General features: G+C 39.0%; 1 long non-coding RNA gene across 1 annotated transcript; it reads right to left on the reverse strand.

Annotated features, from left to right (window-relative positions):
* Positions 1 to 4079: 4079 nt before the first annotated feature.
* Positions 4080 to 29614, reverse strand: LOC145720774 (uncharacterized). The gene is made up of 3 exons (XR_014143991.1): positions 29383 to 29614; positions 20641 to 20807; positions 4080 to 4989 (listed from the first exon to the last, which is right to left on the reverse strand). It is a non-coding gene; the product is annotated as an uncharacterized LOC145720774 (long non-coding RNA).
* Between the last annotated feature and the right edge of the window lie 42475 nt (positions 29615 to 72089).

A 72089-nucleotide genomic window follows, 5' to 3' on the forward strand; every position in this document is an offset into this window, starting at 1 on the left:
CCCATACACACTGAGGTTTTGAACCTCCAGTACAAGAATATACATAGTTCTCTACTGTCTCTTGTACCTGGAATGGCCTTCCCTTATGTATTCCAACAGTACATCCACTGACTCCAATCAAATGTCACCTGCTCAGAAAGAACTTCCCAGACTACCCTATCTACAATTTCAGCACCCCTCTCCTATCATTCTTTGACTCCTTACTATGCTTTCAGTTGGGATAATATATGTTATAGTGCCATAACAACCAGTCCCCAAATGTCAATGGCTTTTTTAAAAGTTTATCACTTATGAAAATCTCCTGCCATCTGGGCATCTCTCCCAGCCAGTGTTCCCCCTTGAGTTCTCATCAATATGAGCCAACACATTTGCCACAGCAAGTTGAAGTGAGGTAGAGAATCAAGGCCAGCAAATAAATGCTTCCATCCTGAAGTGACACAGATCACTTCCACTCACATTTCATTGGCCAAAGCCAACTAAAATACAAGTGGGCAGAGAAGTGTCATCTTCCTATGTTTTTCTAATTAGATAAAGTACCATCCAAGTCATCATGCTTTATTTTTCTTTGTAATACTTTTCACCTAACATTTTGTATTAGATTTTATTTTTTATTATCTGCCTCTTCTCACTAGAATATAAGCACTGTGAGGACAAGGACTATGTCTGTTCACTACTATAGCTTCATATCTTAGAACAGAGATTCTCAATAAATATTTGCTGGATGAACAAATAAAAATGCAGGAAATGATATGCCTTACACCATAAATTACAAGCTCAAATGCCTAAAGAACCCAGCTATTAATATAATGAGGGAAGAAAGCAAAATTGGAAACTTGCCTAAGTAGAGAACTTTTGCCACTACCAAAAACTTGCCGTTGTTTCCTTGATGGATTATGCGCCTGGAGTAGCCAGATTCTCTAATTTTTCATGAGAAGTTAAAAATCTGAATTTTTAGATGAAGTTTCTGATTTTTTCATCATGTGTTTTAAGTTTTCAAAACTTTTCAAACCCAGTAAACATAAGGTCAGTCTATGCCTCTGCTTTAGGTGAAGAAACTGAAAGTGTGTGTCTTGAGATTTATAAAGGTTGAGTTAAATGGAGAAAGAGAAGAGAGAGAAAAAAAATGGCATCCTCACGTCCATTTCTCCATCATCTAAATTGCAATATGGAGGGATCTCTGCTCCGTCTTCACCTCCCACTCCTGCCCCTCTTTACCCAGGAATTTAGAAAACTACTTTCTTATATTTACAGCACATGTATTTATTGTCAAGTCCTGTGAACAGTAAGAAAGGATCCATCCTGCATTCACTGATGCTATGGTGTGAATATATAACAATATCTAAATAAATAAGAAGCCATGGGGAAAGTTCTCCAAGGTTAAAATAGTTAGAATAAAGAACTGCTGTGATTAAAATGGCACCGGCAGAATAAAAGACCTAATATCTACTTCATATAATAGATGAGGTTTAAACCAGGAACTCTTCTCAGTAACCAATAATTTGACCTGATTACATAATGAATGTTTCTTTTTCTTCGCCCTAAAGTTGAACTTTGTATATTGAGGGGCTGCCAAACACATTTTCACTGTAAAGAAATGTTGTTTTCAATTGTATCACCCATGAGGTTTAAATTCAGATGAAAATGTTCAAAAATCAAATATCTGTATTTCTTTGGATCTAGCGTTGGGTGGTTAAGCAAGCAGTGTCAATTCTACTTTTCTTCTCCAGAGGGAATTATTGCTGAGCAAGGTCAATCAAACTCTAGGTATAATTGTTCATTTCAGTGGCCCTAAGCCCACACTTGGGAGTTTTCCAGCTGTGGAATCAATGAAAAATACCCTGGACTCTCCAGTCAGGAACACAGTATTGGATTCCCGGCAGCCCACTTTTCTAAGGAAACAACTGAATTAAAATAGGCCTGCCCCTCCTCTGTTGCAGATAATTTTGCCATCATGCATCTGACATCTAAACACCCCACATGCTATTTTCCCTGCATGGAGCTGCCATTTCAGATCTCTGTTGGTATGTCTGTCAGATATTGGCTTTAATTCTAGGATTGAGGAAATAAGAAATATTCAATAGTGGGGCACCTGGGTGGCTCATTTGGTTGGGTATTTCCCTGCCCAGTCCCATCCTCCAGTTGAAACCTTCACAAGATATAGACTGGTGAACTTCTGACATACTTGAAATTCACCTTCTCACTAGGCTATCCTACACATCACTGAATACCATGAATTTGAGTATTGCCTTGAAATAAATAAGGTCTCTAGTCCCTGGTTTTTAAAACAAAATAACCAAGAATGAAATGGAAAATCTTGTTCTTACAGAGGTAAATGAAAATATGAAAATCTCTGGAGATAGTGTATGAGGAAAATAAAATAACTTTCATAGAATTTTGGAAAACATTCATTTATGCTTGTGAATATTGACTTGATTCTGAAAATATTTATACTGTGAACACTCCAAAAGAGTTCCCTTTGAAGTAGCCACTTATTTTGCACATAAAAACACAATTTCAGTTAACATGGCATCTTAAGATTACGCGTTGGTATTTCCTTTTGCACACACACAAATACAGCCTAGCAAACAGTCAAGACTTCTGGCTAGGTGGCCAAATCTTCCTTCCAACTCACAAACTATCCATGTCCCCTAAACTGGTTCTGGATTAAACAGTCCTAGAAGACCACGCAAAAGTAGGAACAAAACTCCTGAGCAGTAAGAGGGTAATGCGCCTGGCATGAGGAGAGAAAGAACTTGTAATATGAGAAAAGCATATAAACCAAAATGCTTAAATACACAAAGAACTCAAATACTGAGAAGGACAAGCCAGCAAAATGAACTACTGGGAGATTAATTCAAACCAGGGAGGACTAAAATCGTAAGAAAAGGAGAGAAAGATCTGAAAATGAGTATACTCAGATTCTTCAAAATGATAAATTATGAGCAAAAATTATAAAACAATAAGAAATCATGAAAGAAACAGAAATATGACAGTAATAGGTGGGTGAGAAAAAGAACCAGTTAGAAATCTTGAAAATGAAAAGCATAGCTATTAGGACTTAAAACAATCCAACAGACAAGACAATAGGTCTAAACATGGATAGTTTGTGAGTTGGAAGGTTGTCCTGAGGGATTCACCAGGAATGAAGCATGAAGGAATAAGATGATAATTATGAACAATGACATGGAGTATGACTTCTCACAGAAATTCTATGGAAAGAGAATACAGGAAATTGCAGAAAGCCCTATGAGAAGATAAGAGATGAGAATGTACCTAACTCAATTACGCATCCTCAGATTCAAAATGCATGTTATAGGCAAAGCAGGATGAGGAATGTTGAATCTATACCTAGACAGAAAAGCTAAACTTAAAAGTATTCAGAATATGGGCGCTTGGGTGGCTCAGTTGGTTAAGCAACTGCCTTCGGCTCAGGTCATGATCCTGGAGTCCCGGGATCGAGTCCCGCATCGGGCTCCCCGCTCAGCGAGGAGCCTGCTTCTCCCTCTGACCCTCCCCCCTCTCATGTACTCTCTCTCATTCTCGCTCTCTCAAATGAATAAATAAATATATATATTAAAAGCTGCCACAAAGGGAAAAAAACAAAAACAGATTTTCTACAAAGAAAAACTAATCTGACTGACAAACAGCAGGCTTCTGAAGAGCAACAATAAAGCCCAAAAGTATAGATGCTAAAAATAGAAGAGTGGAAACTAATACAAATATTGAAATAGACTCCATAGCTTCCAAAGAGCAGATTTAAAAAATAATAATAATGATAAAGAAAATAATTTATTAACAATCCAGCAGGAGGGAGGAAAGCAAACAAAACAACAAAGCAATATATTAGAATCAATTGCAGTTCCATATGTTAGCAACAAACAATCAGAAATTGAAGTTTAAAAATAATCCTATTTATATTAGCATCAAAATTATAAACTACTTAGGGAGAAACCTAACAGTATGTGCAAGATTTACACCATGAAAACTAAAACACATTGCTGAGAGAAATTAAAGACCTAAATGAATAGAGGTGTGACCATGGATTAAGAGAGTCAATATTTTTAAGATATTAAGCCTTTCCAAGTTGATGTATAGATTCAACACAATTCCATTCAAAATCCCAGCAGGGCAGCATTTCACCAAATTTGAACAGATACTTCACCAAATGTAATATATGGATGGCAAGTAACATGGCAAGATGCTTGACCTCATGAGCACTAGGAAAATGCATTTTAAAACCACAATGAAGTACTACTCCATGCCTATTAGAAAAGCTGAAGTTAGAAAGGCTGGCCATAACAAATGTTAGCAAGAGTGTGGAGTGACTGGAACTCTCATACACTTCTGGTGGGGATAGAAATGATAAAACAATTTTGGAAAACATTTTGGCAGTCTCTTAAAATTTTTAAAATATATCCGCCATATGATCAAGCATTTTAATTCTAGGTATTTATCTGAAAGAGAAAAAAAGTGTCCACAAATAGACCACTCCATACCTATGAGAATGGTTCAAAACCAAGTCACTGACAATACCAAATGTGGTGACTGTGGAGCAACAGGAACTCTCATTCATTGCTGGTGGGAATGCAAAATGGTCCGGCCACTTTGGAAGAAAGTCTGGCAGTTTCTTAAAAAAATTAAACATACTCTTACATATGACCCAGCAATCACACTCCTTGGTATTTACCCAAATGAGTTGAAAACCTAGGTCCACACAAAAATCTGCACATGATGTTTATAGAAGCTTTATTCATAATTGCCCAAACTTGGAAGCAACCAAGATGTCTTTCAGTAGGCAAATGGATAAGTAAACTGTGGTACATCCAGACAATGGAGTATTATGCATCATAAAAGGACATGGAGGAGGGGTGCCTGAGTGGCTCAGCTGGTTGAACATCCAACATCCAACTCCTGATCTCAGCTCGGGTCTTGATCTCAGGGTCATGAGTTTGGACTCCATGTTGGGCTCTAAGCTGGGTGTGGAGCCTACTTAAAAAAAAAAGGCAAAAAGACATGGAAGAAATTTAAATGCATATTACTAAGTGAAAGAAGCCATATGAAAAGGCTACATACTGTATGATTCCAACTATATGACATTCGGGAAAAGACAAAACATGGAGATAGTATAAAGATCAATGGTTGTCCAGGGCTTGGGAAGAGATGATTGTTAGGACAGTAAATCTATTCTGTATGATGATATAATGGTGGATATATGTCATCATGTATTTATCAAAACCCATAGAATGTACAACACCAGGATGGAACCCTCACATAAGCTATGGACTTTGGGTGATAATATTATTACATTGTAGGTTCACCAATTATAACAAATGTCACTATGGGAACTCTGTGCTTTTTGTTCAATTTTGCTATTATCTAAAACCACTCCACAAAAACTAAAGTCTGTTAAAAAAAAAAAATCTGTACACAATTGTTCTTACCAGATTTATTTGCAATAGTCAAAATAGTCAAAAACTAGGAACAACCCAAGTGTATGTCAACAAGTAAATGAATAAACAAATTGTGATATATCTGTGTAATGAAATACCACTTCACAATAAAAAGAATTATTGATACAGAAAGAATATGAAAAGCCTCAGAATAACTATGCTGACTGAAATATGCTAGACAAAAAGAGTATATATTGCATGATTCCATTTATATTCTAATATTACAGAGAGCAGAGCAGTGGCTGCTTGGAATGGTGGGATGGGACAGGAGGGAAGGATTGCCAAGGAGCATTAAGTAACTTTAGGGATAGGTTTGTTATCTTGATTGTGGTGATGGTTTCACAGATAAATAGAGATAGATGACCGATAGATCAATAAACAGGTTACAGATGATAGATGTCAGAAATTAGCAAATTGTGCACTTCGAACATGTGCAGTTTAGTATGTCAGTTATACCACAATAAAACTGTTTTTAAGGTTTTTTTTTTTTTTACAAAAAGGAAATAAATACTAAAGAAAATCAAGAATATCTGAAGGTGATCTTTTGGAAAATGAATTAACTAAACACATTTTTGATAAGATCAATCAAGAAAAATCAAAGAAGGAACAAATAAACTCTAACATTCAAATTGGAGATTTAGGTGAAAAAAATCACAATTTTATGTCAATAATATGAAAACTTAGATGAGAAGAACCAGTTTTTAGAAAATCATCAACTATCAAATTGAGTTAAGGAGAAGGAGAAAATAAGAATAAAGCAGTAAGTTAACTAACTGTACTGTGGTATTCATTTTACAATATATACATGTATCAAATCACCAAAATTGAACACCTTAAACTTACATATGTTATATGTCAATATCTCAATAAAGCTGAAAAACTTTTTTAAAAAATAAAAAGCTAAAAAAAAAAAAGAATAAAGCAGTAACTATTGGTTATGGGTTGAATTGTATGCCCTCCCCTGAAGCTGATTAAACTCTTTGGCATCCCAGCTGTCTTGCCAGAATGGAGTACCCACCACAAGTTAACATTAAGCCCCTGTGTATTGTACCTCAGGGACATGAAGACTCCTCTGGGGACACAAAGACCCAGTGATCTACGTAAACCTCACTTCACACTCTCAAATCATAGACTCAATGGAGTGGGACCTCTCTTGTAAGGGTCAACAAACGGATAAAGACCTTATGTGAATTTCCTAGTATAATTTAGTTTCTGTTACAGAGCCAAAACACAGAGGTCAGAAATCTTACATCTGTATTTATGGACGTTTTTTATATGTAAATGGTAAACATGAAAGATGTGTGTTGTTACCCAAGATACTAATTTATAACCTTTATGGTTATATAAATATAACCATATATACCTTTAATATAAAAAGGTAATAAGGAAGTACAAAACAGCACTTAAGCATGAGACAAGGAAGTGTCTCTGCCTTTCAGGATGATATCCATGACCTGAGCACACTCCATGTTGGTTCTCCTTAAATGCCCTTATAGGCCTTCTCTACTATGCAAAACACTCATCCAAGATGACCTAAACAGTGGGTGAGAAATGCCAAATTCATGCCTCACGTGATCTATCTGTTGTGTTATCTGGTAAGTTACTTGGAAACAGCAAACATTTCATTATTTTAACAAGGGAATAGAACTGACCTGTCCTGAGTGATTTCAGTGTAGTCTCCATTTGACAATCCATGAAGATGATGTAACCAAAAGCAGCTCATTAATCTCATCCTAAGTCTTAAATTCCAAGTCACAGTAAATCAGATTTAAATGAGTTTCCACTGAACAAAGTTAGAGAATGAGTTTTTATGATATATAGGACATTTTATTACTTCAGTGTTTGTTGCAATGAGTTACAGAAAACTCACCTTAAAAAAAAAATTGTTTGAACTCTGAATTACTCTTGGACCACAGCTGAGTTTCAAAGTTAGTAAAAAAAAAAAAATCTGAATCTCCCCTAATTCGTAGGTACAGCCTGCTAGTAAAGAAAGGTATTTGTATATTCAAGCAAATTGGAAGTCAGTGCCTTAAAACTTCAGACCAGTTCTGTTCACAGAACTTTCTGCAATGATGGAAGTGTTCTAACTTCTATGCTGTCCAATACAGTAGCTCCTGACACTTGAAATGTAGCTAGTGTGACTGAGGAACTGAGTTTTTAAAATATTACTTAGTTTTATAACTTCTTCTAATTTTAATAGCTGTAGTGGCTGGTAGCTGCCATTATTGGACAGAGCAACATGGGGCCATACCTTGTGCCAAGTGAAATAAATTAGGTCTGAGTCATTATTTTATTATTGATAGTAGTGATGTAACTGAGAATGTAAATATCACAGCAGCATTTACAGGTAATTTCACCATTCCCACTGACCTCTTCAGACAATACTCTGAAGTCAATGGGCTAAGCACTATCACTCCCACTACATGTGAGGAAACTGATGCTCTCAGACCTACTACATGATTTAAGTGACCTGTGACTCAAAATACTTTCCACCAAACTGCAAGAGAAACCACGGAAGAATATGATGGAGCTTACCAGTAGGCTTATCTAAAATGAACCTTGATAAATTTTGGGTGAGGGGAGAGACAGAGAGAGAGGAAGAGGGAGAATGTAAATCCACACAGCCAACACTGGACATTTTTGTCAAGTAAAGAGCTAGGTCACATTGTGCGCAAGCATCTTTCACTAGTGTCAAAGACCAACTTAGTGAATTTCTGACATGGGTGGGGCCCAACTGAAGACCCACACATGTTTTCTCCTGTCACTGCTCTGCAAGCCATAGAGGTTTTTTCCTGCTTTTACTTCTCTTTCCTTTCCATGTTTGTGCCAGTCTTTTTCTCTCTGTTTCATGCTATCTCAAGTCAGAAAATTTCTGTATTAAAATGGTAATTCTTATATAACAATCTAATAAAGCACTGGGAAGAGCAACAGACTTTCTTTGTCTTTGGAAAATGCACTGGAACTTGTAAGAAGAAAAATCCATCTTCTTTTAAAAATTAGCATAATAAAATATATTAAATTGAATATGTATGGTGGGTAATAGCTTAGAGGAAAATGAATTGCACATTCTAGTGTCTAGTCAGTTTGCAGACATATTAATGAAGGCCCTATAAACCTGTTTTTGTGATAAGTCTGTGCAGCAGACACTCTGCTAGAGAGATGGGACCCATGTCACCGAGAAAGACCCCAGTACTGCTGAACAGCTTATAGTTTATACATTTACATTGGAAAGGCAAACGTTTAAATTGGCCCATCTAAAACCTAAGCCTGTGGTTTCGTGGATTCTAGATAATTGAAAACAGGACTTCAGTGCACTAAATCCACCTCTCCTGGGCTCTTCGCCATAACACGCTCCAATCTGAAAACACTTGTTTTAAAAGAAGCCTCTTATACAAAGGCAGGAGAAAAAGGGAGATGGAGAAGAAGAAAAATTATTGCCAATATATTATAGCAAACACACTTGTCACTTGCTAAAATATATACTTTGCCCAGGTTGCCCTTCTGCTAATATCATTACAGCTCTCCAAATAATAGTTAAGGTCCCTGAACCTCCCAGCCCGCTTTTACAAACAGTAGAGGAAGAAAACCACCTGAGCCTGTAGGGCTGGGGCCACTAACTGCCCATCCCCACCAGTCACCACAGGTTCACAGACCCAGGGAGCCTGGCTGGAAGAACCTTCCATGGCAGTCACAACATGTAAGTGAGCACTGTTTTTAACTCAGATGGCTGTTGTGTACCTCCAACATTATAAAGGTTATTAAATATTGAGAAGAATAGAACATATTTTCTAGGCAGAGAGACTTTTTTAAAAGAATTCTTATGGGGAATTTACAGTTTTGATTGTAAATACGGGCAAAACAAAACTACGCGGAATATATAAATATTATGCATGCTGTTTTGGAGGTAGAGATAAAAATCAATTGAATAAATTCTTTCTTCTCTATTTTAAAATATTTCTGTTTGTTATTTATTTTATCAATTTTTATGGATTCCATTTTACTGAAAAATATAGAAATTTTAATATTTTAATATTTTGCAAAGTTTGAGACTTTTTAATGAGAGATGAGAAAGAAAGACAGACAAACAATTGTGGTTATATTTGGAATTCTTCCTATACCTTTCCCCAAATCCTTTGCCCACCCTCCCTCCCTAGATGCAATTATTTTCATAAAATGGGTATTCTTCAATTGACATTCTAAATGTTTCACTTAATATGTACATAGCCATATGTACATAAATAGTATTGTCATGTTTTAAACTTGACATCATATCATAACTACCCTTCTGCAACTAGATTTTTATTGTTCAATTTTATGTTTGAGGAATGTACCAACCTTGATAACATAACTCTAGTTCATTCCTTTTAATTGCTCGATAGCATTCCATTGTATGAGCACACCATAATTTATTGATTCATTCTCCCATTGATGGGCATTGAGCCTATTTTTATTTTTTTGTTACTGCTAACATTCCCACAATGCACATTCCTGCACACATCTCCTTGTGTACATTGAGAGGGGTTTTCTGCTAGAGCCTAGAATTACTGAGTTTTGGGGTATTCACATTTTCAGCTTTGCCAGGTCTAGATACTGCTAAATGCTCTCCAAAATGGTTATCTAAAGTTTCCCTATTTGTCTCCTTATAATTGAATCTCAACACATCAGTGACCCTATTAAAACATGTCACTTCATGACACTCTTTGCTCAAAATCCTGCAATGTGTCCCCATTCCACTCCAAGTGGCCTATAAGGCCTTAACTGATCCTAACCCACCCCTGTCCTTACTATGTCTATAGTCCTCTCTCATTTGCTGTTCTTCAACCGCACCAGCTCTCTCCTCCATCAGGGTCTTTGCTCCAGCTGTTTGCTCTGCCTAACATGCTCTTCTGCCAGACTGTATTTGGCAAAATCCTTTACCTTCTTTAAGTCTTTTAAAAATCTTTACCCTAACAATGAGCCTTCCTGTGACTACCTCCTCCCACACCCAATCCCCATTTCCTTGAGTAATTTTTTTTTCTTTCATAATACCAATACCCTTATAATGCATTACATAATTTGTTAGATTTATTATCTAGTGTCTCATCCTCCCCCTAGAATGTCAGCCTCATGAGGGCAGGGATCTTTGCCCATTGTGTTTACTGATGTATCCTAAGTACCTATGACAGAATCTGATGCATGGTAGGTGTTCAACCCATATCTGGGAGAGGTGAATTGTGTACATGTGTGATTCCACAATATACTTTGCAGGATGTTATCTGAAAAAGACACAATATTTTTATTGGTACTGTATAGGAATATGGTTTGAGAAAAGACGAAAATTCGGTCCATTATTCTGAATATGAGCTCCCTAAGCAGGGACCGGGTCTGTCTTTTCACCATTGAACCCTGAGGACCAAGATCAGTGCCTGGGTCCATCCCAGATGCTCAGTTGATGCTTGTCAAAATGAGTGAATGAATGAATGAGCAGATTTATTGAGAATTTACTCTACAACTTGGAAGTTGATTATAAGGGAAGTTAAGTTTGTAAACAGATCTCGATTCACACATGCCCATCAAACAAACTAATAGCTGGTACTTCCTATTTCTAATTTTATCCTTTGGGTCATAAATTGCCCTTCTTGGAACTCTTTTTCCTCTTAAAAGTTCCTCTATAAAATATTATTGGGGAAGCGAAAGAATGGAAATTTTCTCAGTTGAACATACCCCAGTAGGGTCTTTCTCTTATTTACTTGATGATAAGAATCCCTCAGGAGAGTCTGTTAAAAATACAGATCCCTAGACCCAATCAATCTCTCAATCTGGGTCTCCAGAAGAGAATCCTGAGAACAACCTCCAGGAATATTTATGATTAGGTGAGTTAGGGAAACAAAACCTTAGTAAATGGGGTCCACCGGCAGGAGAAAGAACAAAATAATGCCTGCAATGTCAAAGAAAACCATAGTGCCTGTAATGTCAATCCGAGGACACTGCCTGCTATAAACTGTATTTAAAATAATAGCAAAACAGCTAGTGGGAGGTAGAACAGCCTCCTATATTTGAGCTGAGTCCCAGAGGCTCTCCTCTGTGCCTACCTAACATGGTCATCAGGGTCTCGGGGAATTTGGGGGTGACTCATAACCCTATGTTTACGAATTAGTCATAGCAACACAACTGGAAGAAGAGAGGCTGCTTGATGACTCTCAGAAGGCCATTCCTCGCTGTTTCTAAGAACCTATTCTGCTCACCTCACCTCCGTGTCACAGGTCCATGAAGAAGACAGAGTGAGAAAAAAAGGTCTGGGCCACTCATCAAAAGGGAAAAGTGACATTGTGAGACACAAGGAGAAGAGACAGGCCATTTGGGTTTGTAAAGAAATATGGCCCAGGGCTAGTTTATCGTTCTCCCAGCACAGAAGACTTTTTTCACATGGAGGTCACCTGGGATATATTTAATATCATCTATGAAACAGTGACATAGACATCAAGGTTCTAAACAGCTTTTGGGCTATAATCTGTATTTGAGGGGAAGAGGGATTTGCTACCTTTATGGTGTATTTGTCTTCCATGGAAGTTTCTGGTAAAGTTGGTTCGTGGACATAATTTTTATAGTTCAGCTTTCAACATGTGTATTCCAAGGCATTTTCCAGAGTCTTTCCAGTAGAAGACATTCATTAAAACTTACAGAAAGGGAACTTGGTTGGGGGGCGGGGGGAGAGACCTATAATTTAATCAAATGAAAAACCTCTCCATTTAAATATTTGGCATACATCTTAGGTACTCATGTGTTTTGGGTCATTTTAGTCATCCCCCCCCTATTTTGGCAACCAAGTTGAATTTGGCTGATTGGGATGAGAGGGGGAGGGGCACGTTAGAGACTATGGAACTTTACAACTCTTGGCCAAAATCAGCACATATTTATTAAAGGGTGGCCATGAATCTTCCCATCTGTTAGTTCTGTCAGAGTGCTGACAATAGCATTCTTGATTTCCAGCTTGAATATATGTATTTTTAAATTTATTTTCTCTGTTTACTCTGACCAGAAGACTGTCTTAATGCTCAAAGACAGACAAAAGATGATGCTTTAGTTTTCTAATTCAGCATTGGAAATAACGGAACCACCCAAAATGTCAGGCTTACAGATATTTCTGCCAGCTTGAAAAATATGCATTAAACCCGCCTAATGCTACCTCCTCCTAGAATTGGTCTTGATCTTTTGTTGTTCCTCATATCCCTGTTGCAGGAGGAATCCAGTCCCTGCTACAGACAGATACTTCTGGCTTCCTATCACAGGGAAAATGCTCAACTTCACTTTCTGGGAATAATAAGAGATTCACTTGGATTTGATTTTGCTTTGTTTCAGGCTACATTAATTAACCCGCTTCATCTCCTCTCACTCCAGCTCTGCTCCCTCCCTTAGCCTTGCTTGATGCTGGTCTGCAGGTCTCAGGTGGTCTCCCCAGTCTCTCAAAGGAGGCTGAGCTTCCCTCCTACCCACTCTGGTAGGAGCCTGTACTTCACCCTCCCAGGGTTTTGCCTGGTTCTAATTGTTTAATACTTTTTCCTGCAATTTCTTATTTAATATTGGTGGTAGGCAGCATTCTGAGATAGCTCCCAAGATTCCCTCACCCTAATGTTCAAGTCCATATAATTGCCTCCCCTTGAGTGTAGGCAAGAGCTGTGAATAGGAGGGGACATCACCCCCAGTGATTGTGCACCATCATATGGTAAAGTGAGGGAATTCTGCAGATGTAATTAAGGTCCCTAATCAGCTGGCTTTCATTTAATTAAAGAGCTATTATCTTGGGTTGGCTAAACTAAAGGATGAGCCCTTTAGTAGAGCACTGAGGTGTTCCCTGAACTTTCTTCTTCTGGCCTCAAAAAAAGCAAGCTACATGAGTTTCACAGCTGCAAGGAACTGATTCCTGCCAACAACCACAGAGCTTGGAGAAGAACTCAAAGTCTCCAGTACGATAGCAGTTCTGGCCAATACCTTGATTGCAGCCTCGTGAGACCCTGAGAAGAGGACCAGCTAAGCTCTGCCCGGACTGCTGATCTATAGAAGTGCAAGATAATAAATGAGTGCTGGTTTAGCCCGTTTGGGGTAATCTGTTGTACAACAACAGGAAACTAAAACAGTATCTCAGAGTCAGTTTCTCTTATTCACTGTGTGCCCAGTGGCTACCACAGTGTCTGACACATGACAGCTTGCTAAGTATTTACCAAAAGACAGACTGACCTGAATGAATGGACCAGTTCAGTAGATTATGAGCTGCCAAGTGCACATCAAACTTTAAAGAGAAATTTTACAAGGATAAAATATAAATCAGCTGCTCAAGTGAGCTGGCTGATCACCTTGTAAGTCGTTCCTCTACCTGATGAAAGGGGCCAAGTGGGAACAGAGATGAGGGCCTTTCATAAATCTCCCTCATATTTGTGTCTGTTCTTAGGTCAGTCTGATGAATTTTAAATTCTTCTCCAAACCCTCCACACATTGACTGAACCTTTTGAAAAGTAGCTTCCAGCCCCCCAACCCCATCTCCCTGGCCACCACCCCCATCACCTCCAGGAGACCACCTGCTCTGCCACTTTGGACTCAGCTTTAGGTCTGGACCAGGGATCCTGGGCAAGTTACCCAAGCAAAGCCCAGCAAAGCTCCAGAACAGCCTCGTGACTCAATAAGAAGCAGTGTTTCTCCCTGAATCAGCCCAAGCCTGGCCACATCTGAAGGAAGGCAGGCCCAAGAGCTCAGCCACACCCTGGCTGCGTGTGGACACACGGATCTCACACCGTCTCAGATGAGACAACACGGCTGCTGATTCACTTGCACCTGGGGTTTCCTGGCTGGACATCTGGAAAGGGCCTCCTTCGCTAGCTCAAGTTTTATTTATCTAAAGCAATCTTTTAAAAATCGGCTTAGATTTCTTCAAAGTGTCTGGACGTGGTGTGGAATGTGGTTTATTTTTGTCCACATTGCAACAGACTCTATGTCTTAACTTGCTGAAATTTTGGGTTGGCTATGCGTTGGCAGGCTGACACCAACTTTTACTGAGTAGCAATGCACAGCTGGTGAGGAAAACAAGGGAAATGAAAGGCCACTGCACTATAGTGTGCTAGGTAAAGCTCATGCTCAGGTAATCGGAAGATACCTCTCTGGAACTACACAAATCCATATGGCTGAGGGGTTGGTTACCAGAGAGATCAGAGCACGCACTCCAGTGGACAGTCTGAAATTGGATTTGAGATCATAAGAAAACAAAATTTATCTGCTGTGCTTAGCAGCCTACAAAAAGTTTCATATGCATTAGGTCATATATCCTCACAACACACAATGAGGTAAAGGACACATGTAATCTTAGCACCTTTTTTCCCCATGAGACAAGAGAAGTCAAGAGAAGCCCCAAGATGCCGTGGAAAGACAACCGGATTGCTACTTGGGATGTGTTGAGAAAATTAGCCTTATAAGCTGCTAATTATTCACCTGGAAAGCACAGTGACTGATTCCTTCCCAACAAAGTTACTGTGAAGCTAATAAGAATGTGAATGTAGACTGACTCAGAGTAAAATGCATGGTTAATTTTCTTGAATCTAAGGCTCACAGACGTTTAGGAATTTGTCAAGGGCACATAGCTAGTAAAGGAAGGAGCGGGGACCTGAGTCAGGTCTTTGCTCCCTGCATCTTTAAGGACCCCTAGAAGTTGACCCACTAAATGCTTTAAAAAAATAATAAGATACACCCTGGCATGCATGTTCCCACTGGACTGTAAGACATTTTTGGTTTGCTGTTTCTTTGTTACCATCTGCCCTCTCTCTAGTCCTTTCCCTGTTCAGCTGATCTTAAACCCCTTTCCCCAGAAATCTCTTTCCAGATGTTCAGGAGACATGGTAAAATCAAAAAGTGAGTTCAAAAAGCATATTTAATAAGAAGGATACTGTTCTCATGAAAGAAAAATGAGATACATATTAAAAAATGAAATAGGATGAATATCAGCACACTAATAATGGTTGTCTTTGAATGGTGGGATCAGAAGCAACTTTTATTCTAATTTTTGCCTTTCTTGAGTTTACAAGCTTTCTACAATAAATATGCATTGCCTTAGTTATAAGGGAAAATTTTCCCATTCTCTTTAAATATCTCTAAAATCTCCCTGGAACAAACTCAGATCTTTTGTATCTGGGTTATAAATTACCAACTGCTATGTCCTTGACATCTACAATCTCCCCATCTCCTCCCTCCCACCCCCATAAAATCTGCTTCAGTTTCATTTTTCTACATTAATCCAGAGGCTCCAAGAGCCTAAAGCTTTCTAAAGCTCTCAAGTCATGGAAACAGCCGTCAGCTCTTCCACTAAATATGTCAGATGCTTCCCACGACTGAAGTAATAATTCAGATGCCCACCTCTGAATGCAAGAAACCCCAACTTGCAAACCTAATTCCTAATTAAGCCCCTCGATATTTTCCAGTTTGCTTACACTAATGTCTGCTTACAAATTATACATCGTGATCTTTTTACCTCTTAGACTGCAAACTCCCTGAAGGCGGGAATTGATTATTTCCAACTCCCATAAATTTTGAGAAGACCACATGTTTCTCCCCGAGCATCTCAGTGCATTTATAGACTGTGAGTAAATTATGCCTTGGCAAATTAGCAGATTGAAGTGTTGAATTTACACACGCACAGACTTGTAAATTTAACCACATTAACTTTTAATAAAGTTTTAATTTTTTTTCCCTTTTCAAAATTCAGGGTGGTATTTCTCACTGAAGACTTCTTTAAGCCAAATTTAACATTTATAGCTCCAACTGTTTTTGTAAGTCAGGCAACCAGGCAGCCAAGTGCATTAGGAAGAAGAGTGTCCCAGATTTTCTTTTTCTGTGCTATGTTTATTCCCCACAAACACAGTTGAAAGATGTTTCTCTCCAAGATTTTAAGAGATCATCTATCCTGTGGATGGCAACTTCACACTTGGAAAAGAGTCTACTGTAGAAGAAAAAGAAGGTTTAATGTGAAATTTTGGGTTAATCCACTGTTGTCACTTTAGCTGCTTCTGATGATGCCTCCTCTAGGAAACAATGCAAAGGAAGGGTAAAGCCACTGAGACGGGAGAAAACAGCTGATGCCTATAGTGTCCATAAATTTTACAGAGTCAGCAATGACCTCTTACTAGAGTTAACACTGAGTCATGCTTCTTGAGAAGGCCTGGCCAGAGCACCTGTCATAGAGAAACAGTAGGATCCACTCACCTGCACTGAGGATGTATTCCAGTTTGTGGTAGGAGCCTGTGTGATTTACTGTTTAAGTAGGAGGAAGGGTGGCCTTCCTGAGACCTAGTGGAGTAGGCAGTCAACTAGGAGGCATGTTTTAAGGAAACAAAGACACATCCACCCACAGATGTCCAACTTTCACCATTAGAATCAATCCTTTGGATTACAAAACAATGGCTCCAAGTGGCCTTTTAAAATAGGGGCCTGCAAACACACCAAGGCATAAGTGTCCTTTGAAATCTTAGCACCAAGCATTATGATACATACTAGCCTTCAGTCACCTTGAGGACTTCGAGAGAACACACAGAACAAATAATTTCTGATGGAAGTTAGAAGAGTAAAATGTTGCGTAAAACGAAGATGTCAGGCTCAAGAACAAGCATCAAAGAAGAGGAGCTCTTGTAAGTGGAGGCAGTACGAAAACCTGGAAAATACGATGCCAAACTGGAAAATACAAAGACAAGCCCTACCTATCAGTTTTGTTTGGGTCAGTCCCAGCCAGAAGCTCAGTCAATGGAAACTATGAAAGAAGGAAAGTGCAGTTGGAGATACTGGAAGGGATTTTAACTTTGGAAAAAGTAAATTACCTTGCTCTAGACCAGTTTAATCCATTGTAGGTTTGTGTGTGTGTGTGTGTGTGTGTGTTGATGATGATGATGATTGGAAGCAACCCCTCCCTTTCCTTACCATGAATTCCACGTTATCACCATTTTACATTGGATAAGCGGATCCTCTGCCCACATATTTCCATTCTTAAAATTCTTTTAAGTATTTAAATTTTATAGTAAATTTTACATTTTATGGATAGATAGATGGTCTGGCTGTCTAGCTGTAGGTCACTAATCTTATTATGATAGTCTGGATGTTTCACATTATGCTAGAGTCATGTGTACTTTATAAAGTCAGAAAGTTTTTTGGGCTTTTTTTTTTTTTAGAAACATTTTGTTTTTATAAAGAACTTAATGATGTCTTTTTAAAAAGAATTTGTTATTACAGCAAACACGTTGGAAAACTGTATGAAGATAGTGGATGTGATAGTTCCATTTTGCTCACTTTTACTCAAGTGTCTGCCTCTTTCAGGCCCTAAGATTTGCCATCATCAGTTAGCTGTATAAACTGTGATGACAAAATCCCTTTTGGAACAGTTTTCGGGGTTTTGTTTTGTTTTGCTTCCGCTAGCACCTTGCTTCAGAACCTCACAAAATGACTCATCTAAATGAGGCTGGGTCCTCTGGCTGAAAGGGAACAGTTAAGAGAGTGACAAATATATCACACTCAGGAGAGAACAGGAAATTAGCTTTATGTTTATTATTGGAAGGAGATACTGAACACTTGTGACCAAATACTAGGAAATACTTGAGTCCCAGAAAATGTCACTCTGCTTGCCATTCGCCCCATGTTGCTATTCAATTTGGAAGAGTCTCAGTTTCTAAGTGGGGGTTGGAAGGTATTACTATGAGGCACACAAAATTAGCTAATGATAGTCATTTCAATTTTGATATTTTTAAAAAATAGAAATCACAAATTACTGGATGAAAGAAATGAGGCCTCAATTTCATTTTGACATAATTTTGTATTTGTCCCGTCAAATAGAGTGCAATTAACAAGATTCCCTTTCAAATTACACTTAAATCCACCATCTAAAAACCAAGCTGGCAATGAAATCTTTCAATTTGACACATCTTTTTTTTTAAGATTTTTATTTATTTGAGAGAGAGAGAGAGAACGAGCAGGGAGGAGGGGCAGAGGGAGAGAGAGAGAGAGAAGCAGACTCCCTGCTGAGCAGGGAGCCCAAGGCAGGGCTCCATCCCAGGACCTGGAGATCATGACCTGAGCCAAAGGCAGAGGCTTAACCGAAATGAGCCACATTTCATGGAAATATTTTTTGTAAAGATAGATTGTATGCTATCAACAAGGTGTACTATTCATGGAACTAATGGTGTTCTGCCTTTTCTTGCCTTCTAGAAAAATCCCATGGTTAATACCATCTCAATTACAATATCTCCACTTGCCCTAACCAAAAAAAAAAAAAAAAATTAACTTTCTAGATATAGTGTTTCCATAATTCCAGACTTAATCAGATGATCTAGACAAAGTATACAATAAAATATCATGCAGTTCCCTTTTTATTGATTTTGATGAGAAGACTGTTCTTTTCAATTTCTACTGTGGATTGGGTTGTCTTAGTCTTTCCATCGAAGTACAGTTCATTTCCTTTTTCTACTTGTTCAGCATTTCCTCACGAAACACGTCACTACACAATAATAATGACTGCTGTCTATTGACTACATGTGACATTTCCAGCATGTCAAACAGCCAACACTTGATTATTTTGGCTATTAGGGAAAGAGAAAGTATAGATGTATTAAATCAGCTGATCATCCCAAATTAGACTTTTGCTGAGATTTTTTAACATTCCTTCCCACCAAACCTGATGACAACTGTGAAAATGGACCTTTTTTTTAACCTTTCTTCTCTTCTTTTCTTTGAAGATTCACTGTAGACAAATAGCTAAATGGCAAAAGCGTGTGTGATCTTTTAGATTAGACAAGCAACCACAGACATTATCAAGTTTGCTTTATCTCATTAGCATAATTCTATTAAATAATAACTAAAGGTTACCACTGCTTCAGATGGATGCCTGTGAGCTAAACAATTTTCTCCAATCCCAACATGAATTCTCTCCAACATTCTCTTTCAGTTGTAAACAGGAAAGCAGATTTTGGTCTTTCAGATTATAGAAAAATGTAGTCAGGGAGGCTATCCCTAGTGTCTCTGTGGATTGGTTTACACACTGTTCACTAGGTCAAAAGCCAAGGATAGCCCCTTCTGCCTATTTGTAATTTAAGATAAAAGCATGACCAGTTTAGCAACATGAAACTAGTATTTTTAGTTCTCTATTTTCTAATTCCATAAATGCTGAATTCTTTAAGTCTCCCATTTATGTGTCCACCTATCCATGAAAAACGAAGACACAAGCAGTCCCTCAGATTTTAAGTAAAGGTCTCTTATATATTCTCCTTTCCCTCTGTCTTCTCCTTCTAAGCATTACCCTTTCTCTCTTTCATCTTTCCAAAATAACCACCTACAAAGTGATCCCTTAATGATTGTACCCCAAACATTCTTCAAAGCTGACTTTTCCTTCATCCCATTCTCCTGGGATTCTGTTAACTGAGTATAGCAATCTGATAACCTATTGTTTTCTAGGGTGACACTGGTTTAATAAGTTACTCCTCATAGAGGAGGTATTTGCCTTCCAACAAAAATTTTCATTACCTTAAATCAACATTTTCTACATTGTGTTTTTGAAGATAAAGAAAGGCATTATCAAGAGTTTCTGACACCTTGGAAGACTGATAATGGAGATATTGGGGAGAGGAGGGGCTGGTTAGGAGAGTCCTGACATTGTTGATGGAAATGCTAACGCTGCCCCTTTCCTTTCCCGGAGCTAAGGTCTGAAGGGCCCCTCAGTGAAGTGGGCACATAGTTGGATATAATTGGAGGCATTGGCTATTTTCACTCTCATGGAGATTCTTCCTCATCCTAACCTTTTATTCTCTGTTTACATAAAGTCCCTTCTACTATCTCTCAGTTCTGAATCCTTGCCTAATTCAATTCCTGAAGTTTCCAGAAGAAAACGAAATGTTGGGAAACAAGACCTCTCTGGTTTTTGAGTAGTGGGGGAGCCAAAGAAAATCAACCGTTCCAAATGATTTAAAAGACACAGTAATTTCCATGAAAATAACTATGTATTTAAGCAATTAGAACAGAGGGAAACAAAACAGTTAGTTGAGGAAGGTGAAAAGGAAGAGGAGCATTTCAAGAGTTTTAAAGGCTAATTTTCTAGGACTCTCATTTTATATCACAGTTCCTAAGGGCAGTCTGACCTACTAGCATTGGGAAGAAATGTTCATCCCAAAGATATAAAAGATAATGAGACAAAACCTACTGTGAATGTGTGAATTCGTGATGGCGCTATTCCTCAGCCTGCACATTGTCTATTCGCCAGAGACTCAAGATTTGCTGGCACCGCAGGGAGCTGTCCTTCTAATAAATCTCAGCAGTCCAGGGAGGTGTGGTCTGGCTGGCATTCGTAGGTGATTGTATTCATAGGCACTGAAAAGAAACAGAAGGGCATTTAGTTCTATGGCAGAGACCCACATTCACCCACAAGTGACACCATTTTAGAAATTAAAGATGAAATGGAGAAAGTCTACATTGTGCAGGAAATCACTGTCAATTTCAGTGACCAGTTGCAGAGAAACATTTAAAGAGAGTGTCTCTAACAGACTGTTCTCCTTTCTGACAGCATTCCTGTCAGAGATGTAATGCTGATATCAGGCAGGTTATTTTTGCATTATACTTTAAAATCACATCTGGTAACTTAATCTCGGGGAATATGTAAACTCCTCTCCGGTAAGTGACTTTCCAAGTTGAAGCTTTAAAAGCATATGAAAAACAATGCAAATCAAGGAAATTCTCCTGTTTTCACAACCCAAAAGTGTTTTCCCTGGTTGTTTTCCCCTAACACAATTGCTCCAAAGCACCAGATGTGCAAAGGTGTAAATGAAGGGCTTTCTAGGTGAGAAAGGTGATGAAGAATTCAAGGAGATGTGTGATAGGTCAAGAAAACTATCTCAACCATTGTCACGCGCCAGTGGATGGAAATGCTTCCAACACTTCTTGTTTTTTTGTTTTGTTTTGTTTTGTTTTGTTTTTTGGCTTCCAACACTTCTTTAGGGCTATGTGAGAACTTGATCAGATATCTGATCAATGTCCAGGGTCCACCCACAGCTCAGGAACTCCACTGTCTCTGGGCTCTCTCTGTGCTTGGTACACACAGCATCCTCCTAGGAGGAAACCCACCTCTTTTTAGACATGATAGGATCCCAGGGAGACCTGACTTTGGAAGAGAAGCCCGGAGAGAAGAGTCAATGACTCCCAGGGACATCAAGATTTCCCAGAGCACTCCTTTTATTCAACGCTAATGAAACCCGCTCTCTATGAAATTTCCTCCTCGAAGTGATATTATAAGCTGTTTTGGCACTGCCTATACAAAAAGAAAAAGTTGAAGGAGAGGAAAAGGCACTGAATATGATGTCTTTTTTTTGCAGATTTTTCTCTAAGCAGTGACAGGTTACACCAGTAATTGCTAACATAAGCATGGGAAACTTCAGATAAATGCTTTAACGGGGCAGCAAAATCCAAGGCAGAAATAGACACAGTATTGAGAATTCCTAGGCCTGGCTAAGGCTTTCTCAGTTTTTCTGCCTGTTCTTCCTTCCTTCTGGGGGGCCAGGAGGTGGGGTGAGGGCAGGCTGCATTTACAAGGGAGAGAAAAGAAAGCTGTCTAAGCTCTGCATGGAAATGGAGTGCTGTGCAAACTGCAGGGCCTGGGAAGAGAGCTGAATAAGCAGGCAGGAATGGGAACAAGGAGAGACCATACAAACCATGAATCTGAAGGAATGAACTTTAGCTTCATTCTATTCTCTTAGTCAGGAGTAAATATGGCATAAAGAGAAAGAGAGAGAGAGACTCTAAGAAAAAAGAAGGAATAGATTGTTTGACACAAAAGGGAGACTATGATTTCAGGTTCCCCACTGGACAGTCAGAATCTGATGGCTCCAGGTTGGCCTACTAGAATAACACTTCACTACCAAGCCCTGGTTGTTACCAAAACACAGAAATGCCACTTCCCTGCCATCTGCCTTGAGCTTCTACCTCCAGTGTCCCTCCTCAGTTCTGACCATCCACCCTTCCTAAGAATTTTGGAGACCAGAAGCCTACTTCCCTTCTCAGTGGTGCGAGCTCTTTCACCAGATCTGGGACATTGCTCTCCCATATCAATCAGTGCTTTGGCTGTGATCTGGAATACGTAGAGAGCATCTTCCAGAATAACCACCTCATGTGCCTGGCTTCCCATGACTAGGCTTCCTCAGGTTAGTGAGATAGCCTATTACTTATCCATTTTAGATTTAGAAAAAAAGAGATCCACCCCACTTCATTCATGGGACCCATTAAAGGAACTAGTTACCTTGTCTAACTTTCCTCTCCAGACCTTTATGCAAGAGGGGTCCTTCCCCTCTCCTACTGCAAGAGGGTCTTCTTATTCCTGACACCTGGGGTGGTAACCTGACTTTAGAGATTCTTTGCTTTAAGACTTCCTAAATCCCCCTCTTAGAGTCTTTTTACTTTCAGACTTTTTATGCTTGCATCTATCACAGCAAACCCTGAAGGGAAAACTAAATGGGAATGCTTTCCAGAGCAAAATGAATGGAGTTATTAAAATAAGATCAATGAGGCTACATTGAACTGCAAAATTTGGCTTTAGAGACTCTGTTATCTCCACCTTAATACTACCTATCAACGCTGAAGCTCAAATCCTAGTCTTAATTATTATATAAACATGGCTACACCCAAGCACCTTGGGTCAAAGTCTATTCTGCCTGTTGGTAATGTAAAGGGATGACAAATCACTCTAAATTCGTTCTAGGATACTCTCTAGGGGTTTGGGATTGATTTAACAACTGTATTTCCAATGTTAACCACAAACTAGTTTTTGAAAATAGTAAAGCTTTTGTCTCTAGCAAACAGGTACTTTTAAAAGCGCTGAGTGCATAAGGGGAGTTTTTGAAGACTCACCTCCCCCAGGACTCACATTGTCTGAACAAGTAATCAGTCTCTGCAACTACCATTTGTTCAGTCATTATTTCCAAAAGTTTGGTAACAAGGAAGGTATTCTTGGGTGAATAAAGTAATGTCCTATTACCCAGTCTTTTAAATTATTAGTGTTGGTGATGAACTGCTCACAGTAAGACTTGTCTAGGCTCACCTATCAATTACTAAAATCACCTATCAATTACTAAAATCACAGAGGCCCCAACCTCAACTATAGGTTCAACTTCTACTACTAATATGACATGGTGGTCAAGTCATTTTAGGGATTTGGCTTATTTATCAAGATACCAAAAAAAAAAAAAAGAATTCTCCCCACTTTCTTACTCTACAACAACAATGTGGAGTTGATAATGCATATATTCCTATAACTGCCTGAAATAATCTATGAGCATGTTCTTTTGCCCTTATGTCTGTACTATCTGACACCTCAAAAGATCTGATAGCCACTCTTAGGATCATCCCCACTGACTTTTCAGCTCCCTCCATGCCCATTCTTGGTTGTTTGAGAGCTGTCTGTCTGACCACTCTCTGTTCTGTCTTTGATAGCAACTCTGCTTCCTCTTCCATTTGCTAAATTTTATCAGCTCCCCAGTGTTTTCTCAGCTATTCAAATTAGCTTAAGGAATTTGTCACCTAGGCCAGTGCTTCTCAAACTTTAACACACAGAAGAATGACTGAGAGATATTGTTCAAAATGATTCCTGGGTCCAACCCCCAGAGTTTCTAACTCAATAGGTTTGAGTAGGGGACCTGGGAATTTACATTTCTAGTAAGTTCCTAGGTGATGCTGGACATTGCTAGTGACTTTGAGTAGCACTGGTGTAAATAAGGAGTTCTTTAATACTCTTGAAACTATTGAAGAATTGGAGAGTAATATGGAGGTTGAAAGGAGCTGAAAGAAGTAGGGGGAGGGGTAGGTAATTACAAGTTAGTGTTAAATACTTACAGTCGAGAGCTGAACAACAGTAAGAAAGAAGAGATAAATAGTCATATTTGGGGGTTTATGGTGATAAGAGCATAAACAGTTGATGTTCTGCTGTGCATTTCCCAATGTGGAAATTCAGATTAGTGTATAGGTCTGAATATATAATTTAAGTATTACATAGAAGTCCTGACCATTGTTCTGTCATTTTACTTGACTGGTGATCCTAGAACGTCCAAGAATATCACAGGAAATGATTTTGTCTGCATACTCACTTCCTAAAAAAGAAATAGACCAGAAAACTAAAGATTCATGAAAACGTTCAAGATACAGTAAAATCCATGATTCAGAAATAAAAGCCTTAAACACATTTTTAAACAAAGATTTTAAGCCACCATTATTAACCATTTCCCATAAGATAAAAGTAGACATTAATGAGATATGGAAAAACAGAAGCTCACAGCAGAAAAATAGAAACTTTAAAAAAAGAAGCAAATGAAAATTTTAGAATGGAAGAAACATAACATTTTAACTAAATTCACTGGGCAGGCTCAGTAGTATGATGGAGATTATAAAGGAGTCAGCAAACTTACAGATAAATCAATATAAATTATTCAATTTATCCAAATTATCCCAGAATAGCAGGAAAAAAAACTTTAAAAAATAAACACAGCCTCAGAAATCATTAGGAAAATATCTAACATTTGTGTCACTGGAGTCCCAATTAACAAAGAGAATGCTATTGATGCTGAAAAAATATTGAATAAATAATGACTAAAAATTGCCCAGATATGGTAGAAGGCATACATTTACAGATTTAAGAAGCCCAGCAAATCCCAAACAGGATAAATTCATAGAAAGTCATGCCCAGACACATCAAATTCAAACTTTTGAAAACCAAAGATAAAGAAAAAAATGTGAAAGCAGCCAGAGGGGAGAAAAATGATACACTACATATGGGGAAAACTATTTGAAAGATGGCTTCTCATATCTAGACACTTTGAAAGCCAGAAGAGAGTGCGACATCTTTATAGTGTTGAAAGAAAAGAACTGTCAACCCTGAAAATATCCTCAGGAATGAGAGCAAAATAAAGACCTCAGATGAAAGAAAACTAAGAATTCATCATCAGCAGACATGTTAAAAAAATGCTGAAGGAAGTTTTCCAGCCTGAAGAGAAGTGATAACAAAAAGAAGCTTGGAACTTCAGGAATGAGATAAAAACATCTCAAATGGTAAATATCTTGGGGAAGTATCTTAAGAATTTATATGGTTGCAAGACTTCTACATTTTACTTGAGATGGTAAAATATTAATTTTAAGTAAACTTTGGAAAGTTAAGGTATATATATTGCAATTTTTTTGATCAACAACTAAAAATTAATACAAAGTGATATTATCAAAAGACCAATTAATAAGTTGTAATGGAATACTAAAAATATTCTTGTAATCCAAAAAAAAAAAAATCAGGAAGAGGGAAAAGTGGAAAAAAACCAAAGGGAGCAAAGAGAGAACAATCATAGGGTAGACCTAAATTCAACCGTATCTATAATTTGTAAATGATTCCAACATTAATTAAAAGGCACAGATTGTCAAATTGGATTTAAGAAAAAGATCAAACATTATTCTATTAGAAACACATTTTAAATATAATGATTCATACAAGTTAAAAGTAAAAAGATGGAACAGGAAATACAATATGAATGCTAATCAAAGGAAAGCTGGAGGGGCTATAATATTTTTAAATTAATTAATTAATTAATTTGAGAGAGAGAACGAGCACACAGAGGAAGAGGGAGAAGCAGACTCCCTGCTGAGCAGGGAGCCCAATGGGAGGACCCTGAGATCATGACCTGAGCTGAAGGCAGATGCTTAACTGACTGAGCCACCCAGGTGCCCTGTCTAGGGGTTATATTAATACACAGTAGATTGCAGAATCAGGAATATTTTAGGGATAAAGAGGAACATTAAATAATTACAAAATGGTCTATCACCAAGAAGACATAACAGTCCTAAATGTGTTTGTACCTAACAATAGAGCTTCACAATGCATAAAACAAAAATGGATAGAAGTGCAAGGAGAAATAGATATGCCCACAAATATATTTGGAGACTTGAATACTCTTCTCTCAGCAATCAATAGAACAAGTATACATAAAGTCAGCAATGTGCAGAAGACTCAACACCATCTACCAGCTTGACCTAAATCACAATTGCCAAGCACTCTATCCAACAACAACAAAATACACATTTTTTTCACACATGAATCATTTGTTAAGATAGATCATATCATGGGCCTTAAAACAAAACTTGATATATTTTTAAAAATTTAAGGTATGTTCTCCCACCATAACCAAAGTAAACTAGAAATAAAATAGAAATATATCTGTAAATTTTCCAAATACTCAGACATTTTGGAATTTAAATCCATGGGTTGAGGTAACACATGAGTCAAAATGAAAGTTTCAAGGGAAATTAACAAATATTTTGAACTGAGTGAAATTCAAAAATGTAAAGCTAAAATGTTTAGAGGAAAATATAAGAGACTTTGGGCTAGACAAAATGTGCCTAAATACAACCCCAAAAACACATCACAGAAAAAAACTGATAAATCATCTTTACTTTTTATGATAATAATCCATGGTGATTGTAGCTCTAATTCTGGGTTTCTCAAGCTCAGCATTATTGACATTTTGGGCAAAAGAATTCTCTATTGTGAAACAACAGCACTAGATGCCAATAATATGCCCCTCTATGTCCCCAGCCCAGTTGTGACAACAAAAATGTCTCCGGACATTGCCCATTGTTCTTTGTGGGGACAAAATTATCCCTCACCTCCCAAACTAAAAACCATGGCTATAATTTATTTGTTTTAACTGCTATATATCTTTTTCTTCCTACATGCCACATTTTGCATTGTCAAAATTAATTTTCACCAATCTGATGGATGTAAGATAACATCTCATTGGTATTTCTCTGATTTGTATTGAGAATATTTTTGTAAATTTATTGTCTATTTCGATGGTTTTTCTTTTCTATGAATCACCTTTTCATATCCTTTTTCTAAATAATAAAAAGTAAATATAATATAAATAATATTTATTATTTATAAATTATTTATGTATTAAATGATAATATCATATAAATTTAAAATTATTTTTTGAGAGAGAGTAGAAACAGGGGGAGGGGCAGAGGGATAGGGAGAAGCAGGTTCCCCACTGAGTAGGGAGCCCCACACAGGGCTCAATCCCAATACTCCCAGGACTCCCAGGACTCTGGGATCATGGCCTGAGCCGAAGGTAGACACTTAACCAACTAAGCCACCCAGGAGACTCCAACTGCAATTGATTTCTGTGGATACTAATGATTCCGTTGGATTTTGTTCCATAGAGACAACCAGTTGTCCCAGTGTCAGGCATTGGATAGTATATCTTTTACCACCAATTAACAATGCCACTTTGTCATATATTTCAATTCTGTCTATTAGTATATTTTTCTGTGATAGTTACACAACATTTTAACTGCTCTACTTTTATAATAATTTTTTATTTATATTGGGACAAGTTCCTTTTCTAATATGCACTTCTTCAAAATTGGCTTGACTTTCATTGTACCTTTGTTATTTTATGTACATTTTAGAATTCATTTATCACATATTCTTTACAGAATTTTTATTGACAGTGCACTGAATTCATAAATTAATTAGGGAAGAAAACAACATCTTTGTAATATGGTGTGTTTCTATAAATGTTTTTTTCTCTCCATTTATTTCAGTCTTTATAATTATCTTATTTTTTTAAGGATTTTATTTATTTATTTGACAGAGAGAGAGACAGTGAGAGAGGGAATACAAGCAAGGGGAGTGGGAGAGGGAGAAGCAGGCTTCCCGCCGAGCAGGGACTCCCGATGCGGGGCTCGATCCCAGGACCTGAGCTGAAGGCAGACGCTCAACAACTGAGCCACCCAGGAGTCCCAGTAATTATTTTTAAATAAAGTTTTGTAAGTTTATTCATAAATGTCTAGCCCAAATTTTGTTACCTTTGGCCATAAGTTGTTTGGGGTTTTGCAGCTATTGTAAATGTCAGTTTTTAAGAATGGAAATTTCCCTATTTGTCACCAATATCAAGGAAGGTAATGGTTGTTTGTATCTTGATATATCCTGCAACCTTGTTGTACGCTGTAATTAATCCGAATAATTTGTCTGAAGTTCCTCATGGATTTTATTGTGTAGCATCTATGAATATTGTCAGTTTTATTTCTTTCTTTCCATTATTTATAACTTGTTCATCTTGCCTTACTCTGACAACTATGATCTCTTAACAATGTTGAATGGAAGTATTGACAGCAAGCATCCTTGTCTTATTGCTGAATTCAAAGCCAATATTTCTTATATTTTATTAATAAATATCATGTTTGTATTTATTAGCATTAGGGAGATACCCTTTATCAAGTAAGGAATTTAGCCATACTTCAAGTTAATTGATTTATTTATCCAGGGTATGAAATAGGATTTTTATTTTCTTTGTAATACTTCTCTCTCCACAGGTTTATTTTTCTTTTAGATGCTATCAGCCCAGAATGCTAAACTCATTTGGAAGAAGAAAATAGAGTAAATAGGATTTGACAGAATTAGAAGATGGGGTAGTCAGGGTTGTTTATTGAAATCTTTTTTTAAAAAATAATCTAAATTGATGAAGCCTTTATATGGTGTTATTTGCACAAGAGGTTGAAAATGGTTAAAGAAATATTGGCATAACACCACATTATTTAAAAAGCTATACTTTAATAACCATGGTTAAAATGAAAATAAACAGCTAAGAATTAGCCCTTCATTCTACATCTATGGTTCTCAAACTTAGTTATACCTGAAAATCGCCTTGGGGTTTAGAAAGAAATCCACACCCAGGTCCCACTGCAGTCTAATTAAGTCACCCTCTGATAGGGTGGGTTGCATGTGGTTGCAGAATAACTTCTGTTTATACAGTGTCTAGATAGTACCACTTCTTTCTTTTCATACTCCTAAAATTATCATACAACTGAATTGTACGAAGTTCGTTTTACTAAAAACTGAACAGAGGACATTTTTAACCTTTACCTCTTTTTTTCTCAGTAGGGCCGAGACAGGAGAATGTGTGTTCCTTAGGACAGAGCTACCCCTAGGAAAACCTGCAGCTTCACTTATTCACAAGAACCCCAAGCAGGAGCACAGGATTGCTGGTGCAGTGGACTCTCAGGACGCATGCGCCCATCCGAGTGGCTCACATCCACGTACGTGAGGCAGCGCTGAGTGACTAGCCCCCTTTTCATTCCCACCTCCCTCCTCTCCCCTGTCCTATCCTGCTTGACTTCCATCCAGTGACTCATGTTTTAAGGGAAATTAGAAAAAGCTTCTATTTCCAGAAAGGGCTAAAGTTGTAAATTTATATGAAAGACAGCATGTCAACAGTGTTGCCAAAAAAAATTAATAAATCAAAATAACAGATGGGTGAGCCAAAAATGGAAAAAAAAAAAAAATAGAACTCTTGGGTGTCATGCAAAACTTATGGAATGTCTGAGGTTTTCTTGCAACCTCCTTTTTAAATTTTGGTTTCCTGTAGGATATCTCTCTGGGTTTTCAGCATTCTCGTAACTTCCTTTCTAGACTTCCAGATTTCTTCTTAAAAATATATCCGATGGCTCGCGGTGATCACTTCCTTTCTTCATAGAAACATGTCAACATTCAAATTCAAACATTAAAAAAGTGTTCAGAAATCATAAGGATCTAAGATGCCGTGAGAAAGAAACCCGAAGGATTGTGAGCCACAAATAATATCAAGAAAAGGGAGAGAGGAGGAACTGCACTCACATGCTAAGTAAGATCAAACTCAACATGAAGACAGGAATAAAACTAATCGGAATTCTTAGAAATCCATCAGCTGAAGAATAGGTGGCTTTTTCAAATAGACAAAGGGATGAAGACTTTGACTTTGATACACAACTTATTTTGTTCTGACACTTGACATCTATTTTCTCTGAATATGAGATAAACGCCATAAAAACGGCTTTTGATTATGCCTTTTCCGGTCAAAGCTAAGGAGAGGTATTGCTGCTTCATTAAATAGATCCCACAGCTCTACAGAAAGGAACCTTAAAAAGGAAAACCAAAGATGTAAAAAGTGAACATTAAAATTCATTTAGCTCAATGTTTCTGAAAGTGGGAGGGGGAATAGCAGTAAACCGTTTCATGCAGGTGTGGCAAAAAGTGAAAGAATATGAATGATCCAGTGTGAAGTCTAACCTCTTGGATCTCTCCTAAGCCCAGAGGGGTCAAGTGCCTTTCCCAAGACTTGGTTCTCTTTCTGTTTCATTCTGTGCTTAGCAACTGTTCTTTAAAATACCAGGTAGAGTAGATATTTCTGTCCTTGGTTAATACGATATGGACCATTGGATTCTTTTATCACTGATAGAAGTTAGCTAAGAACAATAATCTGGAAATTCCTGAATTCACTTTTATAAAGTATATCAGAATCATGCATGGAAACTAAGGCCCTTTGCACTTTGTGGGCCATAAATAGTCAGGAAAACTTGGGAAATTGATGTTTCTGAAAGAAATGGTTGATGATCTCTTTTAAATACATTTTTAATATGATTAAGTACCTTTTAAAATTGGTCAAATAGGGCGCCTGGGTGGCTCAGTTGGTTAAGCAACTGCCTTCGGCTCAGGTCATGATCCTGGAGTCCCTGGATCGAGTCCCGCATCGGGCTTCCTGTTCGGCGGGGAGTCTACTTCGTCCTCTGACCCTATCCCCTCTCAGGTGTTCTCTCTCTCTCATTCTCTCTCTCTCAAATAAATAAATAAAATCTAAAAAAAAAAAAAAAAATTTGGTCAAATAATTCTAAAGTAAAATAGTCCAGTGCTTAAACTACGTGAAGATCATATCTGAAGTCTAAATAAATGTTCAGTCATTCCAATAGGAGCAAATCATAAAGAAAATAGCAGACTGGTTAAATGTGTTCTTTTTTCATGGTTTACTCACTGAAACATTGTTCATGGTTTTCTTACCAAGTCTTACAGTCTACATATTTCTTTTTAATTTTTTCTTTTTATGTTTCCCATGCTCACAATTCAGACAAAATACCCATTGAAGCAGACAGAAAAACGATACAAATATTTCAGAGCTCTTTGGGGGATTCAGATACATTTTTACAATAAAACCTTGATTACTCCAAGAACACGGAAGTGTCTGAAGGCTGAGAACAGGAAAAGGGGGCAGGCTAGTAGGAAAGTGGTAAAGGAGATTTGCAACCTTATAGGTTTGATGCAGTGAGCCTTCAATCCTGGAACCCAGGGCACACACCGAGCCAGAAAAAAAGACAGACAGCCCTGGACATGGCTATAGGGGTGGGGGGAGGACCTTGGAAAAGATGTGCAAGATTATGTTTTCCTGATGAATTAGGATGACATAGACAGTACCATAAGGCTTGCTTCATTACATGGTTGTGAAATTTGGACTCAAATAGAGTGAGGCAAACCCACAAGTTAAAGTGTTTTTAAAGTGGCTTAATAATCACTTTGAAAACAGAACAGAACACCCTTTCAGCAGCATGGCTGGAACTTTGATCAACAAATATCCAAGGGACATAGTCAACATTTTGTGAGCAAATACACAGAATTGGGGCTACGGTGGGCTTGGAGTGTACTACACCTAGAAAGATGCTTTCCTTCTTTTTTTTTTTTTAAAGATTTATTTATTTATTTGAGAGAGACAGAGAGAGCAAGCAGGGGGAGGGGCAGAGGGAGAGGGAGACAGGCAGACTCCCCACTGACTGGGGAGCCTGATGTGGGGCTCGATCCAGGACGCTGAGATCATGACCTGAGCCAAAATCAAGAGCCAGATGCTTAAGCTTAACCAACTGAGCCACCCAGGCACCTGCTTTTCTTCTTTAATTATGAAATCTGGTGGTAGTGTCATGTGATATAATGTTTTTCAGAGATTCTGTAAGAAACACCCTCAGTGAAGGATTTATAAAGGTTACAGAAGATAACACAAAGCTATTCGATTTCTTTTTTAAAAGTCAAAGGTATTAATTTTTTAAGATTTTCCCCATTTGTTTTCTCATTTAAGAATCAGCTGCCAAAAGCACCAACACCCGCCACCCCCACCCCCGGCCCAGGGCATATGACCAATTAAAATAGATTTTTCTTCTCAATTTTCATCTTATGGATTCCTTGACGACCTGACTTCATTTCATTTCATGCTGCAGAGGTAAGGGTGATGGGATACAAATCTGGGTTCTCTATGGAGTAGGGGATGGAAGGGTTGAGGAAGAGGAGTAGCAAGAGAAGGAGGGAGACCACAGTGCATCTTGTATGGTGAGTTTCCCAACCTTTCCTTATGAGTTCATCCTACACCTGTCATTTGGGCCAGATCATGGACACTCTTATGCAGAGCCCAGACCACAGCTTGAGAACCATTCATCTACCACAGTATCACATAACTTCAAATGATGCCACCGGGGGCCACCAGCCATGCTGGGGCACCAGCTACTCCTCTGGATTTCTTTAGCAATTACTGTTTCTAAAACCCTTCAACAACTACTCACACACTCATCATATATTCAAAACATAGATTTTTTTTTTTTTTTTGGTACCTGCCACAGAAAAAGCCCTATTCTGGCACTAGGAGTGTGCATCAGTGAACAAAACAAAGTCACTGATTTCATGATTGTTTACATTTCAAGGGGGAACTGTTCTTTATCAAAATACAATATCTCATAAAGTTGTAATATAGCAAATGAAAGTGTTCTGGCCAAGACTGGGACCTCAGCCTACCGTGAGCTGCTTGCATTGTGAGAAATTAATGCTTACTAAGCACTTAGCATGTGCCAGGCATTGTGGAAAGTAATATACATTTTCTTCCTCTTTGGTTGGGAAGTTGAGCTGGATGCTTCCTAAAATATCTATTAAAGCCTAGATTATTTGGTTGGCTGCTTTAGCTTATGGTGGACCTTCTGCAAATTTTTGTGCAGAGATCACTTAAAGTTGTGGCAAAGGAAGATATCTGTATTCAAGAAGTCTCTTGGAATGACTTGAATTTGTTGGGGGAGAGGACTTTCCAGTAAATCATGTAATATAGTGGAAAGATCTAGCCCTAGGTTCAAATCCCAGTTTTTCCACTTACCAGTCTGAGCTTCTTCAGTAAATTGGTGTTAATTCATTGCTGTCAGTATTACCATGAGGAGTAAGTTTATTTGTTTCACAAACATTTATGTCATGCTTACTGTGTCTTCCTAGGCATGTCCTCCTTGCCACTGAGAATGTAATAATTAAGAAGACACATAAAATCACTGCCCCTACGAGGTGCCTTAGCTCCTTGCTCCTTTCTTTGTCCTCTCTTTTGGAGGAGGTCATCTGGTGATCTACAAATAGAAGACAGGGTCCAGCTTTGTGTGAGACCCTCTGGCCTTCTCCAGGTAACTCTTGATAATCTCAGACCTGATAGAGTAGACCCAGCTCTGAGTCAGGTAGAAAGCAGGGAGGGATGTTCAGAATCCAGCCAAACATGTTCCCTGGAGTGCCAGTCACTGGGAAGGGCTTCCAGATCCTAGCCGAATGGTCAAAACATCACCTTATGTTTAAAGCATTCTCTGTAAGTACATTCCAAATTTATTTGCAAATCTTGAACAATGTGCCTTTGGTTTAAAAATCCTAAATACTCAGGGCGCCTGGGTGGCTCTGTGGGCTGACCATCAGACTCTTGATTTTAGCTCAGTCATGATCTCAGGGACATGGGATCAAGCCCCGAGCATGGGGCTCTGTGCTTTGCCCCTCCCCCTCTGCCCTCCCTCTGTGCTTGTGCATGCTCTCTCTCTCTCTCAAATAAATAAATTAACTCGAAAGAAAGAAAGAAAAAGATCCTAAATATTCAAAAGTCAATAGACTCTCCTTTACCTCCACTCCATTATTTTCTTTCTCAGCACAATGACAGTACTGTTCTAACCACTAAATATCAGTCAATATCTTATCTATCTTTAAGAAAATCTTAAGCACAAGAAAAAAGTTCATTCATGGGGTGAGTTAACGTTTTTTAAAAAATGAGCTAGGACATATATAAATCTTGAAAAATATAAATGAAGATAACACGAGTATAGTTTGAATTTCTATCTGAGAGAGAAACCTACCCCCCAGTAGTCTGTGAAACACACAGAGGGGATGACAATAAGAAGGATGCAGTGCATATTGCTTAATGGCTCTTGAAATTGATGAACACCAGATATGTCGCTGCCTTTGTTTTGTTTTGTTTTGTCTTCTTTTGCCTTTCGAGTTCTTTATTTACCACTCCACACCCTACATGTTAACAGAGCCTAGTGTTCTGGAAAAATGATTTGCTGAATTCTCTGTAATTTTTTAACATGCCTAGAAACATGAATGTAATACAAATTAAGTTTAAAAAAGAAGAGGGGAGCGGGGAGGGGGGTACCGAACTAAGTGAAATCCATTGTAATCCTTTCTGCAGTTAATCTAAAGATATAATCAGCTCTCAGAAAGGAGATTATGTTCTCCCTGACTTCTCTGGTCAGGAAAATGTCTACTGCTATCTCTAAAAGAACTGAGAGGTCCTGTGGGGCAGAGGAGGGAACTGGAAATGGATGGCAATGTAGATGATCTTAACTTCTTGTGAAATGACTAATTTGAATACAATGAAGTTAAACAGCTGCAGATAGTTTCCTGGTTGTTAGCTTTTATCAGCTTTTATATCTAGGCTGGAGGTGGATGTGATTTCGAAATCTGATAGACTTTTGAACTGTATTATTTCACCTTTTAGGTTAAGGATTGACTCCGACAGCTTTGGGTGGGAAAGCACACAAATGATTTTGCAGTGGGAGTTGGGTTTTGCTGTTTTTGCTTTATTTTATTTTATTTTTAAAGTGACTAAGGAAAAGTGAATCAGCTCTATTTTCTATTTGTTCAAGTTTCAAAGTGCTGTTTCAGGGGAAAATGTCTTTGTTTTACCTTGAATTCTGGGTCTTTTTCAGTGGGAGTGAATCAAAGGGAGTCAGAGAAATGTGAGTTGACTTTTTTTTTTAATTTTATTATGTTATGTTAATCACCATACATTACATCATTAGTTTTTGATGTAGTGTTCCATGATTCATTGTTTGCATATAACACCCAGTGTTCCATTCAGTACGTGCCCTCTTTAATACCCATCACCAGGCTAACCCATCCCCCCACCCCTCTCCCTGATTGACTTTTTTTAAAGGAAACAGACAAGAGTCTGGTGTCAAATGTTTTTGTCCAGAGTTCCATATTGATGATAACTGAAGCTGCTTTCTAGAATTCACAGGAAGTAATTATGACCAGATTTGTTTTTGTGGTATTCACATTCCAACCCATTTCCCCACCACTCACCCACCCATCCAACCTCTCCATCTTCATGGACATCATTTCTTTTTTCCCAGGGGTAACCACACAGAATAATAATAGACTCAGGAACATCAAAACAGTCAAAGCAGTCTTTCTGAAAGCCGGGTCTTATATTCTTCTGCTTCACTACCAAATAGTGTTTTTCTTATGTTGAGCTCTTGAGAATCCATATTCGTAAACAATGAGCCAAAAATAATGGACTTGTCTTTTGTTATGTGGTACCTTGCCCTGTGTGACCTCAGCTGCCCAAGAAAACACAGCAATAAACCTGTTGGCCTCTTAGAGAGAGATGGTAGAAACAACGAATTGTCCCTCCAACTTGAGGATCTTTTTCTTCTTCCCCATTGGTCTTAAAGTTAATTAGAGCAGTATGAAAACATATTGTGGGTTTAGTGCAATTATCAAAACTATTACATTAACAACAGAAAAGAATTTATAATTCATAATAATTTCCATTTTTCATGTTGCAAATTTCAGGGTTTGGGAAGAATATTTGCATTAATTTTTCCTGTAATCTAAAATATTCAAATTTGAGCATATTTGAACATGTATAACTTATATATCACTGACCCTAACAATTTCTCTCCTCTCTCTCTTAAACTCCCATCACACTCTGCCTCCAGCTCAGCTCACGTAGCTTCTCTTATTTTTCTTGTCCTTTTCACCTCGTAAATATAATTGTTTCTTTCTCACACCAGTTCTCTGTCCTTTCAGTGTCTATGCAGCTATTAATCCGTAACCTCATACTACAGTCTCAGGAGCCCATCAAGTACAGAAAGATGGAACTTCCACCATTTCAAGGAAAGGGCAGAAATGATGAATACTGATGCAACTATGTGTACAAAATATACATGTATATGTGTATTGCCCATCCTTGTCACAAATTAAAGTGAGGGAGTTATCTGAACTCTGGACTAATAAAATATGAAACTAGTCCTAGAGTGAAATAGATGCATGAAACTTTTATCCAAAGTGAACATAATTTTCATGGACTTTACAGTAAGCTGCTGGCTAAGGTATGTTCCATCCATACCTTGATAACTGCTTGCCCCATGATGAAGTAAGAAAAAGGTAAGAATCAATGTAGCCAACTCTTCAGTGCTCTGCCTTCTCTTTGCTTTTTAACATCAGAAAGATGCCGACCTCTATTTAATATTATTGTTGTTCTAGGGCTTTCTAAAATCACAGAAATGGTTAAAAATCTTGAAGGAGTAGAGATAAGTGGTTCATCAACCTTTTAACATTTAAAGTATTCTCCCGCATATGCTTTATGCTGGGAAATATTTGTCTTAAAAAACAACTGCTTTACCACCACACACTTATTAAAATGGCCAAAATCTGGAACACTGACAACACAAATGCAGCGATGATGTGGAGCAATAGGAACTTTAATTCATTGCTGGGAGAAATGTAAAATGGCAGGGCCACTTTGTAGGACAGTTTGGCAATTTCATACAAAATTAAAAATATTCTTACCATATGATGCAACAGTCATGCTCTTTGGTATTTACCCAAAAGAGTTGAAAACATATGTGCCCACAAAACCCTGCACACAGATGTTCATAGCAGCTTCATTCGCAACTGCCAAAACATAGAAGCAACCAAGATGCCTTTCAGTAGGTGAATAGATAAACTGTGGTCCATCCAGACAATGGAATGTTATTCAGATATTAAAAGACATGAGCTATCGAGCCATGAAAAGATGGGAGGGAAGCTTAAATACATATTATTAAGTAGAAGAAGCCAATCTGAAAAAGGCTACATACTGTATAATTCCAGTGATAGGACATCCTGGAAAAGGCAAAACTATGGAGACAATAAAAAGGTCAGTGATTGCCAAGGGCTGGGGGGAGGGGGAGATAGATAGGTAGAACACAGAGGATTTTTAGGGCATTGAAATTATTCTGTAGGGTACTATAATGATGGATATGTCCTTATACATTTGTCCAAATCCATAGAACGTACAACACCAAGACTGAAGCCCAATATGAGCTATGGATTTGGGGTGATTATGATGTGTAAGTATAGGTTCATCAGTTGTCACTCTCTGGGGGGCTGCTGATAGTGGGGGAGGCCATGCATGTGTGGGAGCAGGGAGTATAGGGAAAATCTCTGTCTTCACCTCAATTTTGCTGTGAGTCTTAAACTGCTATGAGAAAATAAAGTCTTAATAAAAATATTTTTAATACGCCTATTTTTATTATAATAAAGTCATTCTCTTCTTTTAGACTTCTTACTCAACATGAGATACCAATCTTACTATGAAAAACAAATTACTTTCTCTTAGTTACACTGTAAATGATTTTGATGGCAACAATAATAGAAATGGAAGAATTTTTTTAAAAAAAGGCCTTCCACAACTCTCATATTAGTCTTCTGAGATATCAACATTCTGGGATCCCAGCTTGCAACCAGATTGAATAGTTTCTTAGGTTTTTTGGAAACTATGTGATTCTTTTCTGTAAAACTCTACTTCTCCTAAAAAATAATATTTATGCTATTGGTAATAGCAATAATAAAAAAACACAAATATTTTAATGGAAATAGGTAAATTTTCAAAGGAAATATGGACATTGAATCTATTCTACAATAACATTCTCACAGAAGATATTTTCCTCTGAGGGGCACCTGGGTGACACAGTCCATTCAGCATCAGATTCTTGGTTTCACCTCAGGTCTGATCTCAGGGTCACGGGATCGAGCCCATCATCGGGCTCCACGCTCAGTGCAAAATCTGCTTGAGTTTCTCTCTCCCTCTTCCTTTGTCCTTTCCCCTGTGCTCGCTCTCTCTCTCTCTCTCTCACTGAAATAAATAAAATTTTTAAAAAAAGATATTTTCCTCTGAGAATGGGGGCTACTCAAGATTGGATGAGAGAAAAGACTTCAAGGTTTTGGTGGAATCTGCCTATATTGAGAATTGTGTTAGGGAAGATTAGGTTTGGCTACATGTGACAGAAAACTCAAAATAGTTACTATATGGGTTTAAAATGTATCTTCCTCAAAAGAAAGTCTAGAGATGGTATGTTGCTCTGGGTGTTACAGAATAAGACTTCTTTTAACCAGTAGCCCAATAGGAGCCTTGTCTACCTTCCAGCCAGAAGAGCAAAAAAAGGGCATGCTCTTCCCTTTAAAGACCCTTTTCATAATTTAAATATGACACTTCAACTGGCCAGACAGGTCAGAACTTGGTAACTAGCCATATTTAGCTGGAAAAGAGACTGGTAATAGACTCTTTATTCAAGATGACCATATATTCAGTAAATATCAGGGATTCCATCACTGATATAGAAAGAGGGAACAAACACAGGATAACAAGTAGACATGTCTGCCTATTACCCTTTCAAGCAAATGAACAGAAATAAAAGAATCTTCACTCAAAAGTTCACTTGGCCTTGAAATGCATTTCCTCCCAGCTGGAAGAGTCAGTGTTTAAGGGCTCCAGGATTCAGTGGTAGAGTGAAGAATCAGAATCACAGTACTTAGCTTATATACAGTGGTCAGGATACTTCTGCTTAAATGTTCAGTCAAACCACACAGGCACAATCTGTAGACACTTGCAACATCAGACAACTACGTCTCAAACATCTACCGATTGCAAGGCTGTGCAGAGAGAAGGAAGAATTAACCTGATTAATCAATGTGGCTGGATCTCTGGTATTTTTAGACACATAAATGACAGATTTTTAACAACAAAGGTAATAAAATAACTCACCCTTTTTTTTTTTAAGATTTTATTTATTTATTTGAGAGAGAGTGAGAGAGAGCACAAGCTGGGGAGAGAAGCAGAGGCAGAGGGAGAAGCAGTCTCCCCACTGAGCAGGGAGCCTGATGTGGGGCTCAATCCCAGGACCCTGAGATCACAACCTGAGCCGAAGACGCTTGACCAACTGAACCACTCAGATGCCCCTCAACTCACCCTTCTAAGAAAGAATTAGAACATGGATTTATTTAACCATAGCAATATCTCAAATATTCATAAAGAATAAGGTGATCCACACGAAATTCCTAAAAATCAGAGCACTAGTCAAAAATAAGGCATTACTACTCTTTGACGTGATAATTAAGGTTAGAGCAATATTAAATAACCAAAAAAGGTAAATCCACATAGAAAGGAAGCAGATTAAGGGTTGTCAGAGGCTGTGGGGAGAGGGAATGGGGAACTACTGGTTACTGGGACTCCTTTTGGAGTGATGAAAATTCTTCAGAACCAGATAGAGGTAATGGTTGCACCACATTTGAATGTATTAAATACCACTAAAATGTACACTTTAAAATGGTTGGTTCTATGCTATGTGAATTTTTACCTCAACCTAAAAAAATAAGTGAGGGCAGCATGTACCTATCATATTTTAGAATGTCTTTTATATAAAATGTGGGATGTAAATATACAAATGCAGAAGGACCAGCTATCCAAAACCACTCATTCCCAAACATTTCAAATTGCCGTGGTTTAACATGGCATCATCAAACTCAAAACAAGAGAGGTATACATGGACATATAATGTGATGGAGGAATTTTCAGACAAGAGCTCAAATATCTAACAGAATTAAATTGGTACAGTGTGACCCAGACAAGTGAGATGAAGCTGACTAAACAAAACAATTAGTTTAAATATCAGGAGATGTTGCCTAATGGTGAAGTCGACTATATTCTGAAAAGAGCTGCCAAAGGAAGTTATCCAAATCCCATAATTTGGGTCATTAAAAATGGATCTGAAAAAAAGAAAAAGGATCTGGAGTGAGGGCTGGAAAAACTCTCTGAACACTAATTTTACACCGGCGAGGGTGGGATGCAATGACATGAGGGGTGTTTTAGTTTCTAGGTCCAATCGCCAATGGCTCTGGCTTTCTTATGGCTTGTACATAAAAACTTAGATTTGTTTAAGTCCTTTCTACTAAAGAATTTCTTTAGGGGAGGATTTGAAACATGGAAGATAAAAGACATTTCAGAGAAAAACAACAACAACCTTGGATTCAGCTGCTGAAACAAATCAAATTTTATAGCTGTGACATAGATTTTTTTTAAGCCTTTGGTCTCAACATAAATGGATTTTATGTTTTAATTTGTTCCTCTGGTCATTTTTAATAAAAAGTGCAAATAATGATGTTATATAGGATGAATGACATTTCAGGTCACATAAACATATGAAGTCACCAGCTCTCCCCCATGGAAAGGAACAGGAGATCCTGCCTGGATAAACACACTGAAGGCAAAGAAGGCAAAAAAAAAAAAAAAAAAAAGGAAGAATGAGTCCCTGCACCTACCTCCCCACAGCCCTCAGAAAACTTAGGTAAGAAGGTGGCCTCAAGAAAAGGTAGAAAAGGATAATTTGTATTGCTTCTTCATTCAGACACTTCTTTGCTGGCTTTTTAAGATAGTAATCAATCCAGAAAACAGTGAAGTCCTTTAAATTTTCCTACAGATTCTTGGGGATAGGAAGTGGGCTACAAATTTACACTGGAGAAGAGGACTACTTGTGATAACAATAAGAGCTAACATTTACTGACTAATTTCTGAGTCTGAGTGATATTACTTTAACTTGCCCAAGGTTGTAAGAGCTGGTAACCTATGATTCCAGGCTAAGCACCTATTTAGGTTGGGAACCGACCACTAGGCATTTCTCCTTCCTGGAACGCAGAAAACACATAGCCAAACCAAGAGGATCAGGGAAGGCTTCCTGGTGAATTTGTATCTTCCTGATACAAATCTTGTGGGATAAGAAGCAGCTGAATGGGTGAAGAAGAGGTAGAAATCTGGCCCAGAATGGAACAACATGAGGAAAAGTTTCAAGCTACGAGATAACATGGTAAATTCATGTTATCTCGTAGGTGTGCCATATTATTAGACCTTGAGACAGAAAATAGATGAGTTTGGAGGTATAGAGAAGAGTCAGATCACAGATGACTTTATGTTGCATGATGGAGCTTACATTTTATCCTAGAGAGAGAGGACACCAGTGAAAGATTTTGAGCAGAAGAAATTAAAAAGATTTTAGATAGATCCCTTTGATGACAATCTAGAGGATGTGAGGTTGGAATTAAGTTGAATCAGTTGTGGGCTGTTGTGAGAGTTTAGGTGAAAAAAGACAAGACTGTGCATTATGGCACTGGAGAGGTTAGAACACATGCAAGGAATATTTGGGAGGTGATTCAGTAAGTTTCAGTGATGCAGCGAATGAACAAATGTAAAGGATGACTGTCAAGTTTCTAAAGGTGGGAACTTAGATAAAACAGCAAAAAGAGTTCAGTTTGGATATTGTGGGTTCTGAGGAGTATGTAACTGTAACTGTACAACAAGCTCAGGGTCTACAAGTTTAAAACTCAAGGAAAAGAAAAGTTCAGGGCTAGAGACACAGATCTGCAAGTCATCCCTCCATCCATTTGCTCACTGAACATTCACTGAAAAAAACAGTTTGCAATTTCAAGGGGAAGGAGGACCTTAGGGGTTAGGATAATGAATTTTGACGTATAGTCAGTAATGAATGAACGATGGGATTAAGCAGGACAGAAACAGGTTCAAACCCAAATTTTAGAAAGATAATTTTGACAAATATATGGAGACAGTTAACTAAATGTGGAGAAGAGAGACCAGGGCAAGTCCATAGAATAATATGAGCTAACCATACGAACTCTATGAGGGAACTTCAGCATCATCAAACTTAAGGGGTGGGCAGAGGAGGGGAAGTCCACAGGGAGGACCAAGCCAGAAACACTGAGAGAGGTGGTGCTGTCATGGGCATCTAAGGAGGAGGGAACCAAGAAGGACAAAGTAGTTAACAAACCAAATAAATGCACTGAGGAGTCAGTAAGACATATCCTGGGACACGTCCATGGAGCCTAACAGTAAAGATTTCCTTGACGACTTCTGCCAAGCTGCAATGAATGCAGGAGTGAACTATGAATAAGAAAGAAAATGATAACCTGCTCTTTAAAGCCACTTAGTGCCTTTAATAGAATGGGGAGAGATGGAGAACCAAAGGATATTTTCCTCAGGATGGGGGGAGACTATTTATAGGCTGAGAAAAAAGTTGTGTGAAACAGTAGCTAAAGATAAAGAAGAGTGATAAGGAGGCAGGAGAAGAGATTGGCCTTGAACAGGATAACTTCTTTCTAAGGCATCTTTTTAGGTCTAAATTACATATTTTCTTTTCAATATAAAAAAATTTGTATCTTATAATTTATGTATTATTCAAACTAAAGGGGTTTAGCATGGATACATATTCACATGGCTATATCCCAGAATGGTCATTGTTTTGGACAATAGATTCCAAATCTCCCTCTTTACAGTTCTCCTCTGTACTTGTTAAGTATTTGTGGCCTGTTTTGTTTAGAAGTGTTCGTGGGTTTGATGGATATGTTGCTTATCCTCCTTCTGGACTTCTTCCTTCTCAAAGTCACTCCAAATCCCAGTGACTCCGCTCTACTAGAGTCTACTTCCCACTACTCAAAACACTGTTTTACATGAACTTTCCCCTGTTGTTTCTAGTTTATTATAAGTGTGAAAAAATGCTGGTACTGGTTGCCAGGGTCATGGAAGGATTTCTTACGAGAAAAGTAGTCAAAGAGGGAGACCTATGCTTTCTCCAAGGCTCCACAAACTTCTCTTGTGAAGATAAAGGGTCTTTGGAGTGCAGGAGGACTGGGTCTCCTGTATGTCCTGGATGCGGTAACACTGATGGGGGGGAGACATGAAAGTCCCACAGCCACTTTTATTAGTGAGGTGGAGAGTCATTTTGCTCATGAAGAAAAAGAAATGCTCAGAAACAGTGGGAGATGTGAAAGGAAATGAAAAGAAAGAAGTAAAAAAGATTTTTTAAAGAAGGGTCATTGGATGTGAACTCAATTCTTAGGGATCTTTTTTTTTTTTAAAGATTTTATTTATTTATTTGAGAGAGAGAGAATGAGAGAGAGCACATGAGAGGGGGGAGGGTCAGAGGGAGAAGCAGACTCCCCGCCGAGCAGGGAGCCCGACGCGGGACTCGATCCAGGGACTCCAGGATCATGACCTGAGCCGAAGGCAGTCACTTAACCGACTGAGCCACCCAGGCGCCCCAATTCTTAGGGATCTTAAAGAGATGCAAATTCTACCGAAATTATTTTTATTTCTTTTTGCTTCCTTGAAAGTATGACTGTGATTGTTATATTGAGAGAGGTGATGCTATCATGGGCATAGATAGGCTATAGGTAGCCTTGGGATTGTTTGGGTTTTACCTGGTAAAATTAAAAGATGTAAATTTGTCTTTTTTTTTTTTCCTTTTTAAAAAAATTATTTTATGGGTAGGTAAGTTGTAAGATACGATAGGGTCTCAACAATGGCCATCGTCGAAGTTGGAAAAGTAAGAACAAGTAAATCAAGCCTAAGGGGATTTGATGAACTCGAGTTCTCTTTCAAGGACAGTGATCAACAACACAAATTAAACTCACTAAGGTGTTCTGAAAAACACTGCCAAACACTAATGAAAGAAATCAATGAGCACTTAAGGAAGTGGCGATACATATGTTCATCGATTGGGAAATTCATCATAGTAAACATGAAAAGTGATCTGTAGAATCAATGCAATTCCAAACTACCAATAGGATGTTCTACAGATATAGGCAAGCTGATTCTAAAATATATATGGAAAAGCAAAGGAACAAAGATAGTCCAAATAATTTTGAAAAAGAAGAGTAAAGAATTTGGAAGAATTGTACTATCTGAGTTTGACTTACCATAAATCTGTAGCAATCAGGGGAATGTGATATAAGCAAAGGAGGGATGGACACATACATCAGTGGAACAGAATACAGAGTCCAGAAATAGACATATATAAAAAGGTCAACTGATTTTTCACAATAGTGTAAATGCACTTTTGTGGAAATATGATAGTCTTCTCAACAAATAGTGTTGGAACTGTTGGGACATTCTTATGAAAAAACAGGCCTTGACTTAAACTTCATCCCTTATAAAAAATTAACTCTTAATAGATCATAGATCTAAATATAAAACAAAAACTAAAACTTTTAGGAGAAAATATAGGAGTAAATCGTCATCCAATTCTTGATTCAGGCTCAGGTCATGATCTCAGGGTTGTGAGATCAAGCTCCATGTGGGGCTCCACACTCAGTGGGGAGTCTGCTCAGGATTCTCTCTCTCCCCCTCCCTCTGCCCTGTCCCCACCCCACATTCGCACTCTCTCTCTCAATAAATAAACATTTAAATAAAAAAATTCATAGATTTGTAACAATGCCAGAGTTTATTTCATTCTATGCTAATTTAAAAATTAAAATTTTGAAAAAGAAAAAAAAAACAAAATTATGTTAGCCAGTATTATTGGACATTTGCACATGAAATATTTTTCAAAATATCAAAATTATCATATTATTGGAAATAATAGCCCTGTTATAACTTTTGAAGTACTAAATGAATGATTTAGTGTATGGCCCCAACATATTTGAAGCTGTATGAATTCTTATATTTAAGAAAGGGAATATATTCCTCAAACACTTGTCAATTCCCTTAGCTATAATTTGAAGATAAAAAGGTATCTACTTCCGAAGGTGGTTGTGAAAATTGAATGAGATAATACATATATAAAGGCCCTGGAATGGCCTGGTATATAGTAGGTACTCATTCATTGTAAGGGACTATTATTATTCTGGGGTTTGGTGCTATATAATGCTTATTATATTGTACCGGCTTTCTACTTATCTGTCTCCCCAACCAGACTACCATCCTTGTATTCCTAGCACCAAGTGTAATACTAGACAAATAGTAAGTATTCAGTAATGGTTGAACCGAATGAGTGATTGGAGCAAAGAAATAAATCATATAACTTTTAAGTGGTTAAGAAATAGTTGATGCACAGGAAAAAGCAAGATTTAACCACAGATGGGAATGGAATGGGGCTGAAAGTCATGAGATATTCCAAAAGTGGTTTCCAGTGTCTCATTTCGTTTGTTGTTTTGATGTTTTGTTTTGATTTGGTTTTGGCAAAGAACATCCTTCGTGCAAATAAAATCTTACTCAGAAGCTTAAACAAATAAAACATAATACACACACACACACACACACACACACACACTTCTCTGGCCAAGGAGATCTGCTGGGACAAAGACGATTCTTGAGGACTCACTTTGAAAAGCCCAGAAAAGGTACCCTTCAAAAGGAATTTGTTCTTAAATTTGCACAAACTGAATTCTAAAGAGTGAGAGTATAAGGAAGTGTGCACTTCCTGCATGACATAAAACAAAAGCATTCCTGGCAAAGAAGGGAGAGAACTCTCAACCCACCAATCAACTATGTCACAATACTGTGTATAAAATTCTGTGCACCCCAGAAGGAGAGAAAGGGTGAATCAATAAATTGGAAGTTATATCTGTTAGGGTACTTTCTACTGGAGGTAACAGAAGACTGCACTAGAAATGGCTAAAGAGTTGGCAGTTATTTGTTATAACAAGAAGGCCAAAGAGAGGGCAACGCCAGGATGAATCAGTGACTAACTGCCCTTGTCAAGGACCCAGGTGCTTCCTCTCTCTCTTGCTCTGCCCGTCTTCTGCAAGAGCTCACTGGGTGGTTATAAGATGATTCTGTAGTCCCAGGAGTTGCCCGCAAAAATGACCACATTCAGTGAAGAATAGGGAGTGTTTTCCTCCACTTGGCCTTTCTGGAAGAGGGTGACTTTAAAGGAGCTGAGAAGAAGTTCTATGACTCCTACCATTAGGAAATAAATAAAGAACTAAAGTCCAGCTAAGCTTCCAGCAGCCAGTTTTCCAGCGAAGCAGGAATGCTCAGGACACCACGACTTCAGTCTTTCACTATCCTGTCTATAAGGATTCTCCGTCAGGGTCTCCATAGCAAACAGATGGTACACTCAAATTAGGAACACCTGAGAAGAGTTTAATAAAACAACCATTTTATTTTAAGGATCATATTTATTTATTTGAGATAGAGAGTGAGAGCGAGCACGAGCAGCAGAGGGAGAGAGAGAAGCAGGCTCCCCACTGAACAGGGAGCCCGATGTGGGACTCAATCCCAGGACCCTGGGATCATGACCTGAGTTGAAGGCAGACACTTAACCAACTGAGCCACCCAGGTGCCCCAAAACAACCATTTTAAATGATGTGGGCAGCATGTGGGGAAGCCACAGAATATAGTTTATACCCCAGGGTTTCCCCAATCCCTCCTGCTTCCCCCACACACACTTGAGAGCAGGGAGGAGGGAAGAGAATAGATCTAGAACCTAGAAGGAGAGAGTCACATGGAGCAAGTTTTTCTGTAAAGGGCCGGAAAGTAAATATTTCAGCCTTTTCAGGCTTCTACCACCTGCAGATGGTAGCCAGGGGCTTGTTAGAACATCCCTTCTGCAAAGGAAGGAGAGAAAATGGGGTGAAATCTATCTCAGAGGTATCTGCTCCTCATCTCTCTGCACATGAAAGCTTTGAGGGCAGCACTTCATATTGTCATAGATCTCACAGGACCTAGTACGGTGTCTTGTGCATGACATGCCATCAGTATTTTTGGAATAAAAGAACGAATTTTGCCAGTGGCATTTTCTTTGGATCACTGAAAAATGTTCTGGATAATACTTCAGAATTTGCATCTTAGTTAACAATGCCTTGTAGATCTTCTATTTAAAATTTTTTAAAACCTTTTTTTTTATCCTTGCTCTTAATCATAATCATTGAAGCGCAGTTTTTAAAATTAAGCAGTGGTATCACTTTCTGGATCTAATCAAGACGTACCAGGAGAAGAACTACTGTGTCAGATTACCTGCCATTTTTACTGTTAATGACTTAATTGCAGGATGACTACCAACATGTTTGGCTGAGTTTATACCTTTGCAAAGCACCATCTCATGTAGCATAACAAACAGAAGTAAAACTAAGGTAATATTCAAAAATCCCAGCAAGATTTTCCATCCAAAATATTCCCTCTATAGTCACAAGCTTCTTATTGCCCACCTCTCTCTGTTCTTATTGACCAAAATTCCTCTTTGATCTCATCAGGACCTTCAGTACCTCAATTCTGATTTTCTCTCTCACACTGTTGGCCTCCCTTTGGTGTCAATTGCCTCCTGCCAAATGGAAGCCAGAGTTCGTCTTTCCAACAGGAATGTCTCATTCATGACAATTTCCTGCAGTATCTTATTCCAAGTAGTCAAGCATTATTGGAGAAACTGACAAAATTGTTATGTGCAAATACATACCAAATAGTTTGAGTTTATTCCTTTTTTTATTATTTCATAAAGTCTGTTGTTTCTTTTCTTTTCTCCTACTGAAACTTTCACATACTGCAGTTTTCAATCTTGCTGTTCCTCACCCCCCTGGATGGATCATCTGATTAAGTAGATTTAAATCATCTGGTATTAACTCCCTCATCTTCTTTTTTTAAACTTCAAAACTACACTCTCTCCAAGAATGATGTGCCTTCTAGTGTCACCAAAACTACTGTTTCATTTCTTTTTTTTTTTTAAAGATTCTGTTTATTTATTTGAGAGGGAGAGAATGAGAGAGAGAGAGCACATGAGAGGGGGAAGGGTCAGAGAGAGAAGCAGACTCCCTGATGAGCAGGGAGCCCGAAGCGGGACTCGATCTTGGGACTCCAGGATCATGACCTGAGCCGAAGGCAGTTGCTTAACCAACTGAGCCACCCAGGCGCCCCTATTGTTTCATTTCTAATTCCATCCTTTTTCCTGTTCTAAGACCTTATATATTAGTTTTCTAGGGTACCGACTGAGTAGCTTAAACAACAGAAATTAATTTTCTCAGGTTCTGGAGGCTGGAAGTCCAAGACCTATAGATTGGCAGGTTGGAGTCCTCTGATACTTCTCTCCTTGGCTTGGGGTTGTGTCTTCCCAAGGTCCTATGACCATGGTCCTTCCCTCTGTGTGCTCTGTGTTGTGTGCATTGTTGGTGTCCCTCTGTATATCCTAATCTCTTCTTATAAGAGCATCAGTCAGATTGAATTAGGCCCCACCCTAACTGCCTCATTTTAATTAATCACATCTTTAAAGGGCCTATCTTCATGATGGAACACATTCTGAGATACTGGGGGTTAGGGCTTCAACTGGTGAATTTCAGGAAAACATAATTCAGTCTATAATACCTTGCAATTTCACTTATAATCATGCTCCTCCATAAAACATGATGACGTACACACACACACACACACACACACACACCTTTTATCCCCCATTCTTTACCAGTTTCTTATGGGTTTGCTAATGGATCTATCCTAAAGATAAACTCTCTCTTGTTCCTGTCCCTTGCTCACGTATTTCTCCCAGCCTAGAATACTCTCTTGTCTCCAGCAACTTAAGTCCGACTCCTATTTCAAGTACCAATGCAATTTTACCTCCTAAACCATCCTTTTCCAACTCCCCTAAACATCAGCAAGGATTCTCTCACCCAAATTCCTGTGATCTTTGCCTCTACTCCTATCTGCCTTAAACTTGAAAACTGCATATATAGGTCCTGCCAACCTAAGTAGATTTGAAACCCCTTAACGAGTTTGCAATTTACAACATATAATGGAGAAGATGAAAAGTTACTACTTACGATGTGATGTTAGGAATCGAGACTGGAAAGACGAAAACTGCTCTTCCTAATAGAGCAAGAAGAATTTGGAGTCTTGAAGGCAGCCTGAGAGGGAAGAATGAGGAAGAGAGAGGAAGATAAAACAGAGTGGGAAAAGTGAGCATGCTGTATAGTCTGGCAGTGCTGGTGACAAAAGTTGTGATAATAGAACGCCAGAAGTTCTTTAAGAGTGGCAACATCACCTTCTAAGTGGTTAGCACTCTTGCGAGGTAAATGTTCCTATCTCTGCAAACCTTCGCTCAGACGACTACATTCGTGGGTTCTGTCTGTATGTAAATCAAGGAAAGGGACTGAATTTCATGTCTGCATTGAGTTATTAGGGAAGAAGGACAACCCAACCAGCATGCTGGAATGACTTCCTAAACGGAACACGTGCAGCAAAAGCAGGATATTGGAATCAGAGGTAAGCATGAAAGCATAAGCCATCTAAGAATTCACAAACATACTACAAAAGGAATTGGACATTTTTAAAGCTTTATTACAAAACATTTTCATCATGCAAAACAAGTAGAGAGATGAACCCAGTGAATATCCATGTACACACCAGCCAGCCTAAGAAAAACATTACCAATATATTTAAAACTTGCTGTGTCTCTTCTCCAATAACGTCTTCCTCCTACTCCACTCTGAATGTGACCTCCATCTTCAGTTTTTTAGTTAACATCCCCAAAGGCATTGGACTTTCCATAAGGAGCAAAATGGGATTCAGTTCTATTTTGTCTACATCTAAGGGAAAGGTAATTCTGATGTGTAGGTTATAAATGTAGAATCCCTTTGTGCATTCCCAGTGCCAAGCAGACCGATATATAATGGGTGCATATCAGATACTCAAAAATATATACTAATACACACAGAGACACTTAAAACATTTGTAATAGAAGACATTTTATTTATAAATATAACATAAATACATATCTTGAATATTTGTTCTCTAGGTATTTCAGGTTTATTCAACTCTATTTCATTTTAAAAAATAAACACAAATCAATACATTCATAAAAACAGTCTTATTGGAGCTTAAGAAAACTTAAGTATGTAATATACTCTGTGATTTCCCCGAAAGCCACTAAACCAATTTTCTTTTTGGCACTAGACATCCAATTACAACATTTAAAATTGAAAGTTCAAATTGCTTTGGGTTTTCTGCTCATTTGCCATAAATTTTGAAGCTCATGTTTTTCTGAAATCTCTCTATATCACAGAGTCATATTAGCACCATTATCCATTGTTTGAGGTCATCTAAGACATTATTTTTCTTTGTGAGCATAATATTTTTATTAGCAGATATCACATTTAGAATATTGGGCTGAAGGATAGGAAACACAAAAATCACTTATTTTCAAGTTTGTCCAGTGTGTTTGGGGGAGAATACTTAATTCTCTTTCTTTTAAAAGATGATCCCAGCAACCCCTGAAATATATCTTTAAACACTGAAGCAGGAAATAAGCAATGTTCTTATCTTAGGAGCTTCTGTTGTATGATTGCTGATAAACACGCTGCTGTTCTGAAGGTGATTTTCAAAGTCAGGGCTCCATGCATCCATAAAGGATTAGTGCATTCAGAGGAATCTGAAAAACCAAGCTCCAAAGAAAAAGGGAACTTGACTCTTCACTGCAACAGGATGACTTTCAGGAATCTTATAAATTTACTGCACTAAGTAAACCACTGTGCACTTAAGGAAATGTGGAAAGTTTAGGTATTACACTGAGGATGCTTGGGACCAAAGGTCTACTAAGCAGGCATCATCTTTCCACAGAACACTCACAAGAAATAAGGCACCTATAAGAAGGAGGCCATTTCTGAGCTTGGAATGGTTAGAGGAGGCTTTGGGTTTTTGGTCCCAAGATATTAAAGGAGGAAGTGGGACTCTAATTCAAGATTTTTTTTTTTAAGATTTTATTTATTTATTTGAGAGAGAGAGAATGAGAGAGAGCACATGAGAGGGGGGAGGGTCAGAGAGAGAAGCAGACTCCCTGCCGAGCAGGGAGCCCGACGCGGGACTCGATCCCGGGACTCCAGGATCATGACCTGAGCCAAAGGCAGTCGCTTAACCAACTGAGCCACCCAGGCGCCCTCTAATTCAAGATTTTAGGATAGATGATGTTTAGGTGTAGAGAAGAGTCGTAATTCCCAAGAGCCTAAAGTTTGTGTCAGAAGGAGTCTAAATAAACTGGCTTAGCTGGAATGAAGGATGCTTTAGTTGCAGTACAAAGAGGTAGGTAGCATAGGAAAAGCAGGTTGGAGCTAGAGTGTGGGGCCTAGAAGGCCAACTTGACAGCAAACAATAGAGAATCTTTTTTTTTTTTTTTTGGCCAGGGGAGGAACATGATGAAAAAATAGCATTTTAGGGGTATACAGAAAAAATACAGTGGAATGAAAATACGTAAGTCATATTTTTCATATTCCTTCCTTTTCTTATGGGATAATGATCACTCTTGGGTTCCCAAGTATCACAAAACAAAATAGTCACACCTGGCTTCCCACAAGAGTGATACCTAGGAACCCAAAACGAAATAGTCTTTGACTCCTCATTAAAACTCCTACTCCGCAGTCATCAGGTCCTCATTGCAGTGCCTCAACACCTAGCATACAATATAGTCTCTTAATACGGAATAAATATATGAGTGATGGAACGGATTATGTTTCTCATACCCTTCCTCTCCTTTCCCTTTCTGTTCAAGCCTTTCCACTTGGTCTTCTGTGCTAGTTTCTCTCCCTTCCAATCCATACTCCTTACGGCAACCAGAACTACTGTCCAAAAGCACAATAACAATCATGGCACAACCTTGTTAAAAACAACAACAACAACAACAACACAAAGGGCACCTGGGTGGCTCAGATGGTAAGCAGCAACTCTTGATTTCGGTTCAGGTCCAGATCTCAGGGTCGTGAGATGGAGCCCCATATGGGGCTCCAAGCTGGGCGTGGAGTCTGCTTGATATTCTCTCTCTCTCTCCCTCTCCCTCTGCCCGTCCCTCCCTGCTCTTGCTCTCTCTCTCTCTCTAAAAAAAAAAAAAAAATACAAAAAGTCTATAGATTCTTACATAAAAAACAAAGTACCAACTACTTAAAAGGACAAGGTTTTCTGGGATAGGACTCCACCCCCACCTATTACATCCTTCTGTTTGCTTCTCCTCCTGCGATCCAGTTAGCAACTTCCCTAATCACACTTACAGCATTGCCACTGTTGTGAAAGTTAAATTGGTTTAAGCATATGAGTTGCTTACAAAAGCCCCTAGTGCAAGTTCTTAGTAAGTAGAAGATATTTCTAGGTATTTTCCTTCCTGGTTTCTTAAGTACTCCCACTCTTGACAACTACTCACCACCTCATCTCCTGGTAAAATTCTACTTCTTCAATAAAGCCCAGTTCTGATGCTGCCCTCATAGACTAAGGAACCTTTCCTAATGGCCCCATCAAAATCTCTCTTCCCTCCACCTACCCAGACCTCTGTATATCTCATGTAGCACTTGACATATTCTACTAAACAGCAGCCGGCTGGATGGAGATTGCTCACACACATGAACTTGATGTGGGGCAAGATTCCAGGATGGTGAAGTGTCTGGATGAAGTTGACGCCAGTTCTGCAAACTGTGGTTGGAGCAGCCATGGAGGCCATTCTCAGATACTGTGCTCATCCTTGTCATGCAGGCAGGAGGGAGACAGACGAGAATTAGAAAAATAATACCAGAAATATCATTTCATAAGGAGTAAGTTTGAAGTCATCTCGAGAGGAAGGAAAAGCTTTTTTGACTTCCAACAAACTTGTACTCTCCTCAGAAGAAGACAAATACTGTGGTGAGTTGTGCTGGCTCTTACATAATTCATTAGGACATTGGGTGAATCCTGACTTTCCACCTCAGTGTTGGGAAAACTGAACTGTCTCCCTCTTTTACCCCACCAAGAGACCTCAGCTGATCCACCAGTCCTTCGGAGTCAGCAAAACCAAGGTAGAGCAACTAACTTTTGACCCAGACCTAAAGTCTGGAGTTTTATAAAACAAAAGAAAGAATTTTCTTTCTTGGTGGGGAATGGGGGAAGGGGAGACAGAACCACATAGGAAGGCTGGGAAGAGGGAAAAGTCGGAAACGGGATGTGTTCTAACCCCTGCTAGACCATCTTCATGTGTGTGGTACAAGGGATGAATAATTAGATTAAATCATAGTTCCTAGCCCTGGTCTCCTTTCATGTTCTCCATTCAAGTGCATCCCACCCCATACCATTCTCCATGGCATCTGTTCAAGCCTTCAGTAAAAGAGCTGCATGGATCTTCCTTTCAGTTCACTTCATGTTTGGCCTGAAGGGATGCAAGAAGTGGACAGCACCCAGTCCCTGACCCACCCAGAGGGTTCCGGCAAAGTTGAGCTGAGGCCCAAGCCCATTGTAAATTTCTTTCTTCTTTTTAAAGATTTTTTTTTATTTATTATTTGAGAGAGAGAGGGGCAGGGATGCAGGGACATAAGGAGAGGGAGAGAGAGAATCTCAAGAAGACTCCCTGCCAAGCACAGAGCTGGATCCCACGGCCCTGAGACCATGACCTGAGAGGAAATCAAGAGTCAGACACTTATCCCACCAAGCCACCCAGGAGCCCCCCATTGCAAATTTGTAAGTGGGTCCACTTGCCACCCAGAAAGCATCACGAACCAACAGGCCTTCTGAGTTTCATCTTCCAGGGATGGAGCCTTCCTGGAAATCACTGGGGGTACACAACCCCTACAAGTAACAAATCCTATCTTTTTATCTTTGCATTGCCTACCCCCGTGCAGATCATAGGTCCAGGGCCTTCCTCAATAAATGTTCTTTGAGTCGAGCTGGCTTTAAGGAGGCCCATGTGGAGATGAGGAAGAGCTGTGAGGAGGGATTGGTGGCGTCAGTGACCCTCCGAAGGCGTCCCTGCACCATGAGACCGCATGGAGTCCATCTCATGAATCAGCCTTTGCTTTCAGCCTCACAGCAGGACCATTTCATCTCGCTCCAGGAGGAAAAGGAGCCGTCTGTGTGCGTTTCCTGTTGGATGTGTTACAGGGCCACATTCCTTTGGGACTGCATCACTTTTTGACACAGGGGGAGATGGGGAATTCACCTAGCCAAGCAGAAACTCCCATCTTCTAAAACTACCACAAAGGAGTCCTAAATCCCCCTAGAATTCACTTCCAGAGTTTCCCCATGTAATGACCGAGGGCGTGCTTGAAAACGAAACCAGACACAGGAAGTTCACTGAGGTCCTCGTTTTTCTATCAGATTCTTCATTTTTTGAAGCCTGGATCCATGTTTCTTCCTGAGCCTGCTAAGTCTGGGTGCTTAGTAAATGCTTGATCATTTGGTTAGTGCTGCTATGATTTTCTATGTATTTTCTATTATTTGTCAATGTAATTAAGTACTTATTTATGTGATATGACTTCAAAGTCCATGGGGTGGAGGGAGGGGGAGAGATCATTCAATAACTCTCAGTTGAATAAGTGAAAAATTCCTCAGCACCCAAATTAACTTCCCCTTGATCCAGCCGTGGGACTTAAAAGAGAGATACTCTTCACTCTTTTCTTATTTGTTAAATGTAAAATGTTGGCTTTGGAAAATTGAGACTTCCCTAAATCACATAACAAATAAGTCCACTCTATTTAGTTAATAAACATCTATTTATTCCCTTCTATTTGCAAAGCACATACAAGGCTTTCAGGATGAGAGGACCACTTACAAATCTAAAAAACATTAGATTTATGGTATGTATTCCAGCCCAGTTGCTTACTAGTTGTATGACTGCAGTCAAGTTAATGAACCTCTCTGAGCTTGTCTACCGTATATATAAAATGAGAATAATAATAAGTCCCACTCACAGGGCCACTGTGAGGATTAATTAAATAATGTCTGGGGGCGCCTGGGTGGCTCAGTCGTTAAGCGTCTGCCTTCGGCTCCGGTCATGATCCCAGAGTCCTGGGATCGAGTCCCGCATCGGGCTCCCTGCTCGGCAGGGAGTCTGCTTCTCCCTCTGACCCTCCCCCCTCTCATGTGCTCTCTCTCTCTCTCTCTCATTCTGTCTCAAATAAATAAATAAAATCTTTAAAAAAAAAAAATAATGTCTGGATTTTGCACAGACCTCCACCCATAATCAGGGCTTGATGAATGACACTATTATTACTGTTTTTATTGTTCTGGGTTTTGTATCCGTTCTTCTTGCCATAATAACTGTTGAAAAAGCTTTCCTGAGGTAGTTACAGTGATTAACGCCCTGTATCAAATTACTTTAGCAGAGTAACTGCTTAGTCATCTGTCTGGGCTCTGAGGGACAGAAGACAGAGAATTTTTGACACTATCATGTAAACTTGGGATGGAAAAGCGTTGGTGAAGGATCACACCACCGGACATTAGGAAGACTGTGGGTGTCAGAGCAAAGTGGACTCATCCAGAAAAAGCCAGTGGCCACTGAGAACACATCTATGGATTATGTCCTTTGTTTAGGTCCAGAAAGAGTTGCTCTTTTTTTTTTTTTTTTAAAGATTTATTTATTTATGTGAGAGAGAGAGAGCACGCGCTCACGTGAGGGAGGGGGCAGAGGGAGAGGCAGAGAGAAATTCCAAGCAGACTTCTCACTGAGTGCAAAGCCCTACAAGGGGCACAGAGCCCAACACAGAGCTTAACCTGGGGCTCAGTCTCACGACCCTGAGACCATGATCTGAGCCAAAACCAAGAGTCAGACGTTTAACCAACTGTACCACCCAAGTGCCCCCAGAAAGAGTCACTCTTGAACAAACATTGTCATCCATGGGCACTTCCTATCCTCCTCCATGAAGTTCTTCAGGTTTGGGGAGAAGTAGATAGAATTGCTTTATATGGTGTCTACCACTGTCTCCTTCCTTTTTCTCACTTAAAGGGAATTCTGTAGGAATGAAATTTGAGGTCAAAGCACATAAGCATTTAAGACATTGCTTTTCTTCAAATCCTTGAACAAATATTAACTCATTCATCATCTCATTACCCCTGAGAGTTGGGAAAGCAGAGTCCAAATAGGGGTTGGAATGTTCTAATCCCATCCATAAATTACAGTGCTTACAAGATTTGTTAACCGAAGGGTTTCAGATTTTAGGAAGCTTTTCTGAACGTGATCTCTCAATTGCTATCATAGGATTTGCTCAAAATGCATTTGCAAAGAGAAAAAATAATTTTAATACCACGTTGCCGTGATAATGGCCCCAGGCATCTCACAAGTGAAAGGAGAGAGGCGTGGAGGAGGGGCGAGAGGAAGAAAGAAAGAAGGAAGGGCCAAGAGGAGGAGAATTCCCTTCCTATTTCAGATTTATGCTAAACAATTAGTTTGCTACATTTTAAGTGGGAAAAATGTTAGTTGAAAAGATATTTGTCAGCCGCAAACTTGAAAGTAAAGCATGGCAAAGATTTGCACTGTGTATGTTCAAATTGCAGCATGAGCAGCACGTCGTGCAATTGAAGGTCATTTCAAAAAGAGCAGTGTAAGAGATGGGGCACTTAGGACGGGAATGAAGGTTAAAAACTTAGAAGATTGGCTAATCCTTGTTCATGATTGCTGGGGTGTGTCTGGGTTCAGAACATTTTATAAAGTGTCCTATGCAGTTATGGGAAAGAGATCTCAAATTCTTAAGGATCACTGTGGGCCTCACTGTGGGGATCACTAGGAACCCCCCAACCAGTTTCTCTATGCCAGTATGGCATGCCTTACTCTTGCCACGGGACCCGCGGCCTTGCTTCGTGATTTCCCCATTGTCCTAGATAGCCTCGAAATGCTCCAGATTTCCCCCTTTCTTTCTGTTCTTTCCACATCCCTCGCCCATCTCAAACCTTTCCTCTTTTTAGGATTTTGCTGATACTACAGAGAAATGGGCTGGGAATAACAAGCATGGAGAGTTATGCAGTTGACAGAAATTTAAAGTTCCATAGTCATTGTCCTGAGTATGTAGAGAAGTCTTTTGTTACAGATTATGATGTTCATGAAGGGTCTCCCTCCTCTGATGAAACATCAGTAAAATTCTGGCCCCCGCTCTGTCGTTAAGGGAAAGTCCAAGTCTGGGAGTAACAGTAGAATGGGTCATGGGAAATTTACATGTCCCTAAGACTAATGGGCATAATTTACATATCAAGGGAGCTCCAGATTGATGATCTCCAATTCAGTGTGTCCCTTTGGTCCCTGAAGAGATCACCTGAGGTTGGAGGTGATGACGAAGAGGAGGTAATGTAACATAAACACGTCTTTTCTCTATCCCACTTAATCTGTTCTACCTGACCAGAGAGGGGATCAGCCGTACTGTTTTGTACTGTTTCTCCAGCTGGGTAGGTGAGCGCATACTGAGGGTCCTTACTGCCTAATGGCTCACAATGATGGTGCTTTTCAAAGTCCTTGGGAGAGCCAGGAAGCACATTTGCCCACCACCATTTCTGATATGTACATCCCCACCTTCCCTGAACAGATGATGCACTGGACCCTAGTGAAGCTTCAGACATTAAGGATATTGTCCCAAAGTCATCAAGAGATAGGGAGATATGACTTGGGCACTCCATGTTACAGGTGAGCCCTCTGAGAGTGACTACCCAGTCTTCCTGCAGTAACCGACCTCTGCCCTCCCTCTTCCCACATCCTGTTCATCTTTAAAGCCCTACTTCATTTCCTATTCCTGATTCTCTGCCCCTAGATGCCCAGTGGCTGGTGCTTTTCACATAGAGTGCAAATTCCGGATGGAGGCTCAGGCTGAAAGGCAGTGGCTTTCATGTCTGCCCTATCTCAGAGAGGAATGAGATCCAGGCTCAAAAGAAGGGTGAGCTCTGGTTCTGTGGATGGGAGAGACAATAATGGGCAACACCCTGGGGTGGGGCTGGGTTTCTCCCGCCATTCCTAAAATCATCCACAGCTCACCGCAAAGAGGCATCATTTCCTACTGAAGTCCATGCCATTAGCACCATCTGAGAAGTCTATATTCCTCTTACTAACAGGACTTTGACCCTGATACAGGTAAATGATAATCTTCACCTCGCTATGCTGAGTCTGAATCTAACCCTTCCATCACTGGAGTCTCCTAATGAAGTCTCCTCACATTAATGAAAAATGAAGGATGCAAGTGTAAATCACACCTCTCTAACATAAAGTTTTCTCACTTGACACGCATTACCTTTTACCAGTCACAATTATAAGAATAAGAGGAAACATGCCTCACCTCACTTGCACCTCACAGAAACTCCACAAGGAAGGTGTCTTCATTTCTAGAGAAAGATACTGAACTCAGACACTTAAGTCACTTGTTCAAAGTCACACCACTTTCCCCGGCAGATCTGATTTGGAAGCCAGAGCCATCTGATTATGTTGTCTCTGGTATGGTCCATTGGTATGTTGCCAATGACAGCAGCATGCCACAGGCTACCATGTGCCTCTCACACCTGTGACGGGTGTCAGAAGTTGATTGACATTTCTCGCGGAGCTAGCCTGAGCTCCCCAGCAGCCAGTGCGGGCTGCTCAGCCAGCGTGAGGCTGCATGTTGTTTGTCGTCCCCTATCCCAAGCCAGCTCGCACCAGAGCCCTTCAGCATCAGAATCGCTCTCGCCTCCTAATGGGGACTCATCATTACAGGCTAAGAATCCCATGCATCTGAGGGAATAGATCTCCTGGTTGAACACCTACTGTGGTAGTGGAGAATACTCATCTGTCTCTTTTTTTTTTTTTTTAATTTATTTGACAGAGAGAGACACAGCGAGAGAGAGAACACAAGCAGCAGGAGAGGGAGAGGGAGAAGCAGGCCCCCCGCGGAGCAGGGAGCCCGATGCGGGGCTCGATCCCAGGACCCTGGGACCATGACCTGAGCCGAAGGCAGACGCTTAACGACTGAGCCACCCAGGCGCCCCTCATCTGTCTCTTAGTAAAAGCCGTGGCCTGGCTTTTACTCCCAGGTTTGGCATCAGGAGCTTTCTACTGAAGAGAAAAAGATGAAATGCAACAAGTCTGTCAACGACCTTGAACTCCTAAAGGTGCTTCAGCACACGTGTGCACACACACACGCCTACATGTACCCCACTCCTCTGCCTGCTCACACTTTGTATGTGACATTCAGAGAGTGGGAGAACCACACCACCCTTGCTAAAGCCCACATCATGCCCACAGCGTCATCCCTTTGGTAAGACCTCAGTGAGGACACTAAAGTGTCAAGCCCCATTAGTCCCTCCTTACAGAAAGAAAGCCTGAGGCCCAGTCAGACAGAAGAGTTCAGGATGACCACTCCAAATCACCCACAGGCCAGAGCCAAATATAAAGCCCCTAGCTTTGGGCCTGCTTCTTTTCACATAACATACGCTACCCTGGACAGTCAAAAGAAGTAATTTATCTTCTAGTTTTCTGAGAAAATATTAAAACTCAACATTCTAATTGCTAATTAAGGGAAACATGCAAAAATCTGTCCTGTTCTGAATTAGAAGATACTATAGCAAAAGAAACGCCAAAATGTCCAAGATTTTGCTCCTTGATATTTAAAGTTCATGGATCACTCTAGCAAGATTAATTCCATATAGTTCTGATTTTCCTCATTTTAAAGTTCATCAATAGGTTGTTTGTTTAACATTTACTTGATGCTCAAGGAAACTTTTGAGTCTTTCTTAAATAAGTCTCCAAAGAATATTCCTCTTATAAACAGGAAGGCAAGTTTGGCCCAGACTCAGTGCCCTTGGATACAAAACACTGGAATAATCTCACGAGTCGATGGCAAATAGAGTTTCAATACAGCCAAGTTTGTGTGCCATACCACACTGCCTCACCTCTGCCCACCCACCCCCAGCTCCTCCGTGGTGGTGAGGACTGGGAAGAAGGCTGATCTCATGAGTCTACCCGGCATGTTACTCATAAACACCCTCATAATTCCCAGATGCTCTCATACTCTCTGCGGAATAATAAGCTATGTCTCTTTGGAACCAATACCCTAAGACTGCAAATGACACTGACTGATGCCTTGTCTAGGGGAGAAAGGGCCCCATGAAATGCCAAGACCTAGGTGTTACACGCTCTTCTAACCGTCAAACTATCTCACACCCAAAGTCCTTTCTCATCAGAACCTGAGCAATCCTCTAAGAAGAGCTGACTCAGAAGACCCTTCCCTTGTTAAAAACAGAACACACAAACAAAAACCCTTTAAACCCCTTGTTAATACGACGTTAATCAAGATCTATATCAGATGAATGGGAAAAGTGCACGCCTAGGGTTGCCAAACCCATTTTGAAACTGGGATTCATTTCAGTTCTGGGGCAGATACAGTTGTGTTGGAAGAGAATTGGGCCCATTGAAATAACAGTTTTATGATGCCTTCCTATAAGTCTAGACAAGCAGATGGACCAGTTCTAAAAACGTCTTTCTATATAAGCTTTGAGAGATATTTATCTACATCGTGGGGTCTTTGGAACAAAGAGAGCAGTTTTTTCTTTCTACAAAGTTTGGCGTCATTATTATTTTGAAAGATAATCATGCTCACCCGTTGCCAGATGATTGTAAAGTTATGCTCTCTCTATATTTTTAAAAGAATTTGCTTTTGAGAAGAAGGTTGTGGAGTTGGGGGGGCGAAGACTAATCCAGATCCTCCCACCTCCTCCCTCCCTGGCTGTGAGAAAATGGTGGGCCTGGGAATTTATGTAATTTCATCTAGTGTTAAACCAAAAAGGGTGTATTTCTGGAGAAGAGTCCACAACAGGAGCAGGAGAATGGCTGAGGGGGTGGGGGTCTAAAATTCTGATAGGTCAGCATTTGGCCCCAAAGGAGCTGAAGGAGCGAGGCTTGTGCAGTGTGTGAGTTTTCTCTTTCAAGTCCCCCGTTCGTCCCCTGCCATCAGGAAACGCAGTAGACATTTGTCACCGGCAGCTCTTTGGAGACTTCAGTGTTCCTTCCTCCCAGGGCCCAAAAGGGGCCTTCAGACACAAAATACTCAGATTTTGCAAACCAGCAGAATTTGTTGTGCAGTGTTTATCAGACAGGCTAGAGTTTGGGAAGACAGACTTTGTGAAATAGCTTAAGCAGTTCATAAATCAGATGTAATTGGAAAGGATAGAATGTCCCAAGAGCCCCCATGACCTTTCTTTTATAATATCTTCACTGGGGCAAAATTGTAATGTGTATAAGGACCAGGGGTGTAATGAAGTCAGGTTGCCTCAGGTCACTGAATATAATTTGTTTTTTCTGGCCAAATCATGAAACAGGATTGCACTCTGTTCCCTGTTACATTTATAGGATACCATCCCTTTTGATATTGTCAAGTGTGTTATGTGTTATGCCAGACCACATAGCATTACTAATAACAAAATTCCTTGGAAAAATATGTTTTTTCTTTCTCCCTCCCCCACTGTTTTTTTTTTTTTTTGGTTTGTTTTGTTTGTATACACGAAGTAACAGCAGCTGAAATCAGCTGGAGTTCTTGTCTGGCCAGCAAGTAAAAAGTGCTTTTCATATGAAATTACTGACAAGCCCTAGAAACATGACGCAAAGCATTTTTACCCCCTTTGCTTTGAAACTGGTATTTATATGGCTTTTCAAAATTGTATTTGGTATACCGACCAGAATGCAGTTTCATATGAGGACCTTAAAGAACTGCCTAAGATTTTCCTTTGAACCTAATATGTTATCAGTTATCAGAGTATAAGGAGCAGGTCTGGGGGACTGCTAGGGTTCCAAATTCCAGGGAGAATCTAAGATACCAGGAGGTCAGAAGAATGGACTAAAGAGTGGCTCAAGAGGAAAGATGGGGCAAATAACAAAGAGAAGAACAGAGTCAAGTTCTAAAGGGCAGCCATTTCCCAAATGCCAAGCAAGAGGTAAATCAACAGACTTGTTTATTCCAGGCTGCACAATCACAGGAAAAGGCTGATCAAAGCTGGAGGGCAAGGGAAAAGGTGGTAGGGTGCCCAAGTTCTGGGATCTGAGTCCAAGCCCAGTTAGATGATCATGATCAATTGTTGTGGACAACAACACTTGTTTTGCAACAGCGTCTCTTAAGGTAGCAATCTCAGCAGATCATCCCCTGACACCATGTGTGCTGTTCTCCAGGGACAATGAAGATTACACACTATCTGGCATTACCTAAGCAAGACTGAAATCACCTTATGCACATCACAGTCACATATACAGTAGGGATTCTTAGACCATAAAGATATCACATGCTCTGGTGTGTGCCAGACACGCACACGGCTGCCATTTACATAACTTGAATTCCTCATAAGCCAGTTGCTTTGGGGTGGTCTACACTCTCAAGAGAAGAGAGCCCATGCTTAGTTCTATCTAGCACCAGCCATCAGAGCCCAAAGACTGGCTGAGGAGCAGGCTCTTTCTCTTAATAACTTCCAATGTATTTCTCTCAAACCTTGCTCCTCCAGAAGCCTACTCCCATCTTGACTATGGCTGGTTCAGAAGGAACTTGGCCTCTGGTGTGGTAAAACAGAATTATCTGCTCAGATTATATTTCAAGCCAAATCCAGTGTCTTGTAACTTTGTTGTATGATTTATTTGGCCCTTGGGGGCTCCTACTGAAAGTGCTCAAATGCCATACTGACATTTCACTTCAGACTTACAACCACCTACACTTGAAGCAGCATTTATCTCTGACAGGAGGTACCAGAGTGCAGTGCCTTTACCTGCTGAATAATCTTCTATGTCCTAATGGGAGGGGTACGGGCAGCAGAGGAATGAGTGTCGGAAGAAGAACAAAGCTATGTCCACATCCTTGAGGGAAGAGAAATCATACCACACAAGTCCAGTGGAAAATTTCTAATGAATCTGTCAGCTTCAGTTCATCTACCCGAAGTCAGAGTAGGAGAGAAAGTGAAATAGGAGAGCCGCATGGGAAGGTTCAGGGATGATTTCTCTGAAACAGCAGCCGGGAGGGTTTTGTAACGATTCTGGTACCACACCCATGATGCTACCACTCATGTTCTCTTGCTTCCACTCACCATTATGAAATGTCACAGGATCCCTACTCCTGAAAGCATTCAATCCTCTTAGATCAAAGACCCAAAGAAGCCAACAGAGTTTAGGGCTACCTTTTATTCCACCCACAAATTTGGTGAAGGGGGAAATGTTTGCATTTCTGCCATGCCATGAATATGGGTTTTCCATACGAGCCTTAACATAGTGCGAACCCTCATCCACTAGAAAGACCATCCAGTGCTATTGGTGCGCACCCCACCACAATGCCAGACTCAGAGTTACATGAATAATTGCTTTTGATGAGTAGGTAAAAGGTCTTTTCTCTTTTTCCTACCACCCCAAATCCTATAGATAAGGTGTCTGAAGACTGAAGCTGTGTGCCCTCACATGGCCTCGGGCACCAAACTCCAACAAAGAAGGATGAAGAATTGTCACTGCTGATCTATTAGTTGGTGCAACCCCCAACCCACATTGCAGGGGACAGTGGGGGTGGGGCAAGGAAGATGACTTCATCCTGTTCAGGGCACAATATTCTCAAGGATTGAAAGAGAGAATGAAGTTTAGGAAAACTCATATAGTGAATAATTTTCTTTGAAAACAACGCCTACCCCAAGGTCTCCAATACTCCCAGGATCCCAGAATGAACCATATAGAACTCTAGGAGATGTCCAACTTCCAGGAGACTGATCTACAAAGGAGGAGACACTGAGAGCAATTTTGCAATGAAGATCCATCTCTGTTGCTTTATTTTCAGCCCTGGTTATAAGGGATGAAATTATTGTAGGACTGCAATCGTTATTTTACCTTATAGCTCTTACCTACACATACATAAAAATAAGAATCGTAGAATAGTTTCATTGTAGACGTGGTGGCAGATATCCTCCACTGACAATGTTTTTACTAAATAAAATGATATGACATTTGAAAAACCAAGATCTGTTCAGTAAATTAGATAATAGGGTAGACTGGAGCTAGCGAGATCAATGATTGCTGTGCAAGGAACTGCCAGCATTATAAATAACACCTCCTGTGGGAATACTAAACACTCAATCAGAAAATGCCATGGTTGTTGGTTTAGGATCAGCTTTTTCAAATCCATAACATTTGAATGAGTTTGTTTTTTTTTAACTGAAACTTTCTAAGCCAATAATAATCCAGTCTCTGTCATGCTTTAAAAGGGAACCCATTACAAAACCCTCTTAGAGTCCTCCTTATGCCTTAAATGGCAGTGGTGAGTCAGCGATGTGTTTTTAATTCCAAAGCATGAGAAAAGAGACGGAGGGAAGTTGTCTGTAACTGCTCAGTGCAGCATCTTTAACGTTCTGCCAAATACTGGGTTGCCAGTTGGCAGGTCCTACTACTCTTTAGCCCTGCAAAGTATCACATTTGTGTCACTGAAGATAGACATAAGTTGTTCTGTTTTAACCTGAATCATCTGCAGGGATACACAGCAAAGCGTCCCACCCTGTGAAGGTGGCTGGCAGTGTGAACCACAGAACAAACTGAAGGAGAGGCTTCCCCCTTTATCCCTCCACTAAGAGCACAGTGACCAGTGCTGTTCCCAAAACTTCTTCGCTATCTGCACTTCTGTTCTCAACCGTCACCAGCCCCTGCTCTGGATCTATGTATGTTCTTTCTGGACAGAAGCTCATGTCCCAAAGTAGTGATTCATAGATTTGATTAACTTGACTTCAACCTTCACCATTTTTGCCCATAACACTTCTATGATCATTTCTCAATATCTTACTATCATGCCATAATTAAAGTTCCAATGTATTTTTCATAATTACAAGAAAACCATATAAATAAGCCTTTAAAATTCAAAACAATGTCACTAAAATTTAACTAAATACTATTACCTACTTGAAGCTCTGAGTCTATTCTGTTTTTGTTAAAATAGAGGATAATATGTGTTAGAAAGATGGTAAAGATGGCACATTGGCACCAGACAGACTTCCTCTTGATACATTCGGAAGGGTTGAAAAAGAATGGCAAGGGAAAATCTCATCTTGTGTGATTCCATTTTATGTAATGCCATGTCAATTTTACTTAATCTCACTCAAGAAAATCTTGGGAACTACTTAGAATCATCTGGTAAATCTTACAATTTGGGAAACAGAATATAACAGTATTTCCCAAAGTGTGTATCTAGGAGATAACCTAGCAACAGATTAAAATGCAAATTCCCTGGCTTCACCCACAGAGTCTTCTGGGATAGGTCTTAGGAATTTGCATTTTTAACAAGCTTCTCAGATGATACTTTATACACAAATATTTGAAAACCATTAGTCTAATTTGTTGTTTTCAAACACTTAGCCTAGGGATCCTTTCCTCCAATAAAATCCTACATAGAAACTAAGATAGAAAGCAGATAAGAGTAGGAGCCCCTTGTTGAAGAAGGAAAGTGGGCCAGAGAGCCGTATTTGCAGCTACACTTCCTCCTGGCCCCTGGCAGCCCCTGGAACTCCATGGAGCAACCAGCACTCTGCAGCACAGAGTGTGAAAGCTTGTCTTCTCTATCTTTCCCTTCACCTCTTCCTCTTCCAAGACTCTACTCTCTCCCATAGCCAAAACTCGCCTGTGGCTTATTTGTTTTAAGATTGAGAAATCTTCTATATCCTGTGTTACCTAGCAAAGAAGCATAAAAGCTGAATACAAATATGCTGAATTGAATTGAATCGAATCGAATTGAATTGAATCAGATTCATTTCATTACAAAAGAAAAATACAAACACCCTAATAGCTAAATGGATGAAAACACACAGGCATTTCACAAGATAAAATGAAAATATTATCTAATTAAAATTTTAGAAAATGTTCAGCCTCATAATAATCAAATGCAAATAAAATAAGATCTTATTTTTTACTTGTCAAATTAGCACAGACATTTTGAATGATACTCAGTGCAAATGAGGATATGATAAGACCAACACTCTTGTACATGGGAAAGCTAATGGGTACAGCCTTTCTGGATGTACTTTAAAAAAATTTTTTTTCCTTTAATGCAATACTTTACTTTCTGTGAACCTATTATGCAGAAACAATCTGAAATTCAGGCAAAGATTTATGCACAGTTCTAGAACTAGATAGTGGTGATAGTTGTACGATCATGTAAATATACTTAATGCCACTGAGTCACACACTTTAAAATGGTTACAGTGGTAAATTTATACAATGCATATTTTACCACAAAAGATTAATACACAAAATATTTATTTCATCATTACTTACAATAAAGAGAATTTTAAACTGCTGAATGTCCAACATTACAGTTATTGCTACATTATGGTGTTTCTTGGAAATGGTTATGATATAAACAAGTGAAAAAAAACAGGATGTGAAACTATATATACAATCTTTCCTCAGCCTTTTCCTCAAATATAAAATAATCTAGAAAGAAATATGTCAAAATATTACCAGTAGTGGATTCTAGAAGAGTGATAGGATCATTAACACCTCTCTTCTCTTTATACTTTGAAGAGCTTTTCAAAATTTTCTAAAATTAGTGTATGTTATTGTAACAAAGAGAAAAAAATGAAGTAAGTAATTTCAAAAGAAAATAAGCTATGGTCCATATTACAATCTTCATTAAGATGCTACCAATTCATAAAAAAGAAAGTGTTAGTCTCTAATTATAAATTATTTTTTAATTACTAAATTTAGCATGTATGAAGATAATAATAATAACTTGCATATAGTGTAGATACTACTTTAAGCACTTAACATGTATTAACTCACAATCCTTAAAGATTTTCATTTACACCTGGCTTACCAGAGGCATAGAGAATTTGAGTAGAACAGTCCAAGATAAGACAGCATATAAAACTAGAATTCAAACACAGACATTTGGGTTCCAGAGTTTATAGTCTTAGTCACTAAAGTATACTATCTCTTGCAAAAATTTCTTTAAAAAGCAAGGAAGTGTATTAGTCTCCTATGGCTGCTATAGCAAATTACCACAAACTTAGTAGCTAAAACACAAATGTTTTTATTTATAGAACTGGTAGTTAGAAATCTAAAATGGGTCCACAGGGCTGCATTCCTTTTGGAGACTCTAGGGGAGAATCCACTGCCTTGACCGTATTCCTTGGCTCATGGTCCCTTTCTCTATTATATAACACTTTTTCTCCTCTCTGATCTCCACTTATGACCTTACCTCTTTCTTCTGACCCTCCTGCTGCCTCTTAAGACAATCCTGTGGTTTCATTAGGCCCACTTTATAATCCAGGACAATCCCCCATCTCAAAATCTTTCATTTAATTACATCTGCAAAATATCTTTTTCTATATTAGGTAACATAGTCACAGGTACCAGGCATTTGAACTTGAATATCTTTGGGGCCATTTATTCAGCCTACCACAGGTAGGAGGGAAGGAAGGAGGGACTAAGGGGGGGACAGCAGAATAATACCCTCTAGGTCCATCCATGTTGTTGCAAATAGCAAGAGTTCATTCTTTTTTATGGTTGAGTAGTATTCCATTGTATATATACACCACATTTCAATCCATTCATTTATTGATGGACACTTAGTTTGCTTCCATATCTTGGCCTATTATAAATAATGTTATAATGAACATTGGGGTGCATATATCTCTTCAAATTGTTTTTTATTTTGTTTTGTTTTCTTCAGATAAATACACAGAAGTAGAATTGCAGGATTGTATGGTAGTTCTATTTTTAATTTTTTGAGGACACTCCATGCTGTTTTCCATAGTGGCTATACCAATTTGCATTCCCACAACAGTGCACGAGGGTTCCCTTTTCCCTACATCCTCGCAACACTTTTTATTTTTTGTTTTTTTGGTAATAGCTAATCTGACAGGTGTGAGATGATAGCTCATTGTGGTTTTGATTTGCATTTCCTTGATGAGTAGTGATGCTGAGCATCTTTTCATGTGTGTTGGCCACCTGTATGCCTTCTTTGAAAAAATATCCTTTCAAGTCCTCTGTGCACTTTTAATCATTTTTTATTAAGTTGTATAAATTCTTTATATATTTTGGATATTAACCCATTATCAGATGTATGATTTACAAATATCTTCTCCTACTCAGTAGGTTGCCTTTTTGTTTTGTTGATAGTTTCCTTCACTGTGCAAAAGCTTTTTAGTATGATGTAATCCCATTTGTTTTAGGTTTTGTTGCCCTGGCATACTTTTTAATGGCAGCTCAGATCTCACAGAGAAGGTGTTGCAGGAGACTCAAGGAAAATGCATAGGTCTTCTGACCTAGCCTTAGAAACCATGGAATGTTACTTCCACTTCATTCTTTTGGTCAAGCAAGTCTCTAAGGTTGGCCCAAATTCAAGCAGAGAGGAATTAGGGTCCACCTTTCAACAGAAGGAAGAGCAAAGAGATTGAAACCATCTTCAATCTCTTAAGCTCTCTTGAGTATAAAATTTCAGCTAACAAGAAGTACGTGATGAAAATCATCTAAATTGGAGATGTGGGGAGGTGGTAGTTCTAAACCCTATCAAATAACCCAAGAATATTTTGATATATTTAGATTAGTCTGGGAAATCACTTTGAAATCCCTCTGGCTTTAAACATTATATTTTTTAGACTTTTTTTTTTTTTTTTTTTAGTTTTTTTCTTCCACCATTTTTCATTGTCAAAGTCTATGGAAATAATGTCTAGGGAATATAGTCAATAATATTGTAATAACTTTGTCTGGTGATAGATGGTAACTAGACATCATGGTGATTATTTTGTAATGTATATAAGTGCTAAGTCACTATGTCATACACCTAAAACTAATATAATATTGTATGTCAACTATACTTCAATAAAAAAGTCTGTGGAAGTAAACACCAAAATGAAGAACCATCAAAACTCACTAGTTCATGTTTTCCTATATTTTATGAATAAGGCTCTGTTCATAAAACAAATCTATTTAAGGAATGCCCTAAGAATAAAATCATGCCCCCCACCTCTTATTAAGAGACAATGATGACTGAGTTAAAGCCAATTTATTTGCTCATCAGAATGTCTGAAATATAGCCTTCTATGCCTTCTTTGTCTTAATAGAATGCATAGCTTGTCTGGATTTATTTTTCTTTTCCAACATAGTACTAGCTATGGTGATATGTTTGTAAATTGGGATATATATCTTTCTTTTTTTCTTTCCTAATTCATTCAAATCTTTTGATTTGTGATAAGAATCAATATTGTATAAAATGCTGGTGTTTTATAAACATTTTCGTCATTGAATTTCAAGACTTCCTTACTATAGGTTACATAATTCTTATTCCCATTTACATCACCTTTAGAGTCCACAGTTGATAATAATAACACTAAAAACAATGCATTTAGGTTGAGTAGGTACCTGCAGATGAGAGAATTCATTGATTCAACAAACATTTATTATTTACCTCGAATCACAAACAGCCTGGAGGGAAGGACAGACACAGTGGTATGCTGGAGCCCACTCAAACTGGCTTATAATGGCTCCTGTGAGCCAATTCTGTATGTTGCTCTCCAATCCTGCTTCAGTGACATTGAGTTAGCAGATTGAAATCAGCTATGATGAGAGTATTTACACTATGGAAACTGGCAAACACTACAAATCTGGGCTTTTTGTTAAACATTTACCAGGGCACCACTGCAATACATAAACATGCTCACAATGTGATAGATCCCAAAGATACACATAAGATATAATGAGACTACTAAAGAAAGTTGCACCTAGTTAGGAGGGCTCAATGAAGGCTTTACTTTTGGGGATGAGCTCAGATGTCACCTCTTCCAAAAGGCCTTCCCATATAACCCATCTAAAGAAGCCTTGTTCCCAGACACCCTCTATCACACTGCACTTTCTTTCTTTCTGGGAAGTTGTCATAATTGATGAAATCTTACTTACTTTTACATGTTTATATGTGTTCTTTACTAGGATTTTACATTCTTATTGGTCTTGTAGCCCTGGCACATAATAGGCACTCAGAAAACAGTTTTTTGAAAGTCAGGAGTAGAGTAGCAGTAGAGTTTTAAAGCATAAGTAGGTCTTAGCCAAGCAAAGAACCGGGGGTAGAATAATCTGAGTATAGGAAGCAAGAATAAAAACAGCACTGTTGTCAGGGAAAGATAGTGTGTGCCTGAAACATGAAGTCCAACTCAAGTTGTGGCTGGGGGGGTGTCAAAGGACATTCAGGCCATATGGAGCCCCTAGACGATACCATGTGAGCCATAGGGACCACTATTCAAACTTCCATTCACCAAAAGATGAGCATGGACATAGCTAATTCCAAATTGGGACAGATTTGTTTTTAAGTTAGAGAAGAAAAAAAACCAACAACTAACTAAAATACATCTTTCCTCAAGCCCCCTATATGACTGATAAATTAAAATTCTTTTACCCCTCCAAAAAGGGATTCATCCCTGAAAAGGATTTTTGGAGCTCCCCAAAATTAGAATATTCAAAGTGTGAATCATTTGGTAACATTCAAATTGAAACAAAAAAGAATAAGGGGAAAGGGATATGCTGCTTTCCACAATGTGCCTTATCAATATCCTTCTGCAGATAATTGTGATTTCTTGGCAATACTGCATATATTAGACATTCTGAGAAATGTATTAACAGATTTCCTATATAAATGAGAAAGCAGAGTGTTCAGTTTCTAAGGAGATAAATTAATTTGATTACAGATATTGACCAGTTGTTCTTACATGGAGCTTTCGGCCAGGGCCTCCCCACTTCTCATCTTGCTCAGTCCATTAGTTGAGGAGATTGAAACTCCAATAGGATGAAGAAAGAATTAGGGAGCCCAAATGACAGTGACTAATTCTGTTGGGTGGAATTGAGGAAGGTCCCAGAGGAAGGTAATGTTTGGGTTGGCCTTGAGAGGTGAGTAGGACTTCAGTAGGCAAAGGAACAGTGAACGGGGCACTCCAGACAGGAAGAACACCCTGATCCAAGCCACAGAGGTCTGAAATCAGGGTGTATAGATATTTAAAGGTTCATGGAACAGCCACACATAGAACCACTTACACAACTCTGAACAGAGCAACTGCCAATGTGCTTTTGCAAAACAACATTCTAATTTTACTTTGGTTTTCATAATGACAAAGTGATTCATTAGTTCCTATTACACACAGCAATTTCAAAATGATAAAACACTAAAAACCCTTTCTTAATTATAAAAATTCAAAAAAAGGGAACTTGAACAAAATCTACTTTTTCTACTCAGCGAGTATGTGACCACAAGAGGTTCTTGACCACTCTGCACACAGCACCCTTCCAGCCCTGTTTGAACAAGCTTAACAATAAAAGCAACTCTGCTTTATAATTACAGTAGAGCATCATGTGTACACTGTAAACTTATTTTATAGACTCAGATAAAGCCCAAGTCAACTTATATCTGCCAAGGCACAATCAACTACATTTGTTCAAAGAACAATTCCAGGTGAAACTCACTCGAAGAAACCTCAAAGTGTAAAAATAACTGATTTCCAAAATTAATATAATGAGAGGCAATTGTTTTACATTAATTTCACCATTAGTTTCACTTAAATTGTGGGTTTTAAAATGAAGCTTACTTTACCAAAAGCTATTTTCATTCAGAAATGCATTTCATGTATGGAACAAAGCGCTCCAGGGGTGGTTTGGTGGCCAGCAACAGATATAGATCTTGGCTAGCTTAAGGTGAAAACAAAATTCTCATAAGAATATTGCACAGGTCACCAAATGAAAGGAAAGCAGGAAGCAGAGCTCAAAAAATGCCCCCTTCAAAGAAAAAGAGTATAGCTCCTGGAATCTAGATGGCAGGAACTGATAGAAAAGACCACTGCTGATTACTCTTCAGATCTTTTTCACTAAGCTCAAGCTTCAAAAATCCCAGGATAGAAAGTCTAATTGGACCAATTTGGGATAGTTGCCTAAAGGAAGCCAGGCACCTTAAATTATCGTCCCATGGAAGCTACACAG

Source organism: Leptonychotes weddellii, chromosome 3 (genome assembly GCF_054177405.1).
Source record: "Leptonychotes weddellii isolate Sample4059 chromosome 3, ASM5417740v2, whole genome shotgun sequence".
NCBI classification, from domain to species: domain Eukaryota; kingdom Metazoa; phylum Chordata; class Mammalia; order Carnivora; family Phocidae; genus Leptonychotes; species Leptonychotes weddellii.